We start from the raw sequence: 72089 nt of genomic DNA, 5'->3' as shown, positions 1-72089 counted from the left end.
TTTGTTGACTTTTGGAAGACCACAACTGTTGTCCCCATTATTATATTTCTGGGAGGGATGTTTCCATCTACATAAATTATTAACCTTATGCTGCATTGCAGTTTGGCCTTTTTTTTTTTTATCTACGCCAAAGCTCCTGAATTGTCGGCCGGTGGCCTCCGCGCGCTCTTTAGTCCGTGGTGCTGAAGTGGACAGCGACAGACGTCGGCCGCCCGGGCTGTCTCCTGCTCCCTCACGTGAGCGGGTTTGTTTGCGGCTGTAGTGCCGCACGTGGACACACTGCCTTTTATTCTCGGTAACGAGAACGCCGCTCGCGCGCACGCACGGGGCCGACAGTTGTCCCGACAGTTCGCGCGCACCACGCAGCCTGACGCAGCCGTAGAGCGGCGGACTCACCGCTCTTCCTCCCTCACACACGGAAACGATAACCAGCACGCACCGGGGGGGCGAGGAGCGAAGAGCAGGGCGGCCGAGTTGAGTGCCCGGGGGCAGGCAGACTGAGAGAGCATGTCCGGGAGCTGCTACCAGGGGAAGAACAGCATCCCCCATCTGACGGTAAGAGACCCGGCCTGCTCGTCGGCGCCGGTGGCCAGAGGCGCTCCGCTTGTATGCAAATCCGATGCTGGCAGAGCTGGGATTAAATTCTTAGCGAGGCGGCGACAGGCAGGAGTTCCCCGGAGGCTGCAGTTGGTCCTCTGTGAAACGGCGACGCAACACATAGGGGTGACAATCCTCCGTGTCTGTGCGTCAAATCTAGCTTTTCTTGCTCGGGGTTGGGCAAGGTTGTGTAATCTCGCAGCCTGTCAAACGGATTAACTCGGTAGATTTGACGGCCGAATCAGGAGTCGCTCAAGAACAGTGGTTTGTGTAAGAGATGTGAGCCTCATTCATCAGTCTTCGGTTGTTTGAGCATGCATCATTTAGGCTCAGATTCCAGAGGAGGCTTTTGTTAAATGTCCAGATGAATGGAAGCGCAACATATAGCAACACATTTCATCGGTGAGACAGGAAATAATTCATCTGTTTTTATCTATTGTGAGAACGTTTTCTAGTTATAGGTGATGAATTGCAGCAGGGCTGTCATCTGCCTTAATCGCAAACCAAGATCACTGGTCACCATGGAGATGTAACATCTCAGACATCCTGCGTGCTGGTTAAGGGCGTGGACACATGGTCGTCTGCCAAAAATATGCTTATTTTTGAATTTGATTATATCAAGTAACTGACAAGTTTGTCAAATATCAAAATTAAATGTGATGTGACCCCACCCATTAAATCATCAGTGTGGCTTCACGATTTGTATTCACTGCGCTGTTGGCATATTGCTATAAAGTCACAGGTTATATAACTGTGCAATATATTTAAATGTCAGATTGAACTCAACCCCTCCTGTACATCTCTCTTCCTCCCCTCCTTCCCTATACTTTTCTTGTGCAGAGTGAAAAGCTGTTGATCAAAGGAGGGCGGGTGGTCAATGATGACCAGTCTCTCTACGCAGATGTCTACATCGAGGATGGGCTCATCAAGTGTGTATACAAATAATTAGCTCCAAGCGCAGCAGGAGCCTTGGATACTATTTAGATTTTTGTAATGTGAATAATTTTCTGTACATAAGGATTATGCTTCATTCCCCCCCCCCCCCCCCCCCCCCCCCTCATCCTCAACAACCATTTCTCATCCACACTGATAAATTTGTACACCTCCCTGTTCCTCCCCTATGTGTCGTTATATCTGATCTTGGCAGGCAGGTGGGAGAGAATCTGGTTGTCCCTGGGGGTGTCAGAGTGATCGAGGCTAATGGCCGCATGGTGATACCAGGTGGGATCGATGTCAACACCTGTCTAATGAAGCCTTATCTGGGCACATACCCTGTTGATGATTTCCTCCAGGGCACAAAGGCTGCACTTGCTGGAGGCACTACCATGATCAGTGAGTGCTAAGGTCATGGATGCATGCTAAATGCAATCCCTTGAATATATGTATGACATGATATTTGCACTCTTTACATTCTATTCTTTGACCTCACTCACCTCCCAGTTGACCACGTGACCCCTCAACCCGGGGACAGCCTGCTGGATGCGTTTGAACACTGGCAGGAGGCTGCCGATAAAAGGGCATGCTGTGACTATTCCCTGCACGTAGACATCCCCCAGTGGAATGAGGCTGTAAAAGATGAATTGGAACTGCTGGTGCAAGAGAAAGGTATATCTGTTTTTAGTCATTCTGTAATAATACAGAACTGTCATTGCTATAATTCTTGTTTCAGTTGCACAATCATCCCCATTTTGGACAAGATCAAGCGGGACAGATTTAGAAATAATTTGGCCGAGTGCTGAATCCTCTTACAGTGCAAGCTGGAAAGCCATTGTTCTCATTGTGACATGGTCGTGGTGGCAGTGTATACATTTTGCTTGTAATCTGTTTTAAGTAAAAAATCACTTTCCCTTTGGGCAGTAACAAAGCCAAGGCAGTCACTTGTGTGACCAATTTCTTCAGAAGAAAAGCTCTAATTGTTGCTTGTCATATTTTGGCGTCAACATTTAGTTTTTTGTTGTTGTTGTTTTTTTTTTTTTTTTTTTTTTTTGGTGGGGGTGGGGGGTGGGGTTGGGTGGAAATGCTTGAATTTTTCTTTTTTAACTCTGCAAAGGTATCAACTCCTTTCAAGTCTACATGGCTTATAAAGATGTGTACCAGATGTCAGACTCTGAGGTATGTTTTAAAAAAAATCACTATATCTAATCATCTGTACTAATTTCCTTGTGTACATTTGTATACTCTTTCAAAATTATTATTATTTTTTTGTTGTTGTTCCTTCTCTCAGCTCTACGAGGCTTTTTCCTTCCTGAAGCAGCTGGGTGCAGTAGTACTAGTTCATGCTGAAAATGGCGACCTGATTGCTCAGGTGTGTGTTTGGTTACTTCCTCTATTTCTGGCAACCCATTCCTCTTGTAGCATTATTCCAACCTGTCAGTGACACAATAATTTGTTGTTGTGACATAACTAACAGCATGTAGGGGCTGTTCACAACTACAAGCTGTTTGTTCATAGTCCTCAACCTCAGTTGAAATATAGCTCTCCAGCTCTCAGAGAGAGAGAGAGATAATTAATTCTGCTGCTGCAGCTGAGAATGGCAGGTTTATCTTGGGCGACCATTACTGTTGACCGTTATTGCTGACCATTATTGCACTAATGATAGTGTAATGGTGATTGAGATGGTGAAGGTGAAAGTGTGGATAATGCTGACAGTTGTGATGAATAATTGCAGTCATGGCCATGGAGATGATGGTGCTGATTAAGGGGAGAATTGTGATTAAAACTATGATGTATTGTGAGGATGAATGAGGGCAATGAATGATAATGGCTGTGTTGATAAATGATAACGATGTACTTGTTAACCTGTAATTGAAAAGGGGAGATGGAGGATAAAAATAAAAAATAAATAAATAAATAAATAAAAAAAAAACCCCAGTGGAAGTACCAACCCCATTGAAAACAAATAATGGAACCAAAAAGAAAGCGAGTGACAAGGCCCTGGTTTTTACTTTATCTGTTCTTCAAAACAGTAGCAGCTGAAGCCAGCAGAAGCTCTCCAGGAGCATTTGTGCTTTAGGATTACAATAAACACTTAATTTTTTTGGATGGTGCAACAGACCATGAGATTTTAATTTCATATCCACCAGATAACACCAGCACTGAAATGTGTGTCTTGTCTGTCAAACATGACTTGACAGATACTGTAGGTAATGCTGACAGTTACTGTAATGCGTGGGAAGGTTATTATGTGATTATATTTCCATTTTCACTTCAGGAACAGAGAAAAATCCTTGGAATGGGGATTACTGGACCTGAAGGACATCCCCTGAGTCGTCCTGAAGAGGTGATTTCCATTACAACCTAACACACCCGCCGAGTAGCCATCATTAACCGTAGAGGTTGTAACACTTCCTTACTTCTCCATGCAGCTGGAGGCTGAGGCTGTGTTTCGTGCCATCACTCTTGGTAATCGGGTAAATTGCCCTGTCTACATCACCAAGGTGATGAGCAAGAGTGCAGCTGACACCATCACTCAGGCTAAGAGGAAAGGTCAGGCTCTTTCCTTTCCTTCTTTTTTGAGAGTCCTGTTCTCATAATTGAATGTATCTAATTTTATGTGAATTGTTATATGATAATGCATGCTCCAAGTCTGAACTTTACTCTCTCAACTTCCAGGTTCTGTAGTTTTTGGGGAGCCAATTACTGCTAGCCTGGCCACTGATGGCTCTAACTATTGGAGCAAGAACTGGGCTAAAGCAGCTGCGTATGTGACCTCTCCCCCTCTGAGTCCTGACCCCACAACTCCAGACCATCTCCACACACTCCTGGCCTGGTATGTCCTGAACCCTTTCAGACACAATGTGCCCATTGATAATAACTTTCAAGGACGGCTGACATTTAAATAAATTTACAACATGTAAAAACTTTTCTAATTAATGCAGAGTGAGGGCAGACAAAGTCCTAAATATAGCTATAACCTCTGCACAAAGTGAAATGCAAATAAACCGGATGGCACCAAAGCAGACAACAGCAAAGATCAAACTATCACTGTCTGAACCGAAATATTCACTTGTTATTCATGCCACATAGAAATGCTGTAATTCACTGTGTCAGTCCAGTTTAGGTAAAAGACTAAATGGCTAAAAAAAAAATGTGACGGACACTTAAAGATGGGTCAAGGACTAAAACAACATGTGTAAGTTCAAGTTCAGCTATAGCAACACTCGCATGCATACAAACTGCATAGGCAATTCTGCACACTTTTGACTGTCCCCGATTCCATAAATAGCACAGGAACTAGAATACATCATCTGTTGCCTTGGCTACCGAGTGCCTCTAAACCCCCCCCCCCCCCACCTTTTCTCCAGCCTTCATCTATAACTCCAGCTTCTCAAGGCGGATCCTTGCTGTCACACCAGTTGCGAGACCCTGCTGTTGCCTTTGCAAAATACATGCTGTCGCTTCGGCTTCAGTTTTATTGTGGTGATGTGAACAAAAGAATAACACTTTTTCACATCTCATCGAGGCCCACGATTTCCATAATAAGCACTCCCTTGGCACTGGGGCAATGACTCCACTGTTCCTTATTATGATGTAAATACTGTAATTAACAAATTAATAAAAGGCCCTAGATGAGAAATTATAATAATCACAGCTTTTTATCAGTCACATAAAGCCCCTTGTGGACGAGGAGGTAAAGGGAGTGTATCTATATGTGGGCTTGTTAATGGTTAAAGGACTGCCACTGCAGCTGTGATTGCACCATTGTGGATGTTTCAGCTGGTTGGGTTTTACGGCCCCAGGCCACTTCACTTGTACTTTAACTCACATCCTCACTGAGGACTGGTTAATAATAGAAGTGTTTTCAACTGGCACCTCATCATAGAGGTTGAGCAGTATTGACCAGTTCAAGATCTAAAAAAAAAAGGACATAGCAGCTTTGTACTGGAACAGCAGGGCCAAAGGGATTCAGATAAATTTTTGTCTTTTTTTTTTTTTTTTTTTTTTTTTTTAACCTTGATTCAGTGGGGACCTGCAGGTGGTAGGCAGTGCGCACTGCACATACAGCACTTCCCAGAAAGCAATTGGTAAAGATGATTTCACCCTCATCCCAGAGGGAATCAATGGAGTGGAGGAGAGAATGGGTTTCGTCTGGGACAAGGCTGTGGTGAGCATTGAACGTTTGTGTGTGTGTGTGTTTTGGCAATTGCATCATTTGTACAGCTGCAGCTTTTAGTGTGAATTTTGTGGGTTGCGGTATCTTTAAACAGCTTTTTATCTGCCTCTCAGGCCATGGGGAAGATGGATGAGAACCAGTTTGTGGCTGTCACATCTACCAATGCTGCTAAAATCTTCAATCTATACCCGCGTAAGGGTCGGATAGCAGTGGGCTCGGATGCTGACGTTGTCATCTGGGACCCTGACAGCATAAAAACTATCACAGCCAAGCTCCAGCAGTCGGTGAGGACAAAAAGGAAATAGAGGGAAGGGAAAGATGAGGAAAAACTGATAAAATATGATGCTGGAGGAGAGAAGGTTTCATTGGGAGTGCAGAGTGTGAAATGGGTTAAACCAAGTGAAATATCACTGGAGGTGAAGAAAAGCCTGAAATTTATGATATGTAATATTGACTCAGGTCTGGTGTTGGCGCACGCACAGATTGTTTCACTGCAGAAGTACAGTGGGATCAGAAGAATGCTTAGATTACATAATAGCCAACCCCATTTTTATTAGGGATAAAAAGAACCTGGGTGCCATTTGACAGTGAAAATAAGATTTCAATAAACCTATACATATAGTAGAAACGTATTTCTAGAATTTGCTATTTCAGATAAATAACTACATGTAAATAAACCATCCATCTTTTCAGGAGACAGTGGTTATGCTGAGAAATGTTCACACTGATTGAACCCTGATGTTTGAGTCCTGTTTAGAGAGCTGAAAATGAAAATCCATTCACCCATTTTGTGTCTCAGATGGCAGCAGATATGTCAGAAATGGTTAACTCACTGTATAACAAGATACAAATAGAGTTAAATTAAATTATATTACAGTTTTTTTTTTCCCCAGTCCAAGCAATGAATTTAAATTCTACCGACTGGTCTCAAGGGTGAAAATTTGCCTTGAGCTCTGTGATTGGATACAGTGAAGATACTAGACAGTGGTTAATGTATTCAGTCTGCTCTGCCACGCTCAAAGGCTCTAATCCAGACTACTGTCAGTTTTAGGTTATAATCCGCTTTCACCCCTCACCCATTCTGCACTGCCATTTCTTTACCCATCCCCCAGTATTCACTCTGCCGCCCCCTCTATATGCCCAGAGCCTCTCAATTTATTTACACCAGCTTCTTCTCCACTGGTGAGTTTTTAATCCATGTTTTAAGATCAAATACAATATTTTCTGAAAACACAGTACCTGGACAGTGTAGGATATCTTAAATGGTCATGGTTTGTGGGAGGAAGACTCTTCTTTAATCCCTTTTGCCAATTTTTCTGTCTTTGATATTGTATCTGACACACACAGGCTTCAGAGTACAATATCTTTGAGGGATTGGAGTGTCGTGGAGGTCCAGTGCTTGTGCTGAGTCAAGGCCATGTGGTTTATGAAGAAGGGAAGCTGCAGGTTCAACAGGGCACCGGTCGATTTATTCCATGCAAGCCCTTCCCAGACTATGCCTACCAGCGCATTAAGTTCAGGAACCAGGTACAGAATACAGATGATTTTAAAAAAAGGCGAATGCAGCTATTAAAAGTAGGCCATTACTTCCACTCAAAATGTTAAAACATCTTGTCAGCATCCAGAGTTAGTTTCTCTGTGGTTGTACAGTTTCCTCGAAAAATGCATCAAACACACTGATACCTAATTTTAACTCTTTTTAGTATTGAATGCCTGATTTTCCCAGTAACATGCAAAATACCATCATATATTTGGCATTAGATGTCCTAGATTTGCTTGATAGTGTTTTGTTGCAATCCTTGAAGTTTTAGTGAGAGACTCTAGATGAATCAACAGATGTGATGTGTTATCTGTAATATTTTCTGTTCAGGTGAGAGGGAATCAGGGTGTTAGTCGTGGAATGTATGACGGCCCAGTCTACGACGTCACCCCTACCCCCAAGTACATTACACCTGCTCCATCAGCCAAAACTTCACCCACCTCTCACCAACCGCCACCAGTACGCAATCTACACCAGTCCAACTTCAGCCTATCAGGTAACAAAGAATTTTAAAATGTAGTGATGTCTATGATGTGTTTGCATGTCAAATGGAACTTTAAAAATGCAGAAGCATTAAATGATGCACACTCACCAGATTTATTTGAACTACATAACCTTAATACTTATTATTATTTGTTTTTATTTCTCAGGGGCACAGATTGATGACAATGTCCCACGTAGGTCTGGCCACCGTATTGTAGCACCCCCTGGTGGTCGCTCCAACATCACCAGCCTTGGTTGAACACTGGACTGTGCACAAAGTGTGGTGGTGGTGGGGTTTCACCTCTTGAGTTTGTGTGAGTGTATGACTTAGTTAGCACATGGGCATGAATGAATACCTTTGTATTTTTTTTGGTACAATGGTGACACACTCTTTTTAGACCATTTTGATTTTATCAGTTTGCCTTGAGTCCATGGTCACTGAGAAGAGGCACATATATTCTTGTGATAAAATAAGAGTGTGACTTACAATCAACCAAGTCATTCAGTAGTATGGAAAAACACACAGACTAATGATTGGGGCACTCACTCACTCACACCCACACACACACACACACACACACAGATCTGGTGTTGGACCCCTTCCAAGCGCCTAAATGTGTCCCAGTATTATGTCAAATTTTTGGTGTTTCCTTACCTGTGAGCATGACTTCCTCCTTAATCTTCCTCACATCTTAAACGTCTTACTTTGCGAGTCTGCTCAGATTTGGTGCTCCTGTCCATCTTTCTGGTGGACAGCTGAAGAAATAACAGATTTTTCCAGCATCTGGTTTTCAACATTTTAGCAATATTTGTTTCAGTGTCAATCAAGTGGATCAGTTATACATATTGCATGGACACATCTTTAGATGTTGCACTACTTGTGGATTATTGTTACGGTGGAGGAACACAGAAGGCACATTTGTATTGAACAGCACAAGTATACAGAATCCTTACCTTGGTAAATGTCACCTTTGAGCACATAATTGTATCCATTGTGGGTAGTACCAGCTGTTCAAAATGCATCTATTGTAACATTACTGTTCACGCCATTAAGAGAAATGCAACTTTCATTCCACCACCCACCGGATAATATGCAAATATATCAATAAGTGTTTAGTATAAGAGCAACAAACAGAAGCGCAGCTGTGACTGCATAAGGAATTTTTAGACGGCTCCACATACATATTAGCACTTCAAGGTAAAGACTTAATGATGTGTGTGCTAGTTTTCTGCCAATCTCCCAGAAATAGACCTTTGTTGTAATGACACGCACAACTTGCTGTGAAAGGGCTTCAGCTCTCATCACTCTACCGAACTTCACTGAGAATCTTCTTAAGTTGTCTTATTTTGATGTGCTGATTCTGGGTGTTTTCTTGGTACATTTAGTGTTTCTATGCTGCTCTGTTTTTGTTGCTATTGTCTGGTGTCTCCAATGGAACCACTAATTATCAATAAAGACTCGACTGTTGTCAAAAATAATATTTGAGATTTTAGTACTAATGCCCTTTGGTAACATGTCTAACTTGCCGTAACTACCGCTCATTTAATTTCGGTACTTTCGTTTACTGTGTTTTCTTTTTTTGTCTGCTGAATTTGTGTGACGCCATTCATTTGTGTGAAGGACTTCTATTAAGTTGAGGTGGTGCTTAAGTTCAGACAATGTAGGTTGAACACATAAATCCTTAAACACAGTAAGTCCCAATAAGCAGGATTTCCACTCCAATAAAGCCGTTATTGTTTTATTTCACTGCAATATATTTTCTTTTAAGGGAGCTTTTTAGGCCCCAATCCTCAAAAGGATATCATTTTCTGAGAGTGATTAATAATGACAAAAAGGATTATTCTATCAAGATTTGAAGATCAACACTGCCGCAGGTGTCGGTTAGCGATGCGGAGTAAATGGCACCTAGAACTGAGACTGCGATCCATCAAATGCCGTATGGACAAAATGATTGGACTACACCTCTTAGGCAGTATATTTAGATATTTCATTCAATCCCATTGCTGCAGGCGCAGTGAATATGTGCTCTGCAGAGTGGTCCCACTCCTCTACGTGACAGTGATGGATGAGTCTGTTTGGCGAATGTCAGGAGAAGGAACAGGACACCTGCTTGACTGTATTAAGCCAACTAAAGGTAGGTGGACGAGGACTCCTGGCACAGCGTTGCCTTCTTAGCGTCGGCCTTGGCCCATTCAGGTCCAGTGAAGGGAAATCTTCATGCTTCAAATTACTGAGATTCACAAGTCAGTGCTTCCAACTTTGTGGGAACAGCGTGCAAAGGGATCTGACATCAACCCCATTGAGCAGCTTCAGAGCAGAGCTTGTGAGCCAGGCCCTCTTATCCAGCATCAGTGCCTGAGCTCACAAGTGCTCTTCTGGATGAACGAGCGAGAATTCCCAAAGACGCACATAAAGCCTTCCCTGCAGAATGGAAGCTGTTCAGGCTGCACAGGGCTCGGGGGACCAACTCCATATTGATGCATATGGATTTAGAATGGGATGTTATAAAAGTAATGTGGTGGCGGTCCTGGCAGCACAAGTAATGATGCTACCAGACACAGACTCTGACAAGCTACTAACCAGCATACGGGCATGATAATAATAATAATAATAATAATAATAATAATAACCTGCCACACAGATTACTGTTTCCACTTTAAACGTGCCAGTTTGTTCAGTTTTGTTGAAGAGTACTGATGATGAGTTATCGACCGTCAGGCACCAAAGAGAGACAGTAACGTACCTCTTAGCCAGCAGACAAAACAAAAAACAAAAAATAAAAACAAAAACAAAAACAGAAGACATACGTTTTGCGACTGTACGCGCGGGTTTGCGGCACGTCGGCACGCGTGTTATGTAATGGGTCGGCAGAAGCCATTGTTAATGAAGCCGTGATTGGAAGTGTTGGTCACCCAAACACAGAATCTTCAATTCACCATTTGAAGGGTATTTGTGCACAAGTGTGTGCAGATCCAAAGAGACAAACAGCGAAATCTAAATGTGAGGCCGCATTGTGTCTCCAACGTCTCAAAGTCTGAAGCGCACATGGAGTTGAAGTTGAAGCAAAAGAATGCTGATCAGAGGAAATCACTAAGAAATGGTAAGACCGCGATACCAGCAGCTTCACAGAATCTCCACCCAAGTGAAACTCACTTAAAAACACATGAATCATACAGTCACTTTTTTTTCTTGACATTAAACGTCTTGGAACTCTGGATGCCTGCGATCTCCGGCTGTGTTAAATTAAAACAAGAGAAAACTGGTTTGATTGTGGGCTGCGTTGGAATCTGCGCTTCATCATTTTAGTTCAGGGTCAAATCTGAGTCTCGTTTGAGGAATTCACTTCTGACAAATTGGAATTTTATATATATATATATATATATATATATATATATAGAATAATTTTAATATATATATATATATATATATATTAAAATTATTCTGTCTCTGTTGTTGTGCAATGAAGAGAATCAGAGAGGCCATAATTAGCAATTCTTTCTCCCAGCATAAAGTGGATGCATTTAATGCTGCAGGTGTTGACAAAACCTGCCCTCCAATGCAGTGTGACCACGTTTTCCCACATCTTTTCAGGTGTTGTTTGTTAAACTGTGGTGTAATGCGTAAGCAACAAGTTTCTTAATAAGATGATACTTTTATTATGTTATCTGTGACTTTATTATGTGACGTTCAGTTCAGCTCTTTGACTTCTCAGCTATATATTTGCACACAAAAGGTGTGACACGTGTCTGTGACTCACAGACATATATCTATTTTTATTTTTATTTTTTTTATATAATGTCGGCTGATCTGGTCCTCACCTAGGATGTTATGAGTACATTAAAGGTGTTAATGATACGGGTGGAGGATGCTCGCATCACTAGGTCTGGTCTTTGTGGTAGGTCTGTTCAACATGTCCAAAGAAAGAGTGAAGGCACAATAAACAAGGTTTGGACACCAGATTGAGTAAATGTTCAAGTTTTCTTGAAGTCAAAAACTGGCAGGGAGAGATGACGAGGCAAAGTCCAAAAAGCAGGCAAGAACTGGCAGGCAGGAGCAAAAGGCTGGATTACTGTGGCTGCAACGCGTACTGCACAATCTGGTGTGGAAGGGGGAAATGGGTGTTAATACTATCATGGCTGATAAGGGGCTGAGGAGCAGGTGTGCAGGCAGGGTTTGGTATGCAGCTCTTCTGTCTCAAATCAGATAATGCAGTCTTATATCAGTCCAACCACATGTAGCGTGCTGAAGTATACGGACAGGCTGACAGTGCGCGCTCGCCGGAAATGACAATTTCTAAATGCGATCACAGTCATCGCCTAACAGAATTTCTGCCGGCTGCTGACTTTGAAGGGAATATTTTTTTTTTTTTTCCTTCCCGCGTCATGAGATGTGGAAATTACACCACCATCTGTGCTGATGACATGACATCTGTTGCCATTTTCAAAACTTACAGAAACATGCTGGTGGTCTATATCCTTCAGCTGTGCGGCCAAGATGGAGGCCGTTGGGGTTTGAGAGAGAGCCCGACCTTTAAGACCGAAAAGAGAAACCAGACAGCCCTGGAAATCTGTTTTTAACCTCTCACTTTGCTGCACCAGTGTTGGTGCCAGGTGAGCAGGTGACGAGCCCAAGACATCATGGTTGTTCCAGATGTTTTAACAGACGCAGCGCATATTTCAGATCAAAACAGTGATGCGGTGTATGGTCAGTGGTGAAGCAGGCCTTTCAGCCACAGGGCAGCAGTACAACATTGCAATGATGTTTGTATATAGTACAAGCAAAGTGCAATCACACTGTCCAAAGGCTAGATCTATAAAGCTAATTATTACATTTCCAGGAGGTCCGCTCTGTTCTTGCCTCAGAAAAAACGAACCCCACTGTTTTTGGCCCCCTCATTTTATTTGCTCCGCACAAAAGCAAAATTTCCCAGACAAAATGGCATCAAAACCCGACAGACACGCTTGTCTTCAGTCTGTTGGTGGAAGTTGAATAACGAGATTTAGATGATGAAACAGTTTTGCTCTGTTACATTCTGCAATTGTCAGCTTCTTGTCACCTTGAAAATGTTTTTCACTTCCAGTGTGTCACAAAGTAGTTTTTCTACATCTGTAGTGTATCTACAGCCATCCATGGTCCCGCAGGAATGTATTCTTTCTGTATAGTTTTCAACAGCAACAGCTAATTAACTTCACTTCTTTTTTCACATTTCATCTGGTGGTAATTGGCATCACTTGTTATTGTTTTCTCAAAGGAACGCTCTTTTCCTGAATTTGGTGCGTATTCTAATTTCTGCCCCTCACGCGGTAGTTGCAATATAAGTTTCACATCCAGCAAAATTGAAGGTTTCTTTACTGTAGTTTGTTTCAGCGGGCCATTGTATTATATTATTACAGATGCGTAGTTATGGATGTGCCCAAGACCAATGCGGGAAAATAGCATATAAAACATTTCTACATGAACAGTTCTTTCCCACCCTAAATGCTCCCAATTAGTGGAGCAAATCTATATGATCATTAAAGTCTGAACGATCATAGAAGCTTCTCTGATTGATAATATAAACAGAATATAACCTGAACTGTCACATGTAGCCGTGGCGTTCTGTAACGTTGGCAGACAGCTAAAAATGCTCTATAGTAGAATAATTGAATATATGTTAGCATTTCTACAGTTATGTGATGTCCTGAAACCGAGTCTACTTGCTTCACTTATTTTTTATTTAGTATATACTGAGAGTGAATTGAACATTTTCTGGCTTCTGCTAAAGAGGAACTCATTACAGACGTCACCTTCACAGGGACCAACAGAGACCTCCATGCTGCCGCTGCCATCTGTTCAGGGAGCCAACTAAAGGGATGCAATATTGAGCTTGCGAGAGTGAAATTATGCAAGTTTTTCACTTGCTGCAGTAGGTCATGAAATCACAGAAATTGAACAGTTGCTCTGTGTATATATGGCGTGCGGAAGTCTGAACATGTGTCATAACAATACAGAGTCTTGCCATCCCTTGAAAGGTTACAGGCTGTTGTTTGGGGGGAAAAACAGGCGATTTGCTGCATCGACGTTCTGAGCCAGCGGTTTTTCTTTTTTGTTACCGCTGATGGTGCCTCTGGTCCCTCCTGTGCATATCTGAGTTACATCCAGGTACTGCGCAATAAACAAAAAACTATTTCTTTATATATATATATATATATATATATATATATATATATATATATGGCAATTTCAAAAGTAAGTAAGACAGAACATTTTCTATATTTCTGATTCCTTTCGGGGATGAACAGCAATTGTCACATTCATATCTAGGGCACCCTAAAATTGACATCCGTTAGGATTGATCTCATCAATAAAATCTAGAGTGGCTTTAGGTCTATTATTTTCTAAATGTGGTTCTGTAGATCATATACTGTAGTTGAATGTTTATGATATTGGTGGCCGTTTAGGAATTTGGTGATTTTACCCATCACGTCCTTTTTCCTAACAAATGAATGCTTTATGGCATAGTGTATAAGATACTTAGAAGAAGTCTATGAACAGGATAACATTGCTGTGAAGCGAATGAACCCATTGATGAGACCTGCTGAAGCTGCTGCTCCATTGTCAGGCTGTAACGCTATCTTTTGTCCAGTTGGTGTCCACATTGAGCTTTATTATAAGATCAAGGCTGTTTTTGATTCAGGCTTAGATTGATGATGATTTCTTTGGAAGGTTTGATTTAAAAAAAAAAAAAAAAAAAAATCAAAAAAACTGTCAGACTTCACCTGGATGTAAGATATTGCGACGCAATGTCGAGTTGCACAAACATAACACACATAAAATTACTAATATGTACAAATTACATGTTTAAAAATTGACAGTGTTGAGGTGCATAATACCTACCCACAAATCCCCACTGTCACAACGGCAGCTCGGAGCCGTCAGTTATCTGCACGACAGTTTCATTATTGGTAGACAAACTCCACAAGAACTGCGGGGCTGAATATTCACTGAGGAAAGGCACCAGAGAGCCGAGCCACACGTCATATTTGTCTGTTGTCTTTCAGAAACCAGCTGTCGGCTAGTGGCCAATCACCAGATGAAACATCCACCTCTGCAATCACATCAAACAGCAAAGCAAACATCACCTGCAACACACACACACACACACACACACACACACACACACACACACAAACACGCACACTTGGGTCTTTATTAGTCTCCAAGGACTAAAGGCTCAGCTTTATCCGTGACAACATTACACTTCTACACTCCAGCCTGTTGCTATCATAGAAAGAGGAGGCTTTCAGTCTAGTTTGTTTGTTTTTGTTTAGTTTTTTTTTTTTTTTTTCTCTTTTTCTCGGAAAAGATGACCTCAAGTGAAAAACACAAGTTCAAATGCCCTAAAATTACTGTGGCTGAATTGCAACAAGGATAAACAAGCATGTTTGTCCTTGTTGTAATTCAACCCCGCTGGAGAACCACTTCTTAGAACTACCAAGCAGCATCATTAATTCCTACTAGTTTACCGTGAATGCTAATTACATTTTAAAAGAGAGACATTGTTAAATTGAAATTCACTAAATCGTTTACTTTTTACTTTTAGATTAATGGCATATAAATGTGTGGATTGGAAATGTTATGTTAACACAAAATGTAGCATTTCCCAACTTTCTGACCAATGTTTCTTCTCAAAGGACGCTGCAGTGGATCCCCCCACACCGAGACCTCAATGTAGCGGGATAATTTAGCTTACACCCTAACTAATGTAATATTTTCATTTCCTATGTGTAGCACAGGTCTATAAGAAACGTCGTTCTTCAATATCTACATGCTGCGTAGACGGCACAAAAAAACAGATGACTACAGCGATGATTTTCATTTGTGAACAGAAACAGAGTCATTAAACCTTAATGTGGGTGATGCAGTCTGTGCACGTTCCAGTAAAAGCAATCGGCACATAAGCGTTTAACAGATAATTAGGGAATGAATTAAAAAAAACCCCAACAACAACTAAAAAGGGAAATTTTTGTTATATTTAAAAAAGGATTTATTTCCTTAATTTCTTTAATGCAGTTCAAGGCTAATACATAAACTGCCCTGCCCGGTAAAGCATATGCATTCATAAGGAATTTTATTGTATATGTGGTATCGCCTTTTAGTCTAGCAAGAGCGCTAGTGGCGCAGCTTTGATGAGTTCAGGCTGATGTGACCATGAAAAGATGAAGAGACATAAATGACAGCCTGCGGAGGAACACAGGGAGGATCAACTCTCACATCAGCTGCCTGGCGTATCAGCACCAAAGAGTGTTTACGACTCTGCTGCAAGGCTTTCCTGAATAGAGGAAGGAGGCACCCTGACAGAATATATCGCATCTACAATGCTTTATGTTGGGTCGTACTCGTGCTGAATTTTTCTCTGGTGATGGAGGGTTGCAGCACCCCGTCGTAGATGTCAACTGACTGGACGCTGAAAAAGATTTTCCTCTGATATGTGCAGCACAGACGAATAAGCACTGCAGCATATTACCCAGTCATGTCTTCTCACTTTGAAGCTGCGGGCTCAGAGGTCTCAGTCTCGCTGCATGTAAAGACAATTTTAAGGCAATATAAAGCAGCAAAAAAAAAACCCTGAAGACATAGGACAACTCCAAAGGCCATTTGATCTATTGGACAGTATGTGAGGATGTTAACATTCTGGGGTTTATTTCGTCAGGCATCTCCCTGGCAACGTTTTCCTACATTTTTAGAAAATCGATAAGATGCACATCCGTTGGGTCTATCCCTGGAATTCAATTTAGAGTTCAAAGAAACTTGATGTCTTTTTTTTTTTTTTTTAAATGCACAAACAACTGTTTGTCCATTTATCTGCTGAAACAATGTGATTTATTTAAGAAGACTTTTATGGTTGCCTCTTTTAAGAGATGACTTACGAGTACAAGTTGATTAATATTATACATGATGCTCTTGATATTTCAAAGACGGTTCTTAGTACCTTTTTTACTGTGTGGTTTAACGATTTTCTTTTATGTGTGTTTTTATGACTTTATTGCAGGCTGCAGAACAACTGGTCCTTTGGGGATGCTAACTCGACCATTCTTTCACTGAAGACTTGAAAAGTGGTCAGTAATTCTTTTCTTTTTAGTCTATTGAAAACACGCTTTTATTGGATGCGACAGTTTAATACAAGTGATTATACTAATTGCAGATAATGAGAATCCAAAATTATATGGCCTGACAATTCATGAACCACCATTTCAACTAAATCCTAAATCAAACGTGAAATTATTATAAGTTGTCAGCCTTGAATAATACAATAAAATAAAAAAAAAAATAAAATAAAAAAAACAGACAAACAAAACTGGTCTTAATCCCTTTCTCAAACGGTATAATTCATCCAACCAGTGCTGTGAATATTAAGTTGTTATTATTTGAAAAATCAATTTAGTGGGCCAAAGTGGAATGGCATTAAGTACCCTGTGACTAGTAAAGAGTCAAGCCAAACTTCCTGACCTGTTAAATTAGAAAACAGAGCAGAGATTAGGTTGTTTTGATAGTAACAGTAAGTAATTAAACGTTAAAATGAGCTCAGTTTGTTGGTATTATCTGCATCGATAGATTCCAATTAAAACCAGCTACACGGTGGTTTCTTTATCGTATCTGTGATTGGCATATAACATCCAAACCATTTGCAGAGGGGCAGCAAATGTATGCCCTCAAAGTACACTTTGAGTAAATATATTATCCATCTATTAAATAATTTCATATCTCATATTACACCCATTGTGGAACATGGAAGAGCCTTCCACTCACTCATGATCGTTTCCCAGATTGTGTCACATTAGATATTTTACGGCAGAATGAGGAGAAGATGCCACATTCTCGGCAATAATTAAACTGGCAGCAGCGTTGTTTAGCTATGGGCTCAGAAGAAATGGCTGTTCGAGAGAACGTGAATAAATCTACTTGTAGATTTTCAATACTGACTTGAGATTTTGTTGTTTGTAAGACAAACAGATTTGTTCACCTTTTACTTATTCCATCCTTGACCAAGCGCATCCAAAAGGGATTTCAAACAAAGGAACAAAGGAGAAAAGCTTGCCACAGGATGATTGGATGTGCTGCCAGGAAAACACAAAACAATCACTCCAGAGGTACTGATAGATGACCACATGGTGTCAGTGCTGCATACTTGATAAATGAAATACTGCTTGTGGAATGTGGACTCCCCCCCCCCCCTCTTTTTCTTTAATTAATTAATTTATTTTTTGACATTTTGAATCTTTCCCACTAATCTTTGCTGCCGTTAGCAGCTCTGAAGCATTTTCTGATAAGTCTAAGTACAAGTTGTCCTTTCCTTTTATAAAAGTTTTCTTGCTGAAGGACCCAAGATTGAAAATTCACCTTTCAAAGGTAAAGTCGATTGATGGAGGCATATTTTAGTGATTTCGGAAAATGTATTTGGATGTCAGCCAGGTGCAAATTGGCTTTCCACATAAAAATAAGGGCATCAAGGTGTCATTTAGTTCGCTTTTGATGGCTTTGCCTGAAAACAATTTAAATATTGAGTCTAAGAATGCAATGCATAGTCCCCATCTGTGAATGAAGTTGGCTAATTTGCTCACTGGAGACTGTTTTGTCTGTCTTTTTTTTTTTTTTTTTTTTTGCTGCAGTTTTTTTTAAGAGCTCATTCATCTGAATGGAAAAGTGGAATCAGTGGAATCCCAAGTGTGAACATTAGTAAGGAATGTTAAGAGCAAAGGCTTCTCATTTTCCGATATGCTATCGACAAAGGATAGTCAATCAACTACAATACTAAGCGTTAATAGATGATCTGTGCAGGTTGTCACACAATCTATCAAATTTATGGCTGTCAATGTTAATTAACTGTTAATAAATTGGTTCTGGTCTCGATGCCCTGGAGTCCTTTTCCCGAGGATGCAGGAGCAAGGAATCCATTTGAGGGGGGAATCTTTTTGATGAGTGTGGGAGCAAAAGCAAAGCAAGTATCATGCAGAAACATGATACTATAATCTGGCAAGCCAAAAGCAGTTCTTATTAATATATTATAACAGTCTGAGGCATCAGTAAATAAATGAATAGAAATGTTACCAATGCTGCCTCTTTAGAGAATTATCACTACTTAAAGGGATGAACAGGCTAGGTCATCTCAAAATTAAATTCTGTGAGAAAATATTGCAAAAACAGATATTGGTAAATATTATCTTTGTTGCCACATTGACTGTTTGTCTCAGTGTTATTGTGTGAACCCCAACCTAAAAAAAAAAATTTAAGAGACTGCCGAGTGTTTGAAGATTTTAATGTCAAAGTCAAACTTACATGATTCATCTTCATACCAAACCATTTGTCGACAGCTTCTCTTCCTCCTCATCATAGCAAATGCAATTAGTTCATTATGTAATTACAGGAAGGGCGCCAAAAAAAAAACAAAAAAAACAAAAAAAACCTAAACAAAAAACAGTGCCAGCCCCATTTAGAAAATAAAGAAGAGAGAAAAAAAGTTTTTTTTTTTTTTCCTCATTTTTTTTTTTTTTTCTCAAGTGCAGATTTGAACACCTTAAGCATGCCATTGTCTGTTATGGTTTCCAGTTGTCTGTTCTACAGTGTAGTTTTATCTGTACATGGCTAAACGGATAAAAGCACGAGGGGGATGACAGGTACATGATGTCCGCTGAAGTGTCTGTTTTTAAAAATGTCTTGATTACTGGCTGACACATCTCAGACGTTTACGCTCCACTCCATCTGTCTCCCCTCTCTGTTTTGCAGTAGACTGAAACATATTCAGGTTTAAACGTGCAGTATAAAAAAGATACACACCCACACAGATTCATGTACAGCAAGTTCCCTTAAATCCAGATTGGAGGCGTTTGAAAGGTGTCAGAAATGGAACTGCCATAAAACAGCAGTTTGAAGAAATATCTGCCACTGTAACGAGGCAGGGCTGGGCCAAGAGTCTCCAAAGCTCACAAACTGGACGTCAGTTCTTCCAAGACTTTCCCCGCAATCCGAGGGATTCAAACACATTATCCAAGCGAGTGATCGCGCGTGTCATTGTGTGCACCCTGCGAAAAGTTGATTGTTCTCACGTGTCCTTTTTCCAAATGTAGGCCTTGACTTGTATTTATTCTCAGCGAAGTCCATCATTGAGAGAGCTCTGTAAACAGCCATTTGGAGGAATTGGGGGTGATGAAGGCTGTGGGAGAAAGTACACCAATGGCAGAACAAACTACAGTGTTATAAAGTTGTAGGTATATACAGGTATACAAACCCTAATCACGCACATAGAGCACCCACCTTTTATTTTTTTTTTTATATCCTGATCACTATTGGAAAACTCAGAGGGGGAGTCATACTCTGCTCTTTCCACACATTAGTTCAACTTTCACGGTTGCCGCTCGACTGAGGGGTCAGTCAGGCAGCAATAATCACGGGAGGTAATCCGGGGCCAAAACCACAAGTAGTCAGGTAACAGGTTAAACGCCGTTGTGCATCTTACCTGAGTTTTGCTCATGCTTCTGGATCTTTGAAGTTAATTTCAGTACATCCTTTACAAGTGTGTCTACTTTTTTTTTATTTATTTATTTATTTTTTTGGTACCTGATTCAAAACAACCAGGAAAAAAAAAAAATAAAAATAAAAAATGAAGCGACACACTTATTAGCAATACCCAGCAGTGTTACATTTGCCTATCCAGACATTAATGAGATCAGTGCAGATCGGGGGAGGAGAAGAGAGGAGAAAGGAAATTCATTAAGACCACAGGGACGACCTAACCCTATTATCCCTATCACACCACTGAACCACACGCTGATGATGGGAATTAAGATGTACTGGCCTCGATCCACACCCACTCTTCAGCCCAGTGCAGCAGAGTGCGTCTGGAGTCGTGCAGTACCTGCTGGGAAGGACAAATATGAAGGAGTTTTTCATCGGCACGATTCAGCACAGCCGTATGTGCGTGTTTCGATGGGCACAGTGCAGTGAAAAGGGGCTGCAACAGACAAAACTCCACGCTCCCTCTACAGTGTGTTGTCTTTTTTTTTTTTTTTTTTTTGTTCTAGCATGCCTTGCTCTTCGTGGCAACATAGGGGCGTGGAATCTGAGAGAAAGGCCAGCGGTTAGGCAAGACTCGCTGTACGATAAAGAAGCAAAAGTTTAATCAACTGAAGCTAACTCCCTTGCTGCCATCATAATCCCCATTTCCCTGTAAGTGCGCACATAGTACAGATGTATCCAAATAGGAGCGGTATCGAAAAAAGGTGTGTTGTTTTTTGTTGTTTTTTTTTTGTTTTGTTTGTTTTTTTTTAAAGAGGGAGAAAAAAGTTAGCATTGTCTTTCTTTCATGCAGTCTTTTTTCTTTTCCTTTTTTTTTCTTACAGAAATTACAGAAATTTGGTTTTTCTATGAGTCCTACGTACAGAATGCAGAATAGCTCATATTCCCACATCATTATTACATACAGTAGATGTCATTGAAATTCCTTATAATGTAGCCCGCACATCAGTCAGAAAGATGAGTAATTATCTAAATACATTTCATGTTTAAATACTGATCGGAAGGGAGCAGGCAAAATGCTACAGCTAGTTCAATGAGAGGCAATATGTTAAAAAATTATGATTAAGAGCACATACACACACAGTGCATATGAATTTCTGCGCATAGCCCATATCTTAATACGAGTTTGTGTTTCTACTTAGGTTTTAATATGTTGTATGTGTATATGTTTGTGTATGTATGTATGTATGATTGTGTGTTTAACATTTTCTGCATGAAAGTTAATGTAAATTCTTATATATTTTATCTTACATTGCCACTGTATCTTGTCACGAACTGTGGCCCTATGCATGTTCACATTCTGTTAATGAACTGTTTTGACTTTTTGTTCACATGCTTAGGTCCGTATATGGAAGTGCGTGCATGCGTGCATGTGTATATATGTATGCATGTGTATGAAAGAACAGTTATGATACATGAACACTGTCAGGATACTGGAATCATGAACCCAGCACTTCAGTCTACTCTGAACGGGTGGACGGCAGTGAGTGGGGAGGGGGGGGGGGGTAGGGGGTACCGCCATGTTATCAAGTACACACGTACATTATATACATACAGACTTGGTGTGAAGTCAAAATAATAAACATATTTTCACACACGCTGGAGAAACTGTGGCATTACCGACACTCTATGAGAACCTTATATTCTGAATGGTTACATTTGATCTTTGTGTAAAAAAAAAAATAAATAAAAAAAAAAAGTCACATTATTGTAGTTTGTTCTGAATGAGTTCTATTTTTAAAGAACAGTACCTGATCTTTTTTTTTTCCTCCTACTGTGTAACTGTAGAGTGACCACATTGCTGTTGGTACTTTGAGACTGTGTTTTGACTATGAGATTCTCACGGGGGTTAGCAGTTTTATTGGGTAATATTCCCGTCTTGTGTTACGATACGAGTTGTTTAGGCATTAGAAAGTTTGACTGGTGAGAAATAGAACCATAACTTCTTTTCATCTATTTTGACTGGTTAAGACCTCAGTGGTTTTTCAGGAGATAGTTTGTCAGCTGAGTCCAAATCTGGCCTGCTGTAGCCTCGAAGAAAGTTTTATATACACTGAGGCATTTATAGCATCAGGATTTACTCAGTCTCGATCTTTTTCTTCTTCACACAGATCCCTCTGTGTTAGGCATGCATTGGAGTCGGGTAAAAACATGAGGAGATGTAGTTGTCCTCCTCCACATGGACATAATAGGATTTCTTGCCTGAAGGCAACTTTCACTTGTTGTTTAGAAATAAAAAAAAAAAAACAAAACAAAACAAACTTTTTTCAAAAAGTACTTGTGGCCACAGCTCTGAAAAGAGTTGATCCATCATTGCTCATGTTGAAGAGCCTATAAATATCAGTCAGAATCCAAATGATCTAATTTGATACGCAGCTTTTGGAAACATCTTCCCTGACATTTCATATTTTTCACAAGGCCTTCCAAAAAGATGACTGGCAGGTAAAGTCTCCCTCCCTCCTTAACAGAGAAGGCAGTTGTCTGGTGATTGCGCGGTTGCGAGGCTGTCACAGGTAGACCTCTCGACGTGACAGTGTGAGACAGGATGTGGTCTTGTAGTCCCCTCCTGTCCGCGTCAGTGGTATGACCTCAGGTGGATTTTGGCCTTCTCCTCCTTCCTCCTCTTGTTGGCGCCTCCCGAAGCCTGCGCTACTGAATGTGTCATAGGATGCCGAAGTCATCTTGCGGTTCAGAAGGTTGCGGTTGTGATCGCCCATGTTCCTGTTGCGGTCTCCACTACTGAGGGTGCCCAGAGGATCCCCATTGGCTAAGGGTAATCTCTGGCCTTCTCCGCTGACGACCACCCCGGGTTCTGAGCTCCCTGCGCTGCCGGCGCTCTCGCTGTCACTCTCATGGTCGTTGCCACGCAGATTGTTGTTATTGTCTCCTGGGGCAAAGGTGGAGAGCCGTGGGGGGTCGCTGCCGTGACGCTGGCGCTGGCGAGGGGAAGGACGGACGGGCATCCAACAGGTATCGGAGTGACCAAACTCATCACACTCTCTGGTGCACTTTCCTGTCAGGGCAACGTCTGGTAGCTGTCTGGCATCTGGACACAGAAAAAGACCAAAGCATTATGCAGTTTTCAGCAGTGATCCAGAAACACAATGTGGAGAGACATAGAGGGACATCACTAGTGATGATGTGGCAGTAATACGGTACGTATGGTAATACAAGAGAAGATAATTCATTTCAAATAGACAGCAGATGGACAAACAGGAGAGATTAAGGTGAACATCGGGCTGGGGAAAAGGGACAAAGACAAATGTGTTGAAAGAAAAAAAAAAAAACAAAAAAAAAACCCATGGAACAGAGAGGGACATGAAGGGAACACGAAAGGCAAGAAAAAAAATGCTGCAATAGCAAAATGGAAATTGCTGACTTCCATCGAAGGCTTCAGAAAATATCTTCGCAGTGCACAATGAAATGTGGGGTCAAACAAAACAACTAATGAGGGCAAAAGAGAAGTTAGTTACCTGCAATATGAATGACATCCGTTCATTGCACAAGGTACATATCTGACATTTTATATTTCAGTGTTGGTTGAAAAGGTTAGTGAGGACACTGAAGGCTCACGCCCTCCAGTCAAAGGCCAAAGGTTAAGGCTATGAATACGTATACCTGTCATACTGACATCATGTTAAAAGACAGGAATTATGATGATGACGGATGTGTTTTGTGGCTGTGCAGATAGTTGGCTAATAAACTATCCACATCCAAATCCACATTCATTTGCTAAACTCTTCCCAACCTGAATTAAACATTGAAAATTCAATCTCATTGGTTACCTACAGCGACAGCAGCAGTAAATTCACAAGAAGCCAAACAAGCACGTAATCATAGACTAATTACAACTTACACAATGAATCATCTGTTCAATTCCTCTTTCCATTTGACCGAGACCAAAACATATTAAATTGCACAAAATCCTCATGGTGCGTCATCTCGTTGAAAAGGCAGCATTTAACTGAAACCACATTTACAGCTGCAGGAAAACAGCCAGTCACAAACCAAGGACGCCACGACCTTGTTGTGTGGCTCAAGTATGACCACAGAGGGAACAATGGAAAAAAAATGAAATAATAAAAAAACAACCCAAACTTGTTTGCCTCTCCATGTTTGAAAAGGACATAGTAAAAAGCGAAAACGTAATTTCCTGTGTGAAAGAGAAGCTCTGGCATATGCTGAGCTGCGTTTCCCTTTGTGCTGCTCATGTTGTAGGCTCCCATTAATGCTACCTGTATGTGGCTGCAGTATCTGTCATCTTTCTCGAGACCTGCCGTCTCTTTCTCCCGTTTGGTCGGTATGCCGGACTTTTTTCAGTGTGTCAGTAACATTACTGTCTAGTGTAACGTGGACCCAGTAAAGAAAGCTCTACTTGTGATGCCATTTTCCGCAGACCTCTCCCGTCATCGTACTGATGAGTCAGACTTCCTGGAGTCACTAGTTATCTTTTGGAAGGAGGCTGAATTTACAGATCAGGAAACCCTCTCTCGGTGGAAGTTTGTCTTCAACCCTGATCTGGGTCCTCTTTCTTGCAAACCACCTTGACAGCCATGCTGCGTGTCTCCTGGATACTTGTTTTCTAATCTCCTCCTGTCCCATGGTCTGGTTCCCTTGCCATCTCACTTCCAGCCTGCCACCCCGCCAACCGGCATGAGGTCAGCTAACATCCCACCCAAAGTTTTGCCTGTTCCTGATTCTGTTAAGAGTTTCTCCTTATCACCAGCCTGCCCCTAGATGCCGTTGTCTAAGCCACTGATGCGCTCCCACTGCCATTGTCTCTGCCGGTGCTGTGTCTCCCAGTGACCAGTTCATTCCCGATGCACCATCTGCTCTTTAGGCTGCATTATCAGCTGAGGAGGCGCTGCCAGATTATCAAGCTGACTGCCTGATGCCAGTTGCCAGTCTTGCGTCTGCTTCTCAGCTTTGTCTGTTGGACTGTCTGGCTCCTGTTGCTGGCCATTTACTGTGCACCCAAGTACCAGAGTGGGAGGCCAGCCCTTCCTCATGAGGGGACCTGCCTTTGCCAGTGGCCTCTGGCTCTCTGGTCCCTGGGCCGTTCACTTAAGGTCTCAAGCTCTCCGGCTTTCCAGCCCTTGGGCCGCACAAAGGTTTCCTGCTCATTGGCTCTCTAACGAGCAGGCTGTCAGCCCAATGTGTCTTGCTCTTTGTCTCTTCTGCCATTGGGCCGGATGCCCTGAGTTTCTCGCCTTTTGAATGGTCCTCTTCGTTTATGCTATTAAAGGTCCTTCATGGCACTGCCCTTCCTGTGTGTCTGTGCCGGTGGCTCCCACAACAGTAGGACCACCATAACACCACCCCACACATTAGCTTTGCTGAAAAGCTCCTCACCTGTGCTGTCATGTGCAGCAAGTACAAATAAACACAGTCAGAAAGGCGGAAAGACCCCTGAGAGCTTGACAGCTCTTCAAGGTTCCGGTGAAAATGTTTCTGTGTATTCATTTTACATTTTGGACGATGTATGCAGTTTAAACAAGGCCAAGCTTTTCAAGGAATGCAACACTTATAGACTTGAGAATATGCAAAATATAAAAATGTAGAAATCTTGAAGCCTTGACCGATTGTCTTCATCAAATTTTATTGACGTTTTACTATACAGTGTGTGTGTGTGTGTGTTTGTGTGTGTCTTTGTGCTGACTTGCGCTCACCATTCTCCACATGCTCCTCCTCGCCCACACTCCCCTCCGGTGTGGTTCGCTCATAGCCTTCCTCGGGCAGTGGCAAGGCTCCCAGCCGTGGCCCTGATGAACTCTTGCTGCTTGGCGTCTCTGAGTCCTCCATGCCACTGTCATAGCAACCAGCGTCCTGGGGCTGGCTGACTACCGAGAAGGTCACCCGGCGAAGGGTTCCCTGCAGAAAACAGACACGCACAATATGGGATTAATCATCCAGGATTCCTAATCTGAGGTTCTAAATCTGGGGATTAGGTCGTGGGCAGGGGTCTATAAAGACATATTGAGATTATCTGCTCGTGTCCGGCTTGATTACGGGCTTAACTGTTACAACGCTGGGTAATAGTCATCAACCCATAATAGCTGTCTTCCAAAGTTTGCAGTTGGTTTTTAATCCGAGTTTAGATTAATGCTGCTGGACATGGTTTATGTTTACAAACCTCCATCTTGCCTGCAGACACTTCATTTTTCATCTGGAGTGGAGCCCAGGAGCAGCATCTGGGTGGTAGTCCACGCTCAAAAACACTCCCTTGCTGCTCTCTTAATTCAAGTGAATGATTTTAGTGATAAATTTGGTGATGGTGATTAATTTTTTTCTTTAAGGCAAAAACCAAAATAATAGGTTTATGAAAATGTCTCACCAGTGTGTTCAAAACTTTGTGTTACTTCTACCTCTTAAGTGTACATTTTTGTGGTCACTGTTGAGTTGTGTGACGTGTTTTTTCAGAACAAATTACATGGGAAGTGTAGATTATTTTAATTTAGTTCTTCCTTCACAATTCAGATGTACAAGAATCCCAAGATAAGAATGTATCCAACAGTAACACAATTTCCCGTTTTTTTTATGTTGTTGCTAATTTTGGGGCTTTTTGTGCCATTATTTACATTTGTGAGGCGGACAGGACACAGGATTGAGAGAAAGAGGGGAGTGGCCGGCAGTGCGGTGTAGGTCCCCAACTGGAATTGAACCACGCATGCCATGCGTGCTAACCACTCACCCAACCATCCTGTAGAGAATAATTTAATCATAAAATGAAAAGAAAACAGTGTATGTGGGCTTTCCATCTTCAGAGGGATCAAATGGGTTTTGGGCTCGGTGCCACAGCGAGAGTCAGGAAGTTGGAAACTAGAGCGGTAGATGGATGCATTTTGTCTTTTTACTGGGTAAACGTCAAAAGCCTTATCCTTTTGTGGTTTTATTGATTTCTAGATTGATTTTCATTTGCTTTCAGTGTATAATTTTTATTCTTTTCACTTCAGCTGGCAAAATAGTTTATCTAATTTTTGGATATTTGTGCTTGTTCGGCCTTGTCCTGGTTTATTGACGCTGCATGATTTGAAATTTTTGCTTTTTGCCTTTTGCTATTTTACATGGGCAGGAAGGCGACAAGTCATTTTATGGAGGTTGATTGGGATCAGAATAACTTATGAAATCTTGAAATAAAAGCATGCGAGTTTCTCAAGTCGACTGCAGTCATAGCTTTGAACAAACAGGCTATCAACCACCGGTGACAAATCAACCAACCCCGCAGTGAATGTGATGGGGATCCAGTAACGAATCATATCATTCACTCAAAGCGAGACTCACCCCTGCTGCGACTTCAACACACAAATCACTCCAGTCTAGTTAGCAGACAAGTTTCCATTTTAGAAAGGGGAAAAGACTGTAATAAGTCCATGCTGAGAGAATATCACAGAGAGGTAAATGATTGCGTCTGGCCTGGAGGGATCGCTCTGCACCAGGAAGCCCATTTCTATACAACACCCCTCCGATCTCTCCTCATATGCATTTATCTGCTAGCAAAATTACGCCCCTTTCAATTTAGATTGCTTTGAAACACGCGGCGTATTGAGAGGAAGTGAGTGAACAGAGGGAAGCGTCAGATTAGGGCGGAAAAAGTTCAGCTCCTAACGTCGCTTCAGGATAATCTGGAGGGAAAATGATGGACAGCTGTGATAAAAGCCAAAACTGCACCGATTCCCTTTTAGTTTTTTTTTTTTTTTCCTCCCCTTGTTAGTACCAAAAAGGAACATTTGAACATTTCGCCTAATGAACAAACAAGACAAGAGGAGAGGGGAACTGCACAAAATTGATTAAGAGGAAAAGGGAAAATAGCAGATTATGTTTTCTCAGCCTTTTCTTCACGTCTTAGATGAAAATAACGTAGGAAGAGGTAGAGATATTACAGACGAACAGAAACACAGCAGTTCTAGGAATCTCAGTGGCTTCATCTTAAGTCTCCACTGAGAGAGCAATATATTTTTAGAGCATCAGCAGGATGGAGCAGTCCAGCCTCTTTTTCCACTTCTTCAATTTTGGGGTAATGGCACAAAGACGGAAAAGTGGGTGACAGAGTAGGCTGAGTGTACAGAACCGCAGAGGGCACGCCTGGTGCAAGTTTTTTACTTTTATTATTTTTATTTCCTGCAATGAAAACAAAGTTGTTAATTGTCGCTATAATAAGTTTGTTTTTTGACATAAGAAATAAATCCTTTATTTCTTGATTTAACGGGCTGTCAAAACAGTTTCCTCTGGATCATAGAGTAATAATAAGAATGCAACATCATGACAGCAAGCCCTTCTGGGATCACAGGATAATCATCTCATCTCATAAATGATTTGAAAATGATAATTATTTCTGATAACCAGACAAGAGAAATCATTTCTCGACACCTATTTCGATTCCAAGCTTTTTGTTCAGGGAAACATCCCAAAACAAAGAAAATTAGATTACTGAGGAGATTAGATTATTGTCAACTCCAGTCCATGCCGTTCATGTAGCAGCGCAACAACTCTGATTTTCCAAAACATAAACACGCGATATTTGAAAACGTGGAATGTTGCTTGACATTTATTGAGGGTATTTCAGAAAGTTTTAACTGTTTGTAATAAAAAAAAATATATATATATACACATAGTGTATGCATTGGACTGACATTTCAACATTTTACCTTTTTACATTTTAGTATTTGAAAGCACAGCAAGGACACAGAGTTTAGAATTTTCAACAACCCGAATTATAAAGGAGCCAACATACTCATTGTGTTGGAATATTTTTTTGTATCCATGTTGTTGAGGAGCCAAGGAGGGTACTGTAAATACCTTCAGCATCTACGGCTATGCAGCTCTGTGAGTCTGCTTAGGGCGCAGAGGCTTTTAGCTAAATTCTAACGTGACAATGCTCACATGCTTTCAAAGACGATGCTAACGTTGTAATGCTCAGCAGACGTGTGTCCGTGTTTCGGTGGAATTAGTGTGCTCGCATACTGTACTTTGCCATTTGCTTAGTAGCACGAAGCAAAAATTCCTGAGACATGAGAATGAGACAAGCTGCTGTTTACCTGCCATGCAAGTGAGGAAAGAGGGGAATCATTGTTTTTTTTTCTTCTGGGAGTACTACATTCCATGGCAAAACCATCCAACAATTTTAAGATGGAAAATTGTAGGAAAGTTCAGTAAAGTGAGCAGATGGGGACCATGAATTGTCCGTGTAAAATTCAGTGTCACTCCGCCCAGTAATCCACCTCCACCCATTCAAAGGCTACACGCATACATACATGAGAGACACAAACCGGAGCTAGCTCCACGAATGTAGAAAATCCAGTCTACGCCACAGGACAGTACTTAATCAACAGACAAAGAGTGAGTTACTTCTATCGGAGGCCTGATGCTGTGTGCCCTGTGTGCCCTATTACAAAATTCATCTGCCCAGTCGTGATTCCATCTAATTCAATTTCCCTCTAACCCTCTCTCCGGCCGGAGCTGCCCCCTTTCATTCCTTCATCCTGATTATTTTTATTTTCTATTCCTCTCCTCTGTTGTGATCCTTTCTCCCTTCCTGCAGTCATCTCTGCTTTTCACAGCCATAACTATCCCTCTTTTCTCTGGTCTTCCCTCCTTCTCTTCTCTGCCGGTCAGTTTTATGATGTGACGATCGATGATCTGTCCTTGACCTCGTTACGAGTCCCGCTCCTCTTCCCCACAGAAGGCTTTATTGACCCATAATTTCTCAACACTCCCTAACCCCTTTTCTTTCATCCTCCCGCTAGTTTTTCCCCTCAAAGTCCTTTGCTCATTGACAAGCCACTCTTCTGTTCCTTTGCCAAATCCCATATTTTGGTCTTTTTAATCAATTCCACTTATCGTAAACTCTGCACTGCCATCCCTTACATACTTATTCCTGATTTCATCTAACTTCTTTCCAAATTTGGCTTTGTACTGTATTCCTCCATTTCTATTCCTACTCCTCCATAATCATTCAACATTTTCTCCTCTTTGCATGTGTTTTCCCACTCTTTCGTTTTTGCTCATATGTGAAATTTATGCATTTTTATTTCCTTTCTGCTTTACCCAGGCCTACCTGTCTCTAAACAAATTACGCTCTGTACTCCTTGATGTGCTCCAATCTGAACAAAGTACCCTAACCCTAACCTGCTTGCGTGAAAATGTATATACGTTTGTGTGTCTCCACCCTTTCTGTTATTTGAGCAATTGCAGAAACGACTGACTGAAGGCTGAAATATGACAAATATCAACTGAATCTTGACCCACTATTTATACATGTGAACATACACACGTGGGTGAAGTCCAGTGTGTCCTAAGAGTTGCCTGATGGGATTTTAATTGTTGGCGGACATAAAAACCCTTCCTCTTAATCTCACACAGGTCATTACAGTTCAACACTGACATGGGAGGTTCACTTATCTCCACATCGCGGTGTGTTACCTCGTGTGCATGAGTGAGTGTGCTTGTAGTCTGTTGTCTGCGTGGATGTTATGCATATGCAGCATGGAGACATATGAATTTCCTCATCCAGTATGGAAGCTATTTTGCGCCGATAAGTGTGATTCAAACAGGAGTGATGGATCTGAACTATCTGAAACTTGCAGCTCTGAAGAAACTGTAAGAGAAAATTGTTCCTAATATAGCTTTCATTTCAGGGCAAGCTCAAGTTGCAATATGTGTGTACACGTGAGTGTGTGTGCATATGCTTACACTTACAAGTGAGACTTCACACCTTTATGTTTGTGTTTTGTGGCTGAGTGTGAGACTTCCAAAGCCTGCAAGATGTGTTATGTCAGCCCGTGAGAACACGTGTGTGTGTGTGTGTGTGTGCGCGCGCGCACATGTTTGTCGTGTGAGGTTGTGTATGTGTGTGTGCTCATGCACAGGTTGGCTTAGTCATCAAGGTAATTAGTGTGTAAACCTCCATGCTGTCGGTTCAAAGAGAATTAACGAGCTCTAGTTAATTAACAGTCTCCCTCTCTTCTCCTTACATGTGTCTGCATATCCAACACATGTGTGTTTGTGCGCGTCCGTGCCACATCTCCACATCTGTTAGTGTGTGTGTGTGTGAGCACATTAGTATGTAAGTGTGTCTTTGTCTATGCCCTGCTACACTCTGGTCTGCATAATGAATTGACAGGATGTGGCTTATGCATAAACCAAAACTACAAATATGGTTGTAGGTCTGCAGCCACATTTCCCTTTTGGCTCTCTGTTGATTCTCATTTATGTTTGACATCATCACGATAGAGGCAGAAACCCACTGTAATGGAAGGCTTTTGTTATTTATCAGCTTGTTTTATTTAAATATATATATATGTATATATATATATTTATTTTTTTTTTTTATGTGTAACAAGCATTGTTTACTTAGCAATGTTTTGACTGGAGGTCATCTTTCCACTGCTATCACGCATTCACTGAACTCCAAGTCACACTGCGTGCAAGGAGTCAGGATGTCATGCATAATCCATAACTGACCGTAGCGTATAGAGCTGCTGCATGGTAATGTAATCAGTCAGCATACTGAAAACAGACCGAATGCTCCCATTTTCTATAACAAAACATTATTTCAGTTTGATTGAGATGTCTTATTTAAGGCTGATACCAGAATGATTGCAGATCAATATACACTGACAGCGGATGATACCTTTTTGTGTTTGGATTTATAATTGACAGACTCTGAGAAGCTAAATTAATTGACACGGGCTGTTCAATAATGATATTTGCACTAAACACTTCTTCTGTTTTAATTACATGAAAGAGTTTTTTTTTTTTTCTTGCCTGCTTGTTTGTGTTTTTTTTTTTTTTTTAATGTAACAGACTGCGGCAGAAGGAATTTATATGTTTTAATGGCTGGGACTGAGGGATGATGTATTCTAATATTTCACAAATGCTCATCACTTATGATGCCTTTAGCTAGCCTGATAACATGTTGGCCAGCATCACATGTGCTAGATGGTGTTTTCATCATTCATTTCCTCAACATCAACATCCCCCGCCGACCTTTCTGCATGTAGCCACAAGCGTGCGTTTGTCTCTGTGCAGAGAAGAACAAAAAGCAACTTGAGGTTTCTTTGTGGTGGTTTGGGGTTTTCGTGCTGAATCACAGCACGAGTCAGGCACTTCTGTGAGCAAAATGTCAATCAAACAGACACCTGACATCCTATTTGTAACTGCTCCCTCCAGATGCCTGAAATTACCCTAACGTTGACTGAGAGGTGACGCTTTGTGTATTCATTTCCATGGCGGTTTCTCCTTGACCAGTCTTTTCAGAACGTGGCCACGCGATATTTGATGCCAAGCATCAATATTTTTTAAGTGCGATTATTTTCTGGCCAGAAATAGGATTGCGTGACTCTCGTGGGATATACTGGCAATCTCAATTAAGGCCAGATTTGCGAGTGGCCTTGCATGCGTAGATGTAAAGAACTATTTACAGCTTTTTTTCATGTGGTCCTTTGGTAAATCTTTAAACTACCTGACAAACAGATATCAGATACAAATACAATACTTCTATTTCTATGATCAAATTATGTCACCTCATTGTGTTTCTGAAAATAGAGTAGCTTGTTTACGCCGTAAAAAATAAACAAGCTCATGTTGCACTTGTGCTACAACAGGACGCAGTGAAAGCTAATACACTCATGTTGACACCACATGGGTGTCGTCTACAGCGGGCGCTGATCACTCAAAATGACCTTCGCCTCTGCTCTCTTGTTTAGCTTCTGTTTAGAAATCACACGGTGCCATTGCAGCCAGCACATGAAGGTATGTGATCACGCTTAGGGAGTGCAGTCTGTTGTGCAACGAGCGGGTGAATTCATCCCTGAGTTTAATGCGAAGAGAACATCATAGAAAAGATTTAGTATTGCCTGTCCCGATGTTGAGCAGGAATGCGTGATTGTTGACTTCATCAGTAACCTGTTGGATGAAGACGCTTTGTCCGAAGACACTAAATAAATTGGATTGATTCACCGTTGTCTCATCTTTGTTCTCGTGTTGGGTGGTGCATCACGCATTTGGTTTGCTTCGCCACAATGTATGATCTCGCAGGCTATAGAGAGTCCATGTCTGATTGTTTTAAGGGGATTTTTGAAATAGAGAAAGTTTGTTAAAGAGAAAAGTCGCATTCATGTGACTATATTTGGTGTTTCATCACATCTAGTGAAACAGCTAAGTTCATCTGCAATCCAACCCTTTTTAGCACCATGTTTCCACACTTTTTTCTATCACTTGTCTTCTGTGTTTTATCACCGTGCCAAATACACCAATGAATAAAACTAAAAAAACTAAATGATTGACTCAACTGGTCGAATTTCTCTGATCTTATGTTACATTTGCCGAAAAAAAAAAAATGTGAAACATTTGCTGGATAATCTTTTGAAACCTTTTGCCATTGAGTGTTGAGTTATGCATCAAAGGCAGCAAGGAGGAGAAACAGTGAAATATGCTGACAGAAAGCATCTCACGGGGACTGTGTGAACAGGACAGACGTGTTAACAATTAATTTGACGATGACATATTTACACCGGTTATTTAAATATAGAACTGATCTAAAGCTGTATCCAGGACCCTGTGTTGTAATGGAGTGATGTGTGCAGAGTTGGAATGTAGTTTCCTGAGGCTTTGCTGAAAGAGGCAGACATCCTGTTTACGCAACTTAGCCATTAGGTCAAGCAGACAGGTAGAGACAAGTGGCAACACAGAAGGTAGGAGGAAAGCAGCAATTAATGGTGGATAACACAACTGATAAATGGGTGAATAAGCAAAAGGAAAAAAAAAAAAAAAAAAAGACAAAGGACAAAAAGGCTGTTAATCAGCATGCGTGGGAGGATAAAAAGTTTAAAAAAAAAAAACAAAAAAAGGACCCAAACAGCTCAGCATGACCACAGGCGGTCTGAGGTGGCAATGGACAGACAAAGAATGCTGTTTGGAGCTGAGTGTTGATGCGCTCTTGTGGTATTTGCAGAATGCAGAAATTGGTTTGGAGCAGGTTGAAACTTAGTTTAGGGATGAAGCAATGTGAGCGGTGACTCTTTGGCTGTCTGGGTTGCAGATGTTGATGAGCCGGGGCGCCTTGTTGCCACAGTGCACACTTTAACGCACACTACTTCTACACACGTACCGCAAGTCCACACATTAGACACACCTGCTTGCTTATGCTCACACTTTGCGTGTAAACACACACACACATTTACAAGTAAGCAGTGTGGATGTTGCAGTGGGACCACCTCTGCAGTAAGAGCAATCCTCCCTTCTGCATCTGCTCTCTCTGATCCCCCCCCCCTTCCATATTTCTCTGCTCCCTCTCTTCCTTCACTCACTTCCCCCTGTATGCTTTCCTCTCTTTCATCCTTCTTATTCTGCAGTCCACCCGTTCTCCCACTCCCTTTTTTTCTCTCCTCCTCTTCCCTTCTTCTCTTTTCTGTGTCTCAGTCTCTCTCTCCTTTGCTCCCTCCAGAAGCAGGTGATGTAGAAGGGTGCTCAGCAGTATCTGACTATCAGGCCTGACTCTGTGAGAGGAATGATAATCACTGTGCTGCACTGCAGAGAGGAAGAAGAGAGGGAGCGGGGGAGAGAGCAGAGGGAGGGAAAGGGGGCATGAGGTAGAGAGAAAGGGGGGTAAGTGCGGCAGTGGAAGAGGGGGGCAAAGTAAAGTGGGGTGGGGGGAAATGAGAGGGGGAGGCCACGGCAGCGGGACAAAGAGAAAAGAGGGAGAAGGGGACAAAGAGAAATAAATAAAGAAATAGAGAACAAAGTAAGAAACAAAAAAGAAAGAAGGAAAGAAAACTAACTGAGCGACACTTTGGTACCCTTTGTGCCACGCTCCCTCTTTGCCCTCACAAACTCCTTCTCCACCTCCACTTGCTTCATCTTTACCCTCCTGCATACACACACCTCCAGCAACACAACCCCTACCACTACAAGAGCTTGTAATACAACAGCACTGCAATACGAGGGAGAGTCTTAGCCTTGTTTCTGAGCACCAGAGAACATTAACTGCAGCAGCGAGGTCATCTGATCAGCACTATGCGGTTCCTTTATCTTTCTTTCCTCTCTCCTTGTTCCTCTTCACATTGCTGCAGTCTGGCACCAGCCCCCGTGTGGCCACCACCAGAACTGCCCACCGCACTGCCCGGCGGCCCGCCTGTCCCGATAGATCAGTTCTTGCACCGTACAGTGAAAGTATATAGCCTGTGAAAGCTTGCCAGCCACAAAATCGCTTCCTCTCACTGTGAGCTGTTAAAGACAAAATCTGTGGCCGATGTTCATTATCAGTGCCTTAACTAGTTAATGTAAGTGTGTGGGAGTGTGCGTTTTTGTTCGCAGGAATGCTTTTGAGCAATTTGAGGAGAGAGGGAGGTGGTGTGAGAGAGAGAGAGAGAGAGAGAGACGGCTTCACTGCAGGTCTACTGCATCACCATCCACCACAGCTCTCTTACTATCAAGCTGTCCAGTCTGGCATTGACTTTCTCCCTTCTCCCTGTCTCCATCTGGGTCCTCCACCCTGCAGATACACAGAAAATCACTCACTCTATTCACAGCGCCGGGCCTTTGAAATGTTTATCCTTTTGTGCAGCCGTGACTGTCTATAGGGGGAGAAACAAAACAGAATCAAAAGCTCATAGAGCAGGATGTAAAGCGAGGCTTACCGGACAAATGCCCACGATTCAGATTAGCTCCTTTGTTGAAATGCTTGCGCGTGTGTATGTGTGCTGATGTTCATCGCTTTCCACCGCTCGTCACTAAAACAGTCATCTCTTATAATATCCATGACAGCTCTCTTTGTTAAGACAGATGCAAACAGGATGGTGGTTCACAACCGGCCTTCTGTACGTGCTCGTGAGTAAGAGAGACCATACATATGTATGGCTGCTATTTAGATGGTATTCACTGCCCATTCTGTGTATATGTGTGTGTGTGTGGACCATTAGACTAATAGTATGCGTGTTAGGAACAGGGTTTTCCCACCCACTGCTATTGTCCATTAAGGCTGACCAGAGGAGATTGAACAATGGCTTCACTGTGGGGGCCAGTGTATGAAAGAGTAAAAGTGAGGATGAGGCTAAAGATACTTAGTTGTACTCGCAGAGCTGTCCGTCAGGCACACACACGCACACACACACACAAACAAAACCTCCCTGTTGAGAGTGATTAGGAGTGCTGCTGTGAACAATAGACAGAGTCAATAAAGGACCTCAGAGACATCCAGATACAAGAGCAAGGTCTCTATCCCTCCACCCCAACCCCCCCCCCCCCCCCAACTCCTGCCAGCCCCTCCTTCTCAACCAATTCCTCTACCTCTGTTTCCTCCTCTGTGTTTTCTCAGCACCCCGTGCACTTTCTCTTCCTTCTACGTGCAATTATTCCATTTGCGTCTATAACATTGACCTTTCTCTTCCACTTTCCAAACTATTTTATTTATCTGACCCAGTCTGCTCTATAGTTCTCTTTTTTTTTTTTTTTTTTTTTTTGTTGACTCCTCTCTCTTTCACTTGCATAGACTCCATCTCTTTTGTGGCACTCCGGCTTTTTGTAAAATGGGTGGACAGGCTGAGCTGACAGAGGTTGACACAGTGGAACGCCATGGCAAACTGAAATCCATCCTGTCGGTTTAGAGCCGGTGTCACTCATTTTACAAGGTTAAAGATAGCTTTGCCTAATGTGCTGTCAAATACAAACAAACACGTACACCACGTCACCCCTGCCACACATCCACAGTAAGGCACGGTGACTATAAATTTATGTCGGAATACGCACGCACGCACGCACGCACACACACACACACACACATAATGTGTGCAGTTGAGGACAGGACTGCATTAACTCAGCAACCTACATATAGATATGACCTTAAATGATACAGCACATCTGTCAATGAGTGTGCGTCTGTGTCTATGTGTGTGGGGAAGGGGGGGTGGGGTATCACCCCTGTGACAGACACAGTGCCACAGAAATGTCTTGGGGCGCCTCGCCCAACGTCTTGACAATAGTCTCAGTGTGTGTGAGTGACAGAGAGTGGCTCGGGGACACAGAGGGGGCGTTATACTGGGCAGACGACATGCACGCACGCACACACATATAGTGCAGGCATGCACCCACATTAAAGACGGAAGACAGGGTACTCTTTCTCCCCCTCTGCACTATTTCTCATTCCCTGTCTACTTTACGTAGCGAGAGTCAATCATTCTCACACTCCGTCTCTTTTGACGCAGAGGAAAAACATAAAACTGCTTCCCTGCGTCCACCCCCCCCCCCCCCCCCCCCCCCCTCTCCCCACCCACCCACCCGCTCTGTCTTTCTGGGTGTGTGTCTCTGTGTGCTAATGCAGACTGTATAATTAATATGGCTTTCATTTTCTTTGAGCTCTGAAGTATGCTTTTGGTATGCAAACAGACTTCTTGCATGTGAGAGTGTGTGTAAGTTGTGTGTGAAAGTGTGAGTGCTCTTATGTGTGTATGTGCTGCTGGATACGCAGGAGACCAAGTGCAGAGTCAGGTCATTGAGCGAAAGGAAAAGGGAAGAGGAGAGTTAATGAGAAATTCCCATTTCCATCGATAACCTCACAGCACACTTCAAGCATATATGTACATTGGCTCCATTTTTTTTAAATTATGGTTCAACATAAGAGTCTTCAGTGAAGCTCCATCCAGCAGTTTCAGGGCGCCGAGTCTCTGCTGAGGAGTCAGCCTGATTATTATGTGACTCCTGGCACTAAAAAAAAATGGTTAAAAATGCTAATTATTCCACAGCCACTGTAGTAAAGAAGTTAAGATGCAGCTGAGAACATAATGTTTATTGGATATTAAAACCCCAGGTACTGCGCTAATTACTTCTGTGTACCTTACTTACTGACTAATGTGTAAATGTACGCTTCGACTCTATAGTATTAAAATGTATATGTCAGCTGATTACAATGAGCCATTGTAACGCAAGCATTCCAACAAATGAATGTTAATCATTTCACTTTTGAGGGAGTTCATGATGAAACTGTTGTATTGTTGGGTGTGCAGGAGCAAAACCTACACCGGCTACTGAAGTACTTGTTCGAGTCAAAGGATGGTTAAAAAGCGAAAGATGTTAAGTGTCTTGTTATAGAAATGTAAGAAAATCACAAACGTATTCGTATTTCCCAAGTTTATGTTCATTGGAATTTTGGCACTTTTGGCGTAAGGCAAGTATCAAACAAAGATCAGAAATGTTGCAGATTGAATTTCTTTTGATCAAGTGATCAATCAATCGAATAATCACGGCGACTTGAAAGCTCATGAACAGAAAGAGGACGGTGTGTGAAGTGAAGTGTTTTTGTTGTGTCTTAAGATCAAACTTTGAAATAAGCACTTTGTCCATCCAAGTGCACAAACGAAAGTTTGAGGTAGTAGTAAAGTAGTTACCCAACAATCTACATGGTGGACTGAGATTTCAGCCCTGCATGGGTGGCAGGAATGAATTATTAAACCGTTCATAATGATCACCCCATGTGTGAGTAATGCACTTTTTCCTGCAGCATGTGACTCGATGTGGAGAAGAAACTACAGCTGGCGTCTTTGATATTCAATTAACGGTATAGTAACTAGATTCAGCGTTTGATCACCCATAAAACTGCACTGCTGCTGCTCCTGCTTTGTGGTTGAAATCCAAATAAAATGTGGCCATGCATAGTGAGCACACTTGACTTAAGCCTTTTAGAAAATTCAGAGAAAGTCAGGGATGGGGTGGGAGGGAGAAGATGACACCGGCGAGCGCGTTGAGGTGAAATCGTTGATTCACCAAATTTTTTGACTGAAGGCTCCCTGCAACGGCTCCGCTGGATTTAAAAGCGGCCGTCGTCAGCAAAGGCCGACGTTAAGAAACACCCTCGCGCGTCAAATTCTAATCAAAGCCTGCTCTTTTTAACAGCCATGAAAGCTTTCATGTTAACACGACACTGCGACCAAAGCCTTATTCATGCTTTTAAACCTGACCGGTCAATGAGAATGTGTGTGTGTGTGCGCTCGTGTCAGACAATGCGCCATATCTGTGTCAACACACTCTATACTTGCTTCTCATCTTACCGCTGACACTGTGTGTGTGTGTGTGTGTGAGACACCCCTAACCATGCATAAATTGTCTGTGATCCCCTAATAACTGTGTACACCTGTGCATGTTGCATGTTCTTATGATGTGCATATTGTTCGAGCCATCTCAAGTTGTTGGCTCAGATGTGAGTATTCTTTCATTTAGACAATTAGAGGTTGTTATTTTATCCCCATGGAAACCTGTATTGAGCCCTAACTGGCAGATAAATTTGCATGACTTTGGTGTTTAACTTTCTTTGTGTATTTATGGATCTGGGCAAATCTCAATACACATCTTTGATTTTAGTTTTGTTGGTTAATTTCCTTTTTTTTTTTTTTTTCAATCTTCATAATATCTGTGTATTTGGGAAAGAGGAGAACGGAGCCTTTTAAATGACACATGCCCTTCGGAATCCGCGAAGTGTTGACCCATTAAGAAGCAGCTTTACTGTAATGCTGTGCAATTAATGTGCTGTCTGTTAGGAGCATTGATTGATTTTAAGTGCAGTTTAATTTGCCAAAGTTGATTTTGGTTCGGTTTGGAAGTAACTGCATGCAAATGGGGGAAGAAAAAATGTGTTGCTTACATATTATGGTGGTTGTTAAAACTATTCGTTTGTAATGTGCATGGGAGAAAATTAAAAGTGGTGTGGTGTGAGTGCCTGATTATGTAGTCTGTGTGAATATGTGTGTGTGTGTGTGTGTGTGTCAGACAGGTCAAACTATTTTAATGCCTATGTTCGAAAGCACCAAGGGGATTTCTCTCCGGCGGCTTGAGCGGGTAGTTCTTGTAGTTCAGCTACCTCTCTCTTTCCGTTTGCATGTGTGTGTGTGTACAGTATGTGCGTGCGTGCGTGGGTATAGCTGGGTGTCTCTCATCTGGTCTATTTCTGACAGGAACAATGATGAAAACACACACACACATGCACACTCACCTATATAGTAGGTGCACACATAGATAGAGAGGCTGAGGTCAGTGGTATAATATGTAGCATCGCTGTAGGCAGAGACCTGCCTACTCACATTTATGTAACTTCTTCGATAGGGCAGGTAGAAAGCTCTCATTCTCTCATACACACACACACATACACACACAAACTCACACTAAAATAGCCCAAAGAGTCTGAGCTGGCTTTGCTCGCAAAGCTCCCTCCCTCCCGCTCCTCTCCTCCTCTTTCCTGTCTTCTTCTAACCCCAGACCCATATACCTCATTTCTTTCTTTTTCAGTCTGTCTCCTCCTTTTCTACCCTCGCTGCTTTCCACCCCAGGCAATACCTGAGAACTCATCTTGTAGCCTCACAGCTGTCCCTCTACCACTCATTGAAGTATTGCGTTCTCTCCCACTCATTTAATTTCCCTCCATCTCCTTACCCAGGTCTCATAACCCCGCTCCCCTCCTCCTCTTCCCGCCCCCACCGTCCTGTTCTTGCTCAGCCATGGGTACTGACCAAGCATGTCTTTTTTCCTCTTCCACACATTGTCAGATGCTTCCTTTGAATCCCCCCCTTTTTTCTTCTATCTACAACTTGATCTTATGATTTATCTATCTTCCCTCAACAATTCTAAAACAGATGGCTACACTTAGCCTGGGGCAAAAACATTGGCTTTGGACTACAGCGCTACCAGGGCCAGTCTTTCGCAGTCATGCAAGATCTAATAAGCTGATATCCGGCGAGAAATGTGCTCTGATTCGCCAGTGGCAAAAATGCATAAACCATATTGCTCGGTGCAGTTATTCACACCTTAGGCTTTTTCCTTGGTAGCGTGCTTAATTTTATCCAATCAGGAAAATGAAAATCAAAGATGAAAGCTGACTTTAACTACAGTTTAAAACCAGGAGAGGGGGAAGGGGGGGGGGGCAAATAGAAAGGGTTCTCAAGAGCCATTTGTTAAATTTAAAGAAACTATTAAATATTATTTAAAAATAAAGTTTCGGGCCATTAAAAAAAAAAAAAAAACACGTTTTCAAGTGATGGCTCCAGATGGAGAGTGATGAAAAGAAACGAAACCACTTTGGGAGAACAGAGAGATCAATCAGAGGGTAGACAGACGGAGGAGGATGTGGGTGCGTGCTTGTGTGTGTGTGTGTGTGTGTGTGTGTGTGCGCACACATGCGGTGGGGGATGCAGACAGTTGACAGATATTGGGGAGGGAGGCTTGGAAGAGACATATTTAGCAGAGGAGATGCACAGGACTGGGTTCAACAGCAGACAGTGAAGGCGACAGACAGACTATGGAATATGCAATCAGTCATGATGATGCAGTTTTTGTTGTGTTAGTCTTGCTCTTTTCCACAGTCTGAACTTGGACCTGTGAGCTTTGTTTTGAAAATGAAAGTTCAGGGCTTCATTTTTAAATTCTCACGCATTTCTGCCTCTATACTCTTTCCCCAGCTTTTGGCTGAGGTTCCTGACTTCAAGCTAAATCCCGCAGGCTATGAGGTAAATTAAAAAAAAACAAACAAACAAACAAACAAACAAAACAAAAAAAAAACAAAAACATCCAGACTCACAGACATTTAACAGGTTTCCTGGGTGGTGGGGCTCGGATAGCACGGGTCCATCAACAGAGAGAGAGAGACAGAGAGGGTGGGGGGCCATTTGACAGATGAACAATGAGTGTTCAAGTTTGCCAGTCCTGTGACGGTGAGACAGCTGTTGTTAGCTATGCACACTCCCAGACATCTGACTAATGATGTCACAGAAACAGGTACCGGACCTGGTTATAAAAGAAATATAAATATATAAATATTCATAAAAGCCGTTATCGGTGTCATTAAAGCCTCTGCATACTTAAAATTCGAGACCTTCTGGGATAATTGCATCCTTCCCTCTACAGATTTTTGTAGCTGAAATTGCGCATTGGTCGACACAGAGGACCCATCAGACAGTGTTCCGTTAAAACAGATTAAACTGAATGTCTGTGTGCTACTAACCTTGTATGGCAATGATGTGATTGTAAGGTGCCGCAGTTTGTCATTTAGCGTTGGCGAAGCTCTTTTATGTGGCTTGTCTTCAAAGGCTTTATAATATTGCTGCTATTGAATTTGTCAACACTAGTGCTTCCCCTTTGAATTACAGCCTGACATAATGTACATGTTGGCTTTTTTTCTGTAAAGTGCAGCCAAATGGCCAACAGCCACTAACTAAAATGAAACTATTTACAATGAGTTCGTCTTTGCTGCTCTCAAACAGAAGTTGCTGGTGGCTGCATATCTCAGCTTCCTGTGCAGACTACAGTTTAAGGGAGGAATACAAGTATTGCTTTCCAGTAAGTTGTATAACAATAGTCTTAAGGTAAGCCATTAAATATTGGCAATTACAATTGATATCAGATCTGTGCATGGACGTGCTCACTCGCCCACACCCAAACTTGCATCTTAGGCTTTCTCTGAGTCAGTACTGGAAAAAGCCATTTCAACGTTATCTAACATCATCTGGAACTCCTTCTCAAATGTTAGACTTAGACAATTCAACAATCACACCCACGTTGTGCGATGATAGGGTAGGTGGGTGGAGGTGTTACAGTGAGACGGGGCTTGAACTTCTCTCTAAAGCTTGTTTTCCTTTCATCTCTCACTGCCACACTCATTACTTTTGTAACTCGTTGCGAAATCGTATGTGTTTTTGAAGAGAACACTTATAGCCATTTTTCTGTTTTCACTGCGTACACACATAAAGACTTCAGTGACACAGTGTGATGCAGTCAGGTATAAATAATTTGGCTTTCAGACGTAGCTGGATGACACGCCGCGCAACCTAGTTCGCTTAAAGTATAGAGAAGCCTTTAGTGTAGAGGCTGCAGAAGTTGAAGCCATGGATTTTAATGCATACACTCAGAAGACAAGTTGTGGGCATAAACATAAATGTTGAAAAGCGCTGACTTGATGTGCACATTTTCCTGACAGAGTTCATGTCAACAAACTTTGCTATGTGGGGCTATGAAACAAAGGCGACAAGTTCATAACTACAGTTTCAGCACAAAATAAAGCCATTAATGTGATGTCAATCCACCTCATACAATAAAAACCTCTCGCATGCTGCCCACGGAGCTGACAGCTGCAACATCCACTGGCAAGGCAAACAAATTTAAATCACTTCAGTTTGATTCAGTTCAATTTGATTCAGTTTGACTCAGTTCTACTCGATTCCATACAGTCTGAATTATTCAATTCAGCTGAGTTGGGCTCAGTCCAGTTCAATTCAAAATCCGTTCAAGCCAATTTAATTCAACCCAACTCAATACCACTTAATGCACTGAAGATTCTTTTGTGTAGGTGGATAAAACCAGTCACAGGACTACTAAGCTGTCAAGAATCCCCATCTATTGCGAGAGAGAGCGCTTTTGTTTAGCAACGTTGGGTAAAATTGCTCAACCCACAGACAGCCATTAAGGTAATGCTGGAAGGCAGATGAGCCAAATGCAGGGATGTACAATGCAGAGCAGAGTTTTCAGAGAAGCAAATAAAAGGAAGCATCTCAGCGAGGGGCGTGCTATGTAGGTCTTGAGTGCGTGCTTGAGTGTGTGCTTGTGTCAGGGAGTTAGGAGGGAGCGCGTTTGTAAGCCTTGTGCGGATGTGTGATTCTAGGAGACAGTGTGCCCGGACTTGTGCGTGTGATTCGATCCAGAGGGAGTGGAAAAAGACACTGATGTAAGAGCTGGAAAACTTTCCCCTCCGCTCATGTGTCATCATATTCTTATCAGAGTTTGTCTGCTCGCGGTGAAAAGTGTATATGCATAAGGATCTGGGAGGGTGTGTAATTATGTGCTATTATGTACACACAAGAGTGTGTTTCAGTGGGCACGTCTGTGTGTGTTAAGATCACACATCTGACAGCGGCTGCTCCGTGTGTGTGTGTGTGTGTGTGTGTGTGTGTGTGTGAATGTGTGTGTCCCTGCCTCAGCTTGTCTGTGCGTGACTGTGTGGGAATGACATTCCCACATTCCTGCTGTTTCACAGAGAGCTTGAAACAAAAGCTGAAGGGGGGAGTTGTTAACACAGCAACGTTATCAGCTGAACAGCCTGTCTGTATTATTTCGCGTGGTAAACAGCCAAGACAGACAGAGGACTTCCAATCATATTCTAGCATCGGGTGACCTTGACAAGTGAGGAAACGGACAGTTTCGCTCCCCCTGCCGCCCGCAATCTCCCTCCCTCTCATTCTCTCCCCTCTTTGTCTTTTCTGTCTTTGTCCCGCTGTCCTGAGCTTGCTCACACAGCGACACACGCACACATTTAATAAATGAGGAACTTTCACTGACTTTCAGTTCAATAGAAACTTCCAGTGACCCTCACTGTGACATCCCGCCCCTGACTTTGGCTTATCCTCTGAATCTCATCCTGATCTTCAAACTAACTGATTTTCATGGGTAACCGCCTAGGCTTATCTTCATCCCATTGAGTAGGCTTGGCTGTAAACTGACCGTGAGGTGTCGGCAGCATGCCTCCACAGAAAACAGTAACTGCAGCCCATTACTTTACACACTCAATGAATTCAGGCACAGCAGCTCTTATCAATCGAACAAGTTCAGACAGTGTTCACAGCCCAGATCACAGTGAGTGATACACAGGTGAGAGGAAAATAGAGTCAGCTCTCACTTCAGTTGGTGCACTTCTAACAAAGTCTAGTGATAAAATTAAGAGGTTTAAGCGCCATAAATGTAAAAGCCAAACTGAATACATTTTCATGGCTTCTGTGTCATTGCAAATGCTTTATAAAACATTCCATGCTGTCGGGTAACCACAGTGACACAAATTTTGTTTCCCCTGAAAAAACGCCCCTGATTTACAGTACAACAAATGAGGCCTAGTAGCGGTCCTTAATAATGTTTGCAACCAGCTGTTAATTGAAGAGCTCCAGAGGGGATGAAGAGGGATGATGAAAGCCTGAAGTTTCAAGTACATCAAAGTCACTTAATGCAATTTTAACTTAAACACGGAAGCGACCAGGACTAAAAGGCACAAATATGGAGCACTTTTCAATGTTCTGAACAAGTGGAACTGAAGTGGAACTCCGAAAGCTCCTTTAAGCGCAGCACATTTGTGAGGTGTCCATATGATCCTGGTCAAGCAGAAAATCAATGTTTACAGGGTTTGCATGTGTTTCACCTCCACAGCTGAGCGTTTAACACAAACAGGCACCTGTCTCAGTTTTCTCATCATGTTTGAACCTTCCTTCATCCCCTCTCCTCTTTCTTAGCCGCACTGACTCTCACCTCCTCCCCGTCTCCCTCCCCTTGCTCTTTTCCTCCAGGTCAGTGGATCAGTTTTCAGTCTGTACCGTTGGGTGCTCCCTGCTTTGGTTACCTCGTCCTTCTCACCTCTCGCTTACCCCACCTCCTCGCCATCTCACCCACTCACCCCATGAGCATATGGCCGACTGCGCGGCCCGAACTCGCCATGGCTTTAATAAATACATCAGGGCACAGTGGTATCACCATGACAGGGGTCATGGGTTGGTTACATGTTGTGCGTGTGTGTGTGTGTGCGTGTGTTTGTGTGTCTAACAGAAACAAAGGGACAGAGAGATGGAGGGGAGGCTGTGTGGGTTTGTCAGTGGTTGACTGTGCCTTCACCTCTTGGCCCTAATACATACTGCATGTTATCACAGGTGGTGTATGTGTGTCTGCATTCATGTGACATGCCTCAGTGCGTGGAGGATCGAATGTGGGTCTATGACAGACGCTCATCATATTTAATCCTCGAGGGATTTCGTTGAATTGAAAAGCTGCTTTTCAATTTTATAATCCAGTAGACCTAATCTCTCCGCCTGTGCCTGTCCATACAGTCCAATTAGATGAACAAGACTAGATTGGATGAGTACCATTCACCACAAACTCATCTTCATACTGTGTCCTTGCAGTGTCAAAACACAGTGGTGCTCTCTGCCAGATCCCAGCTTTGACCTTCACCAGGCACAGTAGAAGTGAGCAATGCACAAAAAAAACCGCGCTGTCAACCCACCTGTTTCAACTGCAGTCTTGGCCTTGTTAACAGGGCATTGATTAGGCTTTGGCTGTGTGTGTGTGTGTGTGTGTGTTTGTGTGTGTGTTTGTGTGTGTGTGAGTGTGGAAATGGGTGTGCGTCTGGTTCGATTCAACCTCTGATACCACACTCGCCCCCGCACATCCCTGCCCGGTCCAGAGCAAGCGAGAGAGAAGTAGTGCGCACTACAGTTAAAAAAAAAAGAAAGAAAAAAGAAGTGACACTAGTGAAAATGCTGAGTTGATTAATTCTCAGAGGTCAGTGTGGTGCAGAGAAGATGCAAAGGTAGCAACTGTGCGGTGTTTTATGGCCGTTCATATGGTGAAGAAAACTACAGGCGGGAACAAAGGGTGAGAGCCAGAAGGGGAAGAAGAAGGGGAAAGGGGGAAAGTTTTCATCATGACGATGCAGATGCTGCAGTAAAAATAACACTACAGAATGAAAAACCTGGGGGAAATGAAACCTAATGTTGACTTCAAGCAACCACATGACTGTTGTTGGGGGCGACTGGGGACAGCAGGCATAAAAAACGATTCTGCGCTGTGCTGTGTATTATGCGTGTGTGTGTTTCTGTGTTGGGGGGGGGGGGTGGTTAAGGGGAGAATGAGGCCACTCTGCCCATATTGACTGCAGTGCCATGTGACCTCAGTGATCATTAATGTGTCCTGATGCCAATGGGTATCCTGATGACCCACATCTCAGCAGTCCTCTCTCTCTCTCTCTCTCTCTCTCTCTGGCTGCCACCCAAACCAGACCTCTCTCCCTCACTCTATCACTTGCACTCCCTACTTGGAAGTACATACTGCAGCCTCCTCCTTTACACTTTCTCCGTCAGCATTAAAGGCCCGCGATTGAACCTCAATATTTTTCTGTATTTCTTTCTCAAAAGCTGTCATGTGCCATATGTCTGTCTCCATTTGTTCACTTGTTCTGTTACTGAATTTGTAACGCTTAATTTCATAATTAGGTATAAAATGGGTCTGTCAAACTAAAGTGAGGTGGAGGTGAATTCAGGTATGACACATCATTGAAAAGTTTAAGATGACACCAACAAATAATTCCAACCCAAAGTCCACCTACAAACTCCGCTGCCTTTCCTTCTTGGTCTCTTTGTTCCCCTTTAGCTAACCTTTATATCTCAACCTTGTGTCTGCTCTCTGGAGCATAACAACCCCTTACTCGCTTTTACTCTTTTCCCCTCGCTGCCTGTTGACTTTTGCATTTATGCATGCCCATTGATATGGATATCCACTCACACCCCTCTCCATCTTTTCTCCTCAGTGAACAATTTAGACTTAAGAGATTCAACACCGTTGACTGAGCTGTTTTATGATCTCGTTGCCTCTCTGATGCAATCTTACTCTTCATCCACGATGCCCAGTATTCATTACTTGCCTTTTTTGCGTAGTTTTATTCCTCTCTCTCCCTATTTGGAGCATCTTAGCTGGTCTGATGAAGTGCTGACTTCAGATGAACAGTTTTCAGAGTTTTCATTGACCCAGTATAGTAGCTTTGAAATACAAAGTCCCCCGACCCCCCCCGCCATCTCGTTTACTCCATCTTCCTCCCCTCCTAACCTCCTGTAATTCTCTCCCACTCCTGCTCTGATGCTATTCCGAATTCTGTCTGCGTCCCAGTTCCTACATTTGGTGCATACTCGCCACCCATTACTCTCCGAGTCTAGCTCTCATTTACACTCGCATATAAAATGCATATGCATCCGTTAAATAAGCACTCCCTGAAGCTCAGTGACATGAAGCACCAACACAAACCAGCTCAAGCTGCCAAACTGTTCGACTTAAAAAAATCTGACATCTATGTGAAGGCCGTCACACACACAGAGCTTTGTATGAAACCACGGGCTGTTGAATATTTTGGAGGTGGGCTGAGGTGGGGCAGCAGTACTAGGCTGAGGAGTTAATTACCCCCTACAATCAATAATTCATTACGCTGTCAGTTTGTGTGTCTGTGTATCTCGGAAAGGGTGCTGGCATGTTTTGTGTGCACGTAAGCATGAACACCAAACTCTCCAAGTAAGCATTTTCTTTCCCAGGGAATGGCAGATTAAGAGGATTGACTCCATAATGGATTAACCTCTGCAGTGTGTATGATGTGCACGTGTTCCCCTGTGTGGGTGTGTGTGTGTGTGATGAGCAGGATCAGAGAGCCATGTATGAATTGATTAGCCTAAGAAGTTCCTCTCCTTCCCTTTTAATGACCACATCAGCACTTTTTCACCACAGGGAGGATAAATGTTGAGCTGTCCGTCAAGGAAATGAGACACCACCCCTTTAAGAAGGGTTAGCTGTCACTCAAACATCACTCTTGGGAGCCCTCCACATGGACTAGGGAGACCCTGCTGTGTCAGTGTGTCTATAATGATAGATAGTGCCTGTGCATGTGTGTGTAGAAGGGTGACCGACTGTTTTGTCTGCAGTATTTACTAGAGCAGGTCTTCAGGTTTTAACCGGAACTTCTTGCGCAAACGCCAAACCAGAGAATCCATTATCCATACAGCTGATGTGGAATTTGTATATGTTGAATGAAAGAAACATAACAGCTTGACAACAGGAACAGAAACACAACATGACCAATTCCTCTGTTGGAAGCACCTCTTCGCCCACTCCCTCCGTGGCCTTACGCCAACTAAACTCCTCGGGGGTTTATACACATGGTCACACACACACACACGCTGTCATGCATGTATAAAGAAATGCACATTCACATATTGTTTGGCTACAGTAAGGGGTTGACTCATGTCCCCTGCGTTAGATCTTGCTAAACAGAGGGCTGGTATTTGACATGGAGTGCGCACACACACACACACACACACTGACAGCAGGGTACCATCGCACGGCTCACAGGCTTATAATGCTGCCATGGACACACAAAGATGGAAGCTGCTGCGTACACACACTGACAGCTATTTTGCGGAGATGGAAACGGTGTTTAGATGTTCACGGCAGGGTGTGCAGTATGGTACGTCAGCAGATATGAGAATGAGAGGAGCTGCAGACAGAGATCAGGATTCAGAAATAAATTCAAATCAAGAGGCAAGACGGCAAACCAAAGTTGAGAAGACAACCCATTCCCCTCCCCTGAGTTCCTACCTGTTTGCTGTACTTGTTCCCAGTCTGGCAGCCATACTCTGAGCACTGGTCAGATCCCAGGGACATGGCATCTGCATTACCACTGCCCCCACTACTACTGCTGCTGGAACCGGCACTTCCCACGCAACCTCCACTGCCCACGAAGGTGTTGGAGGGAGGCAGCTCCTGGACTGCCTGGTGCTTCTTTCCTTCAGCTGGGGGGGAGTGTGGCTGTAGGTTCACCGCAGGGAGAGGTGAGCTGGATTTGTAGTGCCTGGCCAGATCTGGGCTTGATTGGTGCCTCCTGCCGCCACCCATTCGTGGGCTGCCGGGGTCACCATCCACAGCACAGTAGCGGGCTGCAAGGCGCTCACTGGCACTACTCAAATCCTCTTCATCATCATCATTGGCGTGGCGGCGTAGCCCATTGACTGTGACGATACCACTGTAAAGTGATCTGTCTGACTTCCCTCCTCCTGCAACTGCATTACCGCCACTTCCGTTGCGTTTGTCCCGTCGAGGTTTGCGTCCACGGTCTGATCCCCCACCACGGCCAGCCTGCGGTTGGGCTCCTGGGGGACTGAAGAAGTCTTCTTCTGGCTCCTTCTTTCCAGCCTCGTAGCCATTCTTGCCCTGGGCACCGCATTGGCGAGCTGTGACTACCAGGAGTATCACTAGGATGACGGCTGCTGCTCCTGCCAGGACACCGATAGCTACACTGAGGCGCTGTTTCCCTAATGCACGCTCATTGTCCGGGTCCCCTGCAATGTCCAGGGACAGTGGAGCCATCAGGCTCCGGGCCACCTGCAGTCACAGTGATAGAGCAGAAGAACAGGAGAGCGAGGATGCAGAGCGTGAAGGAAGAAGAAAACAAGAGATGAACCATCCATGAGAAAAAAAAAAAAAAAAAAAAAGGCCAAGGTAATGACTAAAAGCTGACACAGTGGGTGTAAACTGCAGTGAAACATCAAACAGCATCTTCAACTTAATTAAACTCATCACTGCGTTTTAGTGGAGGAGCTTCCCCATTATTCCCAGACATATTGTGTCACTAAATATATAATTGCTCTTGCCTCCCTGTTGCAGTGTTTCAACTTGAGCCTGTAATTCTCCACTTGTGATCTGGCATCATCTGCAGTGTTACAGGAAACGCCTCAGATGATAACTGTTCAAAGCTGATTAAAGGACTAAAGCCAAACTTTAGACGTTAGATGTCGAGGTCTGGGACAGCTGGACGAGGACAGGTAGGCACCACAGTCAATAAATATGCAAATAAAGGCAAGAGTCATGCTATAAACTACATCCCCTGGATACAAATACAGCTTCAGCCTCATCAATGAACAATGTCCTTATTGTGGATTATAGCGTAGGCGTGGATTTGTTAAGGATTTGGAATCATATTTTTTTTTTTTTAGCAACAAAATTGGATGAACAGATAGATAGAAAGCTAAATATGAAAAAATGTGTCTCTGCTGAATATCTTTTGAGCCATTTTGTGCTGTTCTAGTTGTTCATTCATTCATTCATTCATTTTCAACCGCTTATCTGTTTCCGGGTCGAATGTGTTCCTTTAAGTGTTATAGTTTTGGGTTTGTTTGTTTTTTGTTGTTTTTTTTTTTTGCATGACAAATCCATGGTAATGCATTTTAATCTCTATATACACAACATATTTTATATTTAGGTTTAGGATAAAGAGACAAAGGAACTCCTGTTGTGAACACACACACACACTAACGCACTGTGAGCTTGTGCACTCATCAAAGAGTCATCACAAGAAAGTGAGTTATGCGAAAGCACAAACACAGCCATTACTGATTATGGAGCCTTGTTGGATAAGAGACAATGAGGCTGTGGTCTGTACAGCCCTGCTTCTAATATCAGACAGGGTCATGAATCCGAATATATAACTAATCAATACATAACAAGTAAGCTGGGAGAATCATGATGCAGAGACAGCAAATAATATAAAAGCGCACACACACACACTAAAGCTACTGATATGCATGCATGTGCCTACATCAGCCCACACAGGCTGTAAACTGTCCAGCAAAGCGACATATCATTCTGCAGCCCTGTGACACCTTGTCTTGGAGCTCATACGACAATTCCTTTGGCCTGTCACTTTATTGTTTACATATATTGGAAATTATATACTGTAATCCCTACTGCTTTAAGAATGGTCAGATGTAAGACTTGCAGAAATGAATAGGAGAGAGACGGGGAGTGCAGGTGAGAGAGAGAGAGAAGTGAAATTTGAGACACTGTTGTTCTGATAATAATAATAATAATAGTAATAAAAAAATAACTTAATTATAACCTGCAGTCGTGGTCGTACTTCAGATTGTTGCTCACACAACTGCGCTGTGCAACTTGCTTGTTACGCTGTCAGAAGCATATTGTACTTATTCATATAGAGCCACATTATTCACTCTCACTTTGTGATACCCTGAAGCAAAGAATGAGACTGTGTTATATTTCATTGTTTCATCACTATCTATCTCTGGGTTAAGTTTCATTGTTTTTGAGCGAGTTTAGTTGGTTGTATTCCATTATTCTGCTTCCACTGCAGAGGGCTTCTCCAGCAGGCTCCACTCTCCCCTCAGCCCCATTGTTCTTTTTCCTGCAGTGCTCCTATTCATTTTCATTCTGCTGGGCATGTCTCTGGCTTATAGTGCATCCCTGCACAGTCTGCTGTATTGTGTGTGCAGAAAAAAGAGCGACGATAGCGATGCACTGCCCTGTGTGTATGCACTGTGTGACGGTAGCACAGCTTGGTTGGCTTGTTCGGGGTGTACGGTAGTGTGTACGCGTACAAGTAGCAGTCACATGTATAGCCATCCAACTATAGGCATGTATACCGTCTGGGTGTATGGGCAGACGTTGAGGGTGGTCATGTGTTCAACACGAACACATCCACGCCTCCCAGCTGAATCTTCCATTCTGCAGCACAAGCTTTGTTCCGGCTGGACGTAACACGACCATCTATCTGTTTCACTCTCCAAGGATCCTGTTATCTGCAAGTCACAACAATGTCGATGCTGCAACCAAGACAAGGAATTCTCCACTGACCGCACTATTGACCCAAGTCTAGGAAATCCCTGATCTTAGTTCCACTAAAGCACATTCAGGGTTAGGCATAAGAATAGAGAGCTGTAGTTTGGTCAATCCTAACCATCTATTGCATTCCGTGTGAAAATCACATTTTAACATCATGTGAAAATATCACAAAATGCTTATAAAAAAAAAAAAAAAACTCAAAAAGTACCGCATGCGTGGTAAAAGCACCTTAAAGTTTCTGCAGATGACAATGTCGAAAATACCAACCTTCTTTCTTTGTTTTAAACTTTGCAGCATCATATTGTAACTAATTACCCAACATGTGGTTCACCCAGTACAGTTGGACAGAAAAGACTGGAATAATTTGCTGCCGTGGTGCTGCAGGAGTAAGAGCCGTTTTCCTTCCCTAATTACATCTGGCAGCCATCCACCTCTCAGTTTGACTTCATTATGAGATGGAGGTATTCTCTCTTCAATGACTTCTACTCAATTACTCCGCCAAGTTCCTCCCTACAATCAAACTAAACTATGCATATTGTAATCAAAGAGGGCTTTTATACTGGCTTGGACATATTACACCCTATTGTTCGATTCAATAGCCCCGGCATATTGCAGTTAATTCCACCTGTCAACGCCATTGTTCCACTGTTTACCACTGAAGTGTTCTATTGCTCACCCCCCTTGCTTGATCAATTTGTACATTTCACTCTACTTTTAAGCGGCAGTGCTGCATTTATGAGGTGCTGAGTTTGATGGCTGGTGTTCAAATCCGACACCATTTATCAGTTCAACTGTTTGTTAAAAAAAGAAAAAGAAAAATCAGGCCACAGAACACTTTTATGGATGCCAAGTTTTCATCATAGGGGGTCAGTCAGAACACTCAAGGTGTGTGATGTGTTTTTCTGCTGAAACACAAGATTTAGCTTTAAATGTCATTCGAAAACAATAATGCACAGTGGCGAGCAAAGCACAAAGTTATAGTCGTTGCTATTGCGACTGTCAACACTGTAACATAATTGAAAATGAGAAATCATCTAAGGTTTACATGGCCCACTTGGAAATCATATACATTGCCTGAGGTAGTGTTTCCATTTATTCCCCTGGTTATTAAAGTAAAAATCTGCAGGAAAGCACCTCCACGGCACCACTCATAGTTTGCTGTTGAAAAGCATTTCCTGCATTGTATTGTGTGACCTCAAGATCACGGTATTTAGCTTTTTTTTATTTTTTTAACATGACCATTTTATGTGTGTTTTTCACACAGAAAGAGCCGATCAAGTTATGGCATATTCATAGTATTTTAGGGTACCTACAAAATCTGTGCTTTGACACATTTTTAGAGATTTGCACCTTTTATCTGTCTGACTGTTCCTTTTCCTCTCAAATGTCTCAGAGCTATTTTAGTGTTACACTATTTACGTCATGTTACATGCACAGACCTGACAGTTGAAGACTTTCTCTTCACAGAAAATGCAGGAATGCATTCCATACCAAGTCTCAAGAGCAGTTGGAATGAAATATGGGCTCTAAATCTCAAAACTAATACTCGAAGTCAACGGGTGAAATCTAATTATTTGTCAATGCAAATTATTTTGTCCGAGAAGGAGTTTTAGTAATTATTACCTGCCAGCATTTACAAGCTTAATCAAACATTTTAATAACACATTAAGAACTTCATTTGATTAATATAATAAAGGGCAGAGAGGAGAGAAAGATTTCCACCAGCATGGAAAATGCTAAATTTGAAATCATGCTGTTGTAGTTATTTCTGGTATCTCAGTAATGTCTTTGAATCAAGTCAATTACCTCTGCAGCCCAGTGTGGATCCTTCAAGCCAGCGCTAATCTTGCTGTGAAGTCCTTGGTCCAAGAAAACAACAGATTTGTTTAGTCCTAGTAGGTGGTTTTATACCGATTTACTTCACATTCCTTTTATTCCCTATGTAAACTTTAGTCATTTTGAGGTCATAGTGGATTTTTTATCCATACTAAGTGTGGCTACCTGCGTTCGGCTCACGAGGTGCGCAAAGAAACGCAAAGAAAAATCCCAAACCATAGCTTTGGGCCTGTTGTGAAAAGATGCTGCAGAAGTACAACTTCTATCCAGATGAATACACTTCAACCTTCTTTCTATTACGAGGCCAAAATTGGGACAGGCAGATCTCTCTCTCGCTGCACCCCCCTGACACACTCACCCCTAATGCCCCCTCCCCCTTTGCTCTCTCCCTCTCACATACACCTAATGCTCTCAGCTCTGAGTTCGATGTACCATAAAGAAGAACCACTTCTGTAATAACAGTTATTTTAACCACACGTGTCATTTTATGAATGTATGCTGGACAAAGAGCACTCTCCAGTAGGATCCAACCTACAAAGAAACCAACATCGCCAATAGCCTTCAAAAGAGAAGTGGGGCTCTATATCTGAGACAGATATAGACACAATTATTTCCAAAAAAGGTGGAGAGAAAATTGCAACACCCCACAGACTGTGAAAAACTGCATTCATCTTATTCTATCAAGAAATAACCTTCTTACCAGTTTGGTTTTAACAGCTACAATCAGCTGTCATTACCACCCTTCTCCATTGTTATGTGTGGCCATTATTTGAATGGGTCAAAAGACACTATCATCTCTGCCATCTTTGGTTATCATTACCAGCTGTGTGGAACAACTGACATATGGATAAGCCCAAACAGCGTGGTCGGTTTCTTAACCTTAAATTTTTCTTTTATATGAGATGCATGCATTGCATATAGGCCACTTTATTTGGCTGCCGCTAAAATCAGTTTGTAGGGGGGAAAAAAATCTTTGTACATAAACATTACCTGTGCATCCAGTAGGGTGGCATTGGCCACACTCTCATTAATGAAGACATGAACCAGGGCAGTGGCACAGAGGGAGGGGACCCCACTGTCGTTGACCCGAACCACCAGGCGATGCAGACCTCTGTGACGCCGTTCCAAGGGTTCAGCCAAGGTGATCACCCCGTTGGTGTGACCAATCTCAAACAGTCTGAACGGATTTCCCCCCACCAAAGCATAGCGTAGGTTTGCGTTTAGGCCTGTGTCTGAGTCTATGGCGGTGACAGTTCTGACTACTGTGCGGGCGCTGCTGGCAGGCGGAAGAAGGGTGTAGGACTCGTTGGCTGGATAGGTGATCGAGGGGGCGTTGTCGTTTTCATCTGTCACAAAGAGTGACACAGTCGCTGTGGCGGTTTTGCGAGGCTCTCCTCCATCCACGGCGCGGACGCGGAAGGTGTAGGTGGAAAGCTTCTCACGGTCAAACGATGCGGAAGAGAAGATAGTTCCTGTGTTGTTCTCGATGGAAAACACTTCTTCACCTTGCTCTTTCTCTCCATCTTCACCTTGTGCCTTCTCTCCTTGCTTCTTCGCATCAACTCCATCCATCTCCACAAAGAGACTAAGCTCTGCATTCTCGCCTTCATCGGCATCCGTCACAGTGACCATGCCAACTGGGCTGTTGGCGAGGAGGTTCTCTTTGACGTAGAATGTGAAGATTTCCTGAACAAACTTGGGTGCATTATCATTTCTGTCGGTCACCTGAATAACAACGGTTGCAGAGCCTTGCAGAGAGGGGGTGCCCTTGTCCTTGGCTACAACTCGGAGCTCATACCTATCCTGCCGCTCACGGTCCAGCACCCCAGTGGCGCGGATATCTCCATTATCTGCATCTATGTAAAATGGCCCATTGCCGGCAGGATCCAGGGAATAGGCAATCTCTGCATTCTTGCCACTGTCAGCATCTGAAGCTACCACAGTGACCACCCTCTCACCAGGTGAGTTGTTCTCCGCAAAGTGGACCTCCACAATACTCTGGCCAAACACTGGTGGATGGTCATTGATATCTACCACTCTCACCATTAGTGAGCTGTTACTGGATAGACTCGGGCTTCCAGAGTCTACTGCTACAATGGTAACACTGTACTCTTTGGTTGCCTCGTAGTCCAGCAAGGCAGAAGTGTGTAAGAAGTATTTTTTCTTGTTTCTGTGAAAATAATTAGAAAATGCATTTCAGGAATTTAGTTACGCCCCAAGGAAATGATATAGTCCTTGTTTCTCAAAGTAGTCACATAAAATACCAATGCTGCTCTCTCTTTAGCTGGTTTGTCACAAGGGTGTTGGTTGACTAAATAGTCAGGAGTAATTGCGGTGGGATTGTTATTGGGAATGTAAAATCACATCCCGAAAGTATCAGCAAATAGTGAAAGTCCAATGTGATCCATTAAATTGTTGTGTTGACCGTGTAACAGTCCAAAACACAGTGATAGTGTTCTACACAGTGCTCTGAAACCAAGAAAGGGTGCAAATCCTCACGTTTTGGGGAAAAAAAAAAAAAAAACTAGGAGCAAAGAATATACTAACTCTTTCAACTCTAGTCTTTTAAATGAACTATATCTTGAGAGCTCTTCCTTCATACATTAAGTCCTGTACAGAGAAACAACAATATGGTTAACTTCTTTTCAAATGAAATCAAGTACTCCATTTGCTTTAGATATAACTGTATTACTCAGAATTTCTTGCCCTGCATCAATACAATATCCAATCTTACTGTGTAGGTGTAATAAGAAGTAGCATTTATATCAAAAGATGGCCTTCTCTATTTCCAACTCTCTCTCCATTCAAAAGCTTCATATGATATCTTTATAAATGACTCAAGAGCATTTATATTTGCAGCCTGCAGTAGTTGAAAAGTCTAAACCCCTCAATTCCATTGAAAATGTACGCTCAAAATGTACAGATTATACAGTATTCTAATTACACTGTAGTCTGCGTGAATGAGTGGCAACACTTGAACTATGTGTATTAAATATGGATGCAATGACACTTGAGCCACTGTTCTCTGAATTCCTTTTGGAAAATATCCACTGTATAAATACCTCCTGGACCATTAGTGTAAGTGATCCATTTAGCAGCTACATGAGGCATGTGCTGTTTTCAAGATTAGGAGACAGAAAGCAAACAATATTAGCCCCAAATAAAAATGGATCTGTGCAGTTTATCGTATGCTCATTACTAATTTTTAAATGTACGTTAAACCATATTGGGAAGTCTCAAGGAATGAGTCAGGAAATATCATCTATCAGACACTGACACGCTTTGTGCCATTATGTTTTTTTTCATTGTTGAATAATTACATTTTTACATTAATTGCTCTTGATAATTTCAAGACCAGATGCTTGATTACACAAAGTCACTGGATGCATTATACATTACGTAGAAGTTGGTTCATGTTTTTGCTCGCTGATGGGTAAAGGAAGTTGTGCTTCAGCTATCTCAGTAATATTTGGGATGCATCATTACTTTATAATACAATTTTTGCTGTCCCTCAAGTAACACAATGCATCATCCTACCCAAATCACATGAAGTTCTTGTTGGATACTGGTTCATGAGTCTAATACCTACACATGTATGCTTGAGTAACGCATTGTTTATTGGGTAATATCTAAATCAGGACTTCTTTGGGCCAGCATTGATAAGCAGTTGGTTCTCAGCTTACCTGTCGAAGGCTTCATCTGCAGGTAGAGGTGGGAGTGCTGTTTCACCAGCTGGTTTCAGTGTGAATGGGACATCTCCTACAACTGTACACGTCACAGCCCCGTTCTCTCCCTGGTCACGGTCTGACACCTGGACTAGAGCTACTGGGGTGTCCACCAGGACGTTCTCTGGCACTAACGCTGCACCATCTCGAACGGGAATCCGTCCAATTTTTCGGATCTCCACCACTGGAACGTTGTCATTTTCATCTCGGACGGCCAAAACGACAGTGGTCCGGTCGGTGCGGGGAGGCTGACCTCTGTCTCTGGCCATCACTGTGAACCTCAGCTGAGCCACCTCTTCCCTGTCGATCCTGTGAAGGACGCTCAGCCACCCGGTGGCCTCGTCCAGGCGCAGGAGTCGCCTGACAGATTCGGTGGCAGCTCCAAAGACATATTCCACCTGCCCGTTGACCCCAATGTCTCGGTCTGAGGCTCTGACTTGTAGGACAGGAGTACCCGGAGGAGCATTTTCTGCCATTTCTGCCTCATATGTGGACCTTTCAAACTGGGGGCTGTTGTCGTTCACATCAGTGATGGAAACACGAAGCAGGGCTTGGGAGGAACGTGGTGGATTCCCTCCATCTCGAACCCTGAGGATGAGCTCATATGAATCTTTTTGCTCCCGGTCCAATGTGCCCTTCACAATGAGCTGTGGCTGTTTCTCGCCATCTGGTATGTCGGCAACTTGTAGTTCAAACACAGTGCTCCTGGCGCCCCCTCCATTATCGCCACTTCTCCCCCTTCTATCCCCAAGTCCATCTACTCTGGTTATTGGGTTTCCCCCTGATGTGCGCCTTGTTGAACTTGACCCAGCACCACCATCTTGAATCAGTTCATACCGGTCAATACCATTCCTCCCAAAATCCCTGTCTGTTGCAGTGGGCAGCAGGTAAAGGGTTCCAATTGGGCGGTTCTCCTCAACCGAGAGCTGGAGCACAGGCGAGGGGAAGGAAGGCGTGTTGTCATTGATGTCTGTGATGACCACACGGCCTTCAAACAGGTCTACCCAGCTCTGCAGGGGGCCTATGACTGACACCTCAAAGTCCAGGAAACACTCGTTCTCATCAAAAATCATCTGGCACTGTGGCAGCTTCTCCCTGTCGATGCGCCGGGGGCCCGTGGTCAGCTCACCCGTCACGTTGTCGATCTTGAAGAACTCCGAGCCGCTCTCCAGGGCGAAGGTGACGTCGCCGCTGCCCGTGCCCGCCGTCAGGCCCAGGTCTGCGGCCACGTTGCCGATCTTGACGTCAGGTGGGCCCTCCTCCGCCACCCGGTACCGGAGCGCTGAGTCGGCACCCGGCGGCTGAGTCAGCAGCTGCAGCAGCAGCAGCACCACGAGGCTGAGAGCCTGCGCCGCGGAGGAGTGCACTGCACCAAGCCTCTGCATGGCTCCTTGTCTCCCCCCCCCCCCCTTCCTCACCACCTCCACCTCCTTCTCTGTCTGCCTCCGAGCTGTGGCTTGTCTCTTCTTTATTGGTGTTTTGCGGTGTGGTGTGGCTCACAGCGTGGGTGTTTGATTCCTCCTTTCTGAGGTGCTCTCTGCAGACGGCCGCCTGAGGTCCGCGGGAAAAAAAAAACCAAAAAGCTTCTGCACTCTGACAGTAGTTCACTTCAGCGGCAGCAACCTCCTGCTCTTTTATTCTCCTGTGTTTTTTTTTTTTTTTTTTACAACTTCTCTAATAATAATGATATTAATAATAATAGTAATAGTAATAATCCCGACGTGTTGCTGAACTGCTCACGCCGCAAAGATATGAAAAAAAATCCATCCTGTGGCGGAAAAAGAACTAATTCGCCAGGGTTTGATTAATCCACTTCACTCTTTCTCACTGCTTTCCTCTCCCGGAGAACTATCCCGTGGTCACAGGAGGACGCTTATCGGTTCATAATGCCATTTGGAAGTGCTTTTTTTTTTAATTCCAGTCACAATCGGGACAGCGGCTTTTCTCGCGTTTTCACTGTTAAAAACTGCAATGCAGCACCAGCACACACACACACACACACACACACACACACTCACAAAGAAAGAAAGAAAAAGAAACACCGCTCTGCTCTTCGGACTCTGAGGAAAATGAACTCGCACCCCCCGCTCAAAAAAAAAACCAGGACTGAAAATCAGTTTTTAAAAAGTCTTTGGGATGCTTCTGCTGCTGCTGGGTCTTTTTTCTTACCTTCACATCCAGCTGCGTTTGCCAGTGTTTTTTTTTTTTTCCCCCGCAGTAGAGAAAACGTGCCAAGCCGTCGGATTCCTTCACGCAAGTTATGAGGAGACACAAGAGCGCTTTTCAGAGCGACTTTCTCCTCCTATTTTCTCGCCTGACGCGCAAAATCAGAGTCCGACTTGGCGACCTCAGAGCCGAGATCCCGACATCAGCAGTCAATTCAGCGGAAATCCTGGGCAGCCTGTGTCTGGGATGGATGTTCCGGTGATGGACCGAGTGGAGATGCGTCTTTTTTCCAAGAGTCCCGCATTCTTTCTCTCTCTCTCTCTCTCTGTGTCTCTCCCTCACATGCGCCTCCTCCTACTCTTCTGGATTTTTTTCCTCCCCTCTCACCTGCACTGCCCGGGACTGCTGCTGCTGCTGCTGCTGCCGGTCTCCAGCGATGCTGCAGTCTCTCTCCCTCTCTTCCCCCATCTCTCTCTCTCTCTCTCTCTCTCTCTCTCTCTCTCTCTCTCTCTCTCCCAGCTACTGCAACATTTTCCCCGTCCGCGTAACTCGATCGTTGAGCTGTAACGGGTGAGGCAGATAGGCGGTGTTGGGTCGCCGCGTATGTCTGTCGGTTACCGGGGACAGACCCCCCCCCCCCCCCCCCTCCACCTCTCTCTCTCTCTCTCTCTCTCTCCCTTTCCCCCCCTCCTTATTCTCCCCCCTCTGTCATATAGGAAGATTAAATGACTTGATGTCCGGGCTGCTGACAGCCCCTGGTGGGGGAAACATATCTTTATTCACACATTCATATAAAGGACAAAGAGCAGGCAGGGAAAGAGAGTGATCTGGCACTAACACAAGTCATCCCGGTGCTCAGTCATTTTTCTGCTGGCGCATATATATATATATATTTCTCTTTATGTATATTATTTATTTGTATATATGTTTTTTATTTGCCCGGGCATGAGTTGGAAAGCTTCATTCACTCTTTTCTCAAAGAGACAGAAATTGTCACTCAAGCTTGCCCGCAGAATACAGAATGGGAAGTTGCTTTAAAATTCATGACCTGCAGTCACGTTCAGTGTAGGCCAGTAAATTATAGCGGGGGTAGGCTATAGCTGCACACCAGACAATCTGTAATAACCCCAATGGCACCACTACTGCAAACGGTATGGTTGGAAGCGAATTAAAAAAAAAAGAAAGGAAAAAAAAAGGGAGAAGGAGAAAGTTGTATTCGTGAAGTCTTGTCATTTTGTCTTCTTCACTTTCATAACACTCAGACTTTCTTTCTTTGTCGGCAGCATCGTCAAACTCCGTCCATGCACACAGCCGACCGGCTCGGTGGAGGAGCGCAATGCAGCATCGGTCTGCTGCTATTGAACACTGCCGGGGTTTCCACACTGCTGCTGCTGCTGCTGCTGCTGCTGCTCTGCATGTCTAATTTCCAAGGCAGTCAATTGTGCTGTGTGCAAACTGTGATGGCCGGGGCCGACTGAAAGGGAAGTAGTCGAGTCCCCCCCCCCCCTCACAAACATAATGTTATTGGCTGGGGTTATGGACTTATGTGCAGCAGCTATTAGCGAGGAGTCAGGTTATTGCTGGCAGAGAGTAAACAAAGACTGACGAAGTGCAGACCCGGGTCACATATCTTCGGCTCTCTCTCATTTTTGCTGGCCCACATTACCCCCCCCCCCCCCCCCCCCTCTCTTTTCTTTCTCTTCCATCTCCCACCTCGGGCCGCGCTCACACCCTCTGTCGCCCGAAACACACACCTTTTTTTTTTCCTTACAAAACAAACAAACAAACAACAACAACAAAAAAAGGTTTACCTGTCAGCAGGTAAAATTGCAGCCTACGTTGGTCCTCGAAGTGCTGATTGTGCTCTCTGCTCTGTGTGTGTGTGTGTGTGTGTGCGTGCGTGCGTGCGTGTGCGTGTGCGCGCGCTGCTCCGCACTGCTCCCCGGGTCAGCTCAGCTCTTACACTACTTCAGTTGATTCAGGAAATTTAAGTCAGATTTGACCTAATGGGGGAAAAAAAAACGTCTGATGGGCTGAGCATGCTGTTATAGGCCTATCCAACCCATTAAGATATAATTGAGCATGAATCCTCTTTCATCAGCAAATGAACTGCGGGTTTTCAATTTGCATACTGAAGGAAAAACGCGCGTGTATGTGCGCGCGCGTCATTGTCCGCACACACTGGTGTGTATGCTCGCTACACTGTAAACTCCAACATGTTCAGTTTACCTGGAAAAAAAAAAAAAAAAAACCGAAAAACCGTTTGGAAACCGATTGCCTAATTTTTTTTACTCAGCAAACTTCACAGCCTAATTAAAGTTAAAATTATAAACAACTAAAAGCTAGGTGAATAGATTGTTTAAGTAAATTGACTCCTAGATTTCAAGTAAGATTATTGAATGATTGCAAGTAAGTTTTTACTATTCGACCTGCAATTATCATCCAAAAGACTTGTATGTGGCATTACACAATTACTTCATTAACTTTCTCATGCAAATGTAATGTGAATTCTCTAAATACTATATAACTCAATATTAAATCTGCAAATTCAAGCTATGGTTAATTGGATGCAGTGAGGCAATCGGTTTCCAAAGTTTTTTTTTTTTTTTCACGTAAACTGAACCTGTTAGAACCTGTTGCCACAGTTAGCTTTAAAGTGCAAAGCCATCGAAAAGTGCAAAAACCTTGAACTTCAAAAAGTGTTTAACAATCATCCTCTTGTGTACAAAAAACACTATGAAAATAATATCTGAGCCATCGTTGTTCTTGTTCGGATGGCTTGTATTGGCCATAAAGTTCTTCAACATCTTATTTTAAACATTGTCTTTTGAAAAGTGCAAATGAAATTAGCCTAAACAAAAAGAACAAAATTGGCTTGTGTCGGATCTGGTTCATCAGATGCCAAACTAAAAACTGCAAAATACAATTATGTGTCTTGTTGCACTTGTCTACCATAAAATAAGTGAGGCAAATTATACTCTGGATGTGCTAAATATAACCCCCACTGCATATAGTTGAGTCTTATCTGAAGAGAGCCAAGTGTTGTTATCATGGGGGAGTTGGGAGAAACTACTGTACTGTGTGCATCCATGTGCATCTGAATATATGCATGTAAGCAAAAATCTCTGTGGCTGTGTGTGTTTATGCACACTTGATGTGGATGTGCACTGCAGTAGCCAGTGCAGTAAGAAAACAGGATCGGTCTGATTACAGGAAACAACAATGCCAAAGAAATGACTTTGAAATAACGAACTCAAAATTCAGCAAACTTCACTGAGTGGTGCACAGTAGATAGTGTGGAATGCCTCACAACATTGGAACTGCAACGTTAATTCTTCAGTTTTAACGGAAAGTAGCACTATCACGCAAGTTATTTGCAGTGGACAACCAAAGTCAGACGCAGGCTTTCAGTGTTTGAATTTTGGTTTTCAGAGACTTTCCTCCTACTGAAACAAACACCTTCTGAAAAAAAAAAAAAAATCAAATTTGTTCTGCATGACCTTTGGGTAGTCCAAGTTCAGGGCGTAGATTAAACCAAATTAGAGACATACGGCTTTTGGCACATCTTGCAGATTATCAACCACAGTCTGTCCCTCCAGAACGACTGCTCTTTCGCATCCAAAGTGTAGGGAGTTTGGAGTTGGGCCTGGTTCTTGTTCAGGGATGACTGTGAGCACTGCAACTGCAGCTTGGCTAAAGTCAGCATCTGCATCTTCAGCCTAGGAAGAGAGAGAGGGGGGAAAATGTGTTGTATATCCTCAATGCACCTGGTCACCACTCTTAGCGCGCCACTGCAACTGTTGTACATCTACTGGACTGATCGTGGATGTGCTTTGGCTTCCAACTTTCAATATCATGACAGCGTTGATCCACAGGTAAAGCGGTGTCACTTAAAGAAGCTTACACCTGACTTTTAGCAGCAGGAGTTTGTGATTTCACACTAGAAATCCCCTCGTACAAAACATTAGCATTATCACTGTCGACCGTAGATATGTAAATGCGCCGTGCTAACCAAGCTAGCGTTATGTTCACCTCCACCCTCTCTTCTAAATGTGGTCACTTCTGGCTCTAAAAATAAAACATGGCAACTAGGGGTGTGAAAAAAAAAAAAAAGATTCATATAAGGATCATGATTCTCATTTACTACAATATGTAGTATGTTCCTTTTTATTCCGGGTGGGGGGGGGGGGAAATGAAACTTTTATGTATAATATCGGCCAGTTCTGTTTATAATGAATTATGTTTTTAATACTACTCTAATTCTGTGATTCCGTGATTGTGGATTTTTTAGGGCCCTATTTACCGGATGCCTGAGAAGACCGAGTTTGACATTCGCAGTGTGCAAGGTTTGAAAAATGAGGAACCCATGCTTAACTGCACTATTTTTTTAATACAGAGACACTTTTATTTTTGTTACTTAAGCAATATGTGATATTGCTTTTATGCAACAATTCCATGTAAGCATGGATAAATGTTTAAAACTTATAAATGTGAAAAAGACACTTTTATGTCTCATTCTGTCTCCCAAAGCAGACTGGAGTAGATCGTGAGAATCATTTGCACACCTATAGATTGAAGCAGTGACCATTATGAATCAAATCGATTTTTGAATTGAATCGTAGCCTCAAAAACCAGAATCAAATCAAATCTTGAGATAGTAAAAGATTCCCCTAATGGTGACGGCCAAATCCAAGATGGCGATGGTGAAATCGCTACACTCGAGGCTTCAAAATGGCATTTCGCAAACCAGTGGGTGACGTCACAGTGACTACTTCCACATTTTTTTGCAGTCTATGGACACAACACGCTTAGTCCACCAAATGAAACTGGCCATGGTCGAGCCCTGAGTGACGGCGACGACTTAACTCATTACTTTGTATCAACATTTGCTGTCTTAGCCTAGATGCTAATGTTAGCTGGCTAACATGAATCAGAAACAGTTTTTATTGCCAGGTAAGTGCAAACTAGGAATTTGGCTCCGGTGTTTCACTCTAGGATAAGGGGAGAACAAACAGAAATAAAAAATAAAAAAGGATTTATATATATATATATATATATATATATATATATATATATATATATATATATATATATATATATATATTGAAATTAGGAATATTAGTAAGATACAATGCAGCAATATACTATGAATTGAACAATAACTAAAAGATATTAAGCAAATGTTATCCAAATAAAATAAAAAAAAAAATAAAAAAAAATCCTTGACACTGACATTGTTTTCCTCACGCCTCTTCTTCAGCAATGTCGGCTATCTTAGAGAGTGAAGAACACTCAGTATGCAAGTGAGGATGAGGTGAAGGCAAGCCGATTAACCTCTTAAACGGCGATTTACCTCCATGGGGGGTATTATCGCCACCCACTGTTCATTATTTTTTTAACTATCAACTTAGATTCTCTGAGCAAATTCATTTGAATAATAATATTTCTGTGAACTAGTACCACCTTTATTTTCATTACAATGAACCACTGATAGTAAACTCAACAATTTGGTTAAAATCGCGTAAACTTGCCATGATATACTTTTTGCTATTAAAAAGACAGGATGTTCTCTTGAGAAACACAATCTGGGTTCAAATCCATTACAACAAAAAAAACCCATGCACTGGTTAGTACTGTCACATTAGGGGATCTCAGCTTCAACACAAGGTTAATACTCCAGACAAACATCTTTCACACAATCTGAGAAGGTTTCTGAGAAATATCAAGTGTCACTTTTGGTAGATGAAGATATTTTCATGTTCTTTCAGGCTTGTGAATAAACTGTTCATCTAACCATCAATCCATTTACAACATCCTTAAGAGGTCAGGGTTGCCATAACAAAACTCATGGCGAGTTTTGTGTTTTTGTTACCTGAAATGAGCTTTTCTCTGTAGCACCATCCACCATGGTAGATTTCAATACTTGGAATTGTTATCCAAACTGACTTTCACTTTTGAGTATGTGATAGACTACAGTGAGAGACATTTCATTTAGTAATCAGTCAGTTCGTGTTGCCAGTGCTTTCAGGTGGATTTCTGAGAAGTTGTTAAGGGTTGTTTTCAGTTCAGAAGCAAACTGGCATTAGCCGTTCTCTTTCTTTCTTGCTTATTTTCTTATTTTATTTTATTTTACTTTTTGCTCACACTGTGAGCACATGTGAAATGGTAGTGTGATTTCTGTAGTTTATAGCGAACTCAGACACAGATAAGTCAGAATTTTGTTTTTAGTAGCAGATTAATACACATTTGTTGTTCCAGTGAATTTTAATATCAGCTTAAGTTGAGGGAAATAATTGCTTTTTCAGAGTTTTTGGACCACAAAGGAACAAAATATAAACACGCTATAATGAAACAGGGCACATTTGTTTTCTTCTACTTATTATTTAATTAAAAACTTTCCTTGATCGTATTTATTCTTAAGCCATTGGTTGAGCGGTATATTTGCTGGGTGAAAATGTGCCGAAATACTGAAGCTCCCCTGTGCTGTTGTCAAACTCAAGGGATGCTTCTCAAGGCATGCACCGCAAGTTTTCTCATTTATGTGCATTTCACCTGGACTCAAGACAAAATTAGATGAATGAGCTGGAGAAACAAACAAAATCGGTGACAGAAAACACTGGGTAAAGGGAGCAAAGGTTGTGTATGGCATCAATGAAAAGCTGCTGTTATTTGAATAGTTATGATTAAAGCGAGTGTTTTCCTAATAACAAACCCCAATAAGAATTCACTTGAGGTTCATTAACTGAACTGAAACTTAAACAGAGTTCACGGTAGTTTCGTTCCCTCCTTATCTAATTTTTTTTACTTGAAATTCTTTTCCCCTGACAGTTCACTCACATTTTCCACATCAACATCAGTATATATGAGCTCTGATAATTGTTTATTGATTGGTGTCTGAGGCGGAGGCTCACACATGAATTCCTGGCCATGGATTTGAGCTGTCTGCAGCCACGTCACTAATTGTAGTGTACCTGTGCCACATTTTTTTTTTTTTTGTTAGAGTGCTACATGTATGGATGGAGCCTTTAATTTAGTTGCTTTTATCAACAGTAGTGTCATCGACAAAAAATTCAGCATGAGAGGTCTTGATGACTGCAAACCTGTCAGGATGGCCTCGGTAGTCACAGAGTTCTTATTCCAGATTCGTGTTGACTCACCTAAATCACATCATAAACCACCTACTGGACCGTCTGCAGTTCACCTCCTACGCAGACCAGCCGAGAAAAGCCAAGGGGTATATGGAAGGATCTTGTCTGGTGGTGAACTTCAGCTCATTTTCACTGCTTTGATCCACAAACTGCTTCACGCTAAGCTTTTCCAACTTGCTATGCCCGCCTCCACTCTTCAGGGGATCAGCAGCTTTCTGATAGGTGGGGGAAAGCAAATGAAGCTGGGCCAAGTTAAATCCAGTACTCTGTTAATCAGTGCCGATGAACCCCTATTCATGGTACTGTCCACTCCTCTGCTTTCTTTACTCATGTGACTACGCCCACAAGGACACCTTTCAATCGTCTAAAGTTTTAAAGGGCTCATCTGGGGTTTTCTAGGAAGGCTGCATACCAGGAGTGAATCGATCAGCTCTGGCTACAGCAGCAACATGCTCAAAACAGCAGCGATTGAGGGTTGATTCGAGAAGGAGCTTCCCACATCTGCATGAGATTACCGTTGTTAGGTGTCGGCATTACTGGCATTGAAAGCTGACACAAAAGTAGAAAGACAAAGATTCTTTTAGTGGGGGGAATCCAAGCTGTGTATCTGGGTCAATATAAACCCTTTCCAAAGACATTTAAAATAAATGTAGAGGTTAAGTGATACAACAAAAGTGGCCTTAGGTTCCACTTAGCGTTACTGACCTTTAAGTTCCCTTTTGCCTTTCGGCATGGTATTTTGGTGCCAAGTGCGCACTGGTGGGAGATTCAATGAGATGAAACATTGCAGAATGAATTGTTGTTGTTTCGGTTGAAAATATGTCTTGCGCCTTGTGCTGTGAATGGTTAGAGAACTGCATCTGTTCACCAATTTAGTGATTTTTATCAACTAAGGGCAAACATGATCCTTCCAATTTCTGAGATCAACAGCTGCTTTATAGTGACTGTAAAGTTCCTCCTTCAGGTCATTAAATCCCTGCAGCCATCTGAAGGCATCAGGACACATATGTTGCTAATCTGTTTTTGAGAAGTGCCACTAGAGCTTAGTGGCATTATACATCTTTACCTTCATTAAATCAGAGGGAAATGACTCCAAGCTGCTGCAGACTAAGTCCAAACAATGCTACGTACACCAGAAGCTCCAGGAGATGTTGGATTACAGCGACTTATCTGTCCTCTGTATCATTGCCTCCTTTCCAACTTACTCTTTAGCAAATGTAGCATTTCCTCTTTTATACTTGAAATACCTTGCGGTGCACATGCTGCATATGATAATGTGAGCACCTGTTTGAGAGCAAAGAAAGTGATTTGACTCACTCAGAGGGAATTTATACATAACAACTGTCTCTGATTTATATTCTACCTCATTTGGCCCTTTTGGACTTTGTGGTGCTGCACCAACATGAAGCTAAACAGCAGGTATGCGCAGAGACTCTCCCAGTCATTGCACCAAGACCTAGAACACTGGGCTTTTCACACCGTATGTAGGGCTAAGGCAGGGCCCTTTGGCTCAATGGTGCAAATGTTTATACAATGCAATTGTTGGAGTCTTCAGACCAAATTTCTGAAGAAAATTGATTGAATAAAAAAAATAGAAGTTGCATACGCATAAGGAATGCAAAAAAATTATTGTAAGGCCACATACTTGTGCCCTTTCTGCAAATTATCAGTGCAGGTGGCATCAGCCGATGTGATAGTAAACCTGTCAGTTATATTGTGCATAGTACTGTACTGCCAATTCATTGTTCTTCTTGAACAGCAAAGTTCCTGTCCTTCAGTATTTATAATAGGAAAAACAGGGACATTCAGTAGCTGGTGCACTCTTTTTCAGACGTAGTAGAGAGGCAGCATCAAGGTTGAAGAAGCTAAATTGCTCAGTAAGACATCAAAAATCCTAGCTCTTTTGTAGACCAGGGTCCAGATTGGCTGGTGAAGCTAGATTAAGACCAGTTATTGGATCTGCTCTTCTTGCATGATACCTACTAGTAGTTTGATGTCTTTTCAAAGTAACACCGGTGCATCATCTCGCATGTCTGCCAAACGTGCATGCACGGGCGTGGCCCCAGCACTGTGGGCTAAACACATCCTCAGGTAGAGCACAATCTGGGAAAACAGGAAAATGAGGTGGACATTAAGGCAGGTGGCAGCATTAAGATGGTGCATCAATTCTTACCTCTCCAAATGCAGATGGGTTGAAAGGAATGGCGGAGGTTCCAGCAATGTATTTTGCTGGAGTCTTGATTCTCTGAGCCGCCTGGCAGTTATAGAGGCATGCAAAACTGCAGTAAAAGTGCTTTAAAGAGGTAAAATCATTTGCTCTCTGCGAGCGTGCCCGTCAGAAGACAGCGGAAATGTCAAGGGGAAGCGTCTTCATCATGGCTGCATTTGCCGTACGCCAAACAGGGACACTGATATCTAAATTTTAACCCCAGGGGATCATCCTTAACTTTTGATGTGCATCATATCACATTTTGACCTTTCCTTATCCCTTACCCAATCTTCTCATGTCCCGCCCAGTCTTATGATGCTCCTTAATATTATCTATTCCATTCTGTATTCTGTCCCATCCATGTAAACTGACCTTTATGTTGTACTTCTGCATCCACTTGGTATTTGGTGTCTTCATATTGACTGTTTAAGAGCTGAAGTGCATTAACTATTACATTGTTTACACCCAATTGTACTGCATGCACAATCACAACTGCCTCCACACTTCAGATGATGACACTGATTCCATAGTCCCGTTTTTTTTTTTTTTTTTTTTTTTTAAATAATCTCTTTTCACTTTAAATGTAGTTCAGATGATATGTCACACCAGCTGTGATGCCTGTCAGTATGTTACTGTTCTGATTGATAGTCTTTACTACACTATTACATGTCTGTCAATATTCATAGACTGTTAAATAGTGAAACACTGATGTAATGGGGTGATGCAACATCCTCCAGAGGTTTCTGAGAAATAGTTTTGAGCCACGGCGTATTCAGCTTTGCTGTTGCCATCTTGCCACAGTCTGACTCCACCAAACTACTGCCTAATTAAAAAATGGGAAAAGATGTGGGCAGATGTGGAGGTGAGAGTCGGTGTATGCCAGTTTGTGTCAAACAGAACCTTACTTACCTGTCACTCATAGACACACGCACTACATTATGCAGAGCACTTAATAAAATAGGATTGATTAGTCGCATAACCACCCCCGCACCTTTTACTGTTGGAGGAAATTAGCTGTATAAGACGAAAACAGACATGGGTATGTGTGAGCATTGGCAAAAAAAAAAAAAAAAAATTATGCCACCGTCAAGTGGCCATTTGAAAAACTGCAGTTTCTGGCACTTCTCTGTTGGTTTAATTTTTCATTTTTCATTTTCTTTAGGACTGCATTATTACATAAGTACCATGAGGTCATACCACAGTGATCTTAAAGCTCATCACCATACCTGCTGCGTAAAGGTTGTACAGCATGGGTAGCATGTTGACCATACATGTAAACACTACCGAAGTACTCAAAGCTGCCTTCTTTTGATAATTCCAGCTTCAGTAGGCTGTGATCACAAACACACGCATCACAGCAGCAGCCTCAGACATTTAATTTGGTAATTGGGAATATTTGGGGTATTCCAGCGTTTGAGAAGTCAAAGCTGGTATCTGAGAACTTGGAACACTTGAGTATTTAAGCTACCGAGTTTAGACTAAATCTTTTCACGTCTCAGTGTTTGAGCATCAGGATTTCAGGGCATCTGCATCTGTGCAGTTAGTACACCTACTTCAAGAGCTATGGCTGAAATGGAGAAGTTTTTAATGCCTGTTTGGCAAAGTAAGATTGAAGGGGGTTACAGGTACGATAAAAGTGAGCTCACGCAGACACTTGCTGAGTATCCACATTAAAAGTCAGCTGTGAGTGGGTGTAAGCACAGCAGAAGCATGTGGCCTATTCGGTTTGCACCAGCTCTGACCTCTGTGTGGCCATCTCTGTTGCCAGAACCAGCTGTCTGGCGGCAGCACACCTCTTGAGGTGCAGAAAGACCAGCCAGCTAGCCAAACCGACTTCAGCAGGTTGACAAAAATAGTTGTTAAGTAAGTAATGAGGATGCCACATGAAGATATCAGGATTTGTTGATGCACTGATATTTATTTCCTTTACCACTGCAGCGCGAGGGGATCAGCCTACAGCGAGAGCGGAAAGCTCTGACTGACACAGAGAACCCTGGTTACTCATTACAGATATTATTAATATATACAGAGCATGCAAACATTGGGAGATTCAAATAATTTAATCTGCTGTCTGTAGATATTAAGCATGACCAAGTGTGGCAGAAGAAAGAAAATAGACTTGGAGTATAAAAAATGCAGGGGTTCCTGGGGCGATGAGCGCGTATCAGAATCAATGCCAATTTATAGATTTGACAAAATGGAGGCATGTGCGCACTCTGACACAGGCAAGTGTCTGACATCAGAAACGTGTCTAAAAACAAATTGGATGTGGATTGCTCATTAGACTCTTTTCCTGTGAGAAGACAGTTACCAACAATAGCAATATTACCTTTGAGCAGATAGCAAATGCAGCTGAAATAACTCATTCTCATTTTTATTCTCATCGGTTGTAGCTTTCCCCTCGCGTGGATGTGTTGTGGTTCGTAATATCGCTACACATGAATGAAAACGCTGTTTTACCTTTCATGTGTTTGGATGGTATTTGGATTTATTTTGGCACATACTGTGTAAAAATATATAAAGAGGCTATATATAATGTTTGTCCCC

The 72089-nt window shown here is 42.7% G+C and overlaps 2 protein-coding genes across 3 annotated transcripts in view; one reads left to right on the top strand and one right to left on the bottom strand.

The window, feature by feature from the left end:
• Window positions 1-8057, top strand: part of crmp1 (collapsin response mediator protein 1) — an 8641-nt gene extending 584 nt beyond the window's left edge. Inside the window, exons 1-14 of one of the 2 annotated variants that reach the window (XM_029498535.1) lie at window positions 508-555; window positions 1438-1526; window positions 1745-1929; window positions 2038-2202; window positions 2648-2709; window positions 2822-2902; window positions 3809-3877; window positions 3963-4083; window positions 4210-4366; window positions 5560-5701; window positions 5824-5994; window positions 7058-7237; window positions 7581-7746; window positions 7901-8057. In XM_029498535.1, coding sequence (XP_029354395.1) covers window positions 508-555; window positions 1438-1526; window positions 1745-1929; window positions 2038-2202; window positions 2648-2709; window positions 2822-2902; window positions 3809-3877; window positions 3963-4083; window positions 4210-4366; window positions 5560-5701; window positions 5824-5994; window positions 7058-7237; window positions 7581-7746; window positions 7901-7992 — 1728 coding nt within the window. In that variant the 3' untranslated portion in view covers window positions 7993-8057. Of the gene's footprint in view, window positions 1-507; window positions 556-1437; window positions 1527-1744; window positions 1930-2037; window positions 2203-2647; window positions 2710-2821; window positions 2903-3808; window positions 3878-3962; window positions 4084-4209; window positions 4367-5559; window positions 5702-5823; window positions 5995-7057; window positions 7238-7580; window positions 7747-7900 lie in introns of those variants that run through there. The other variant, XM_029498528.1, reaches the window with a different exon arrangement.
• An 11167-nt stretch (window positions 8058-19224) lies between these two features.
• On the bottom strand, window positions 19225-59404 carry pcdh7a (protocadherin 7a). Its single transcript, XM_029503652.1, has 5 exons — window positions 57978-59404; window positions 55285-56464; window positions 49423-50205; window positions 25956-26157; window positions 19225-23332 (listed from the first exon to the last, which is right to left on the bottom strand). The coding sequence occupies exons 1-5, from the start codon at window positions 59402-59404 to the stop codon at window positions 22794-22796; spliced, it is 4131 nt and encodes a 1376-aa protein (XP_029359512.1). The 3' UTR covers window positions 19225-22793.
• Window positions 59405-72089: the final 12685 nt, after the last annotated feature.

This window comes from Echeneis naucrates, chromosome 1 (assembly GCF_900963305.1).
Source record: "Echeneis naucrates chromosome 1, fEcheNa1.1, whole genome shotgun sequence".
NCBI classification, from domain to species: domain Eukaryota; kingdom Metazoa; phylum Chordata; class Actinopteri; order Carangiformes; family Echeneidae; genus Echeneis; species Echeneis naucrates.
The sequence above is the reverse complement of the archived record's forward strand: the minus strand, read 5'-3'. Positions and strand labels throughout refer to the sequence as shown.

Excerpts from the sequence above, each read along its gene's own strand:
- pcdh7a (XM_029503652.1), bottom strand. The coding sequence starts at position 59,404 with ATGCAGAGGCTTGGTGCAGTGCACTCCTCCGCGGCGCAGGCTCTCAGC. Across the intron at positions 56,465-57,977 it reads GCAGATGAAGCCTTCGACAG|AAACAAGAAAAAATACTTCT; the intron begins GTAAGCTGAGAA and ends TTATTTTCACAG. Across the intron at positions 50,206-55,284 it reads CCACCCTACTGGATGCACAG|GTGGCCCGGAGCCTGATGGC; the intron begins GTAATGTTTATG and ends CTGTGACTGCAG.